Genomic DNA, 59,423 nt, shown 5'->3' with positions numbered 1-59,423 from the left:
ATATCCAACCACAGTGAATACCAAGAGCCAAGTGGCAGCCTAACCAAGGCCTACTGCAGTGAAAAGGCCTGCTTGGGGGCTGCTGGGCCGTCCTTTCAATGCTGGAACTGGCTGGTAGCTCCTGTCAATCTTGACAGGGTCGGGAGGGAATTCCTGCTGACCACAGGGGCTCCCAACTCTCACACTGTATGGAAGCATGGAGAGCTGTGTTTGACAGTGTGCCTGCCAGGGAAGACAGAAAGAAGTATGTCCAACTTGCTGAAACCGGGGCATGACCCAGTGGGTGTTTCCAGTATGTGTGGCTCTTTGATGTCCTTTGGCAACATTTTTCTTCTGCTTTCCCTCAGATCTCTGGCCTAATGTTGCCGTAAGAGAAGGAGGGATGTAGCGAGGAGAGCTGGGAGGCTCACAGTCACTGCCTCCCAGCACCTGGCCTGGGACACCAGGCTGGAGTGTTTCCGATGTCCCCTGGTGGGAGGCAGGGCAGGGGGAAGCTGGACTGCATCGTGTAGAGCAGCTGCTTGGCTACACCACCACCACCGTTAGGGCCACAAGCCCATTCGATGCCTCTGTGTGAGTTAGGAAAAGCACCACCCCGTGTGCGGATACAGCTCTTCTTGGCTTGACAACAGAAGGGTCAGCGTTCAGCTCCAACTCTTTGGTGGGTAACCTGCACACTATGCCCAGTGGCTGCCTCCCCCATTTCCCCTCCAAATAGTGGACTTGGGGTTGAACGCAAGAGGAGGACTAACAGAAAGGAGAACGGATAGGAGGCTCCCAGAACCGTTCAGCCTCAGAAATCAGCCATCTAAGAAACAAAAGCCACGCGAAGCCGGTGTCTAATATCAAGACTGAGGTCTTGGCTCCCGGGAACCTTTCTCAGAGCTGCAAGGCACAGGAAAGGCAGAGGGCGTTCCAGGAGTGATTCCCCAAATGTCATCTTCCTTCCCAAGTCCATTAAGTGCCCTTACTCTCCACTCACACTTACACACGCGGGTGTTAAGTAGGTTTTGATTTATGTGTGTGTTTAATACATGTCTTTAATATCCGCCCGTAATTTCAGTCTTTCTCTTGAACTCCAGCTCCCAGAAAGTGCAGACTGCGTACTAATTGAGCATTTTTCTCAGTGAAACGTCTGGCCCCTTGCCACCTGGTGCTTTTAGATGATAATGATGACCATCAAGTTCCGATTCCTCGCTGTGGCATTTCAGACTTTCCATCATCTGGTCTTTAGCCTATTTCCTTCCCTGTACCCATTATTCTATCTTAACACCCCCATGCACTAGCCCAACTAACTGACACCCCCAGGCCTCTCATCGATGCCTTAGCTGCTGCTTTTATGGACACAGCCCTCTTCCCTTCCTCCTACCCCCTAAGGATCCACACCCAGCCCAGCTTTGGAGAGCTAATTCCAGAGCTTTCCCTTGACAGCTGTCCTGAGTCCTTGTGCAGGAGTGATCTGTGCCTTGGCTTTCCTGTAACTTGCGTTCGACTTCTGATGGCAATCTTTACCTTTTACCTTGCATGGGCCGGCTTCCTGGCTAGGGCCCCGTGTCTCATCCACACCCCTCTCTGCACCCTTCACTCTAGGGATGGCGACCTGGGATTCAGCAAGTCCCACCTTGTTCTGAGTGTGTGTTTGCTCATCATCAGTATAGGTTGGACATAGTGGTCTCTAAGGCCCATGGTGGCTCCGGTCGGTCTCTAGGTCACTGAGTCCTAGATGAATACAGGGTTAGAAGGAGATCCGTTGAACTAAAGAGAAACTTCAGGTTTTTGGATTGCTGAGGAGTTGGAAATTCAAGTCGGATAGTCCCAGGCCACCTGATTTTTCTCTCCCCATAAATGGAAACAGTAGTGAGTGAGTCCGAATATGTGGCACCAAGAGTCAGTATCTGCTGCTCAGACCTGGCCTCGCCTGAAGTTCCCCTTCCACCCTTCTTGAGGCAAAGGTTTGGCTCACACTCCGGCAGTGGTGGCTGACACTGTCCTGTGTGTGCCAGGTCCCTCTGTGCGAGCTCAGGACTGCGTGTACCATGACAGCCAGCAAAGGAGCAGCCTGGCCTGCACTGAGGCCTAACCAGTACCTATTTTTGGTAGTTAAATTACTAAGCATTTAGGGCTTTAGTACCCTGACAAATCCTTTTAAAATAGGCCCGATATTGTCTCCCCAGAGTGACTCAGCACCCCATACAGTAGCTGTGATTCACAAAAGTGTGGGCACCAAGGGTGTGTGGGTGCTTCTTGGAGGCTGTTCAGCTCTCCCTCCTGGAACCCAGAGGGGTCACAGCCAGGAGAGGCGGTACCCACACTCCGTACCCTCCGGCTTCCAGAATACCACTTCCCTCGCAGTTACAAGCTTCTGTGCTTTGCGCCCGTTGCCAACCCTCCAAGGCAAGGGCATTTGTTGGGACAACTTCAGAGCTGCAACGGAGTAGGGAGACACCCTGGAACTCTGATACCTCAATGTGGGGCAGACGTTGCCCTGAGGACTGGGAGGATGGGAATGCCCCATCTGGTAGAGGCCTAGCCAAGAGTCTCTGGGCTTCAGGCCCATCCAGGCTGCTGACTCACAGTGGGCTCAATTTCCTATGGAGGGCAGGCCCAGCTCTGGGAAGTCCTGAAGGCTTAGTGGTGTTGATACCGCTACAGACTAGGGGCAGTGGGCAGGGAGAAAGCCCCTGCTGGACCACTGGGCAGTGGCATGGACCAGGGTGGGGAAGAGAATGAGAGGAAGAAGTAAGTTCCCACTCCCCATGTTTGCAGAGGCAGCTAGTTTGAATGAGGATGGCGGGAGTCAGACAAGCCAGGACTAAGCCCAGCCTGCACGCTGGCTTCCAGAACTGCTGGGCCACACCGCTCTCAGATCCCATAGCTGGCTTTAAGGGTTCCAGTTTCTCCATAGACTCTGACAGACAGGCTCGGAAGGTTCAGAACTGAGTGAGCCGAGTTCATAAATAAAAGCTCAAGATCCGTTAGAACCCTGTATCCCACTTCCAGCTTCCTCTGCATCACAGGGGCCCCAGAAGTCACTCCATCTTCTCCTTTATCTCATTACACAAATATGAGATGACCGTAAGTGTCCGCTTTCTACTGCCTCTCCAAATGCTGTGAGAATGAAGAAAGACCCAGAACGTGGGTGTACATTCAGAGGCTCCAGGTAAAGTGCTGAGTCTTGGCCCGGAACAGAGATAATGTTTAAAACGTTCTCAGAAATGTTTTTGTAGCCTCTAAGTTCTGCTTCTGTGGGGTGAGAAGCTCTCTCTCTCTCTCTCTCTCTCTCTGTGTGTGTGTGTGTGTGTGTGTGTGTGTGTGTGTGTGTGTGCGTGTGTGTTTAGAGGTGGGCAGGGGAAGTTCAGTGCTTTGGGGAAAGGGTACAGAGTTGCCATCGCTGAGGTCTTACGGTCAAATTAGAGTTTCGTGAGTCCCCAAAGTGACAAGCTCAAAAGCCAGCTGCTAAAGAGGCAGGATTTTCAAAAGGTCTGGGAGCAGATACAGTTTCTGTGCGAGCGATCTCGCGATCTCAAGGCAGGAAGAGGGCATGGGAAACCCCAGGCTTTATTTCTCCTGGTCGCAGGAGAAGCGGTAGAGGGAAGAGGTGGGATGTCAGCTTAGCTGGGCACACACCTTCATCTCCCCAGCCAGGGCTGCAGTCTGGTGGGGGAGGTGTGCCCCACAGTTGTTCACAGTTTCGGGGGTCTGACCACTCAGAGATTCCCTACTCCAACTTAGGAGCGTCAGTGGCGTAGCATGAGCAGTCTCTGCATGCTCCTAGGAGCTAATGAGGAATTTAGCTGAAAATCCAGCTGGGGAGCTTGGAGTAGGGGAGGGTGGAGAATATGGCTAAGGCTGCTTGGTAGAGATGCCATACCTCAGGGGCTTGTAGGGCCCAGAGGAAATCTTGCAGGGGCCATGCCAGAGACAGCTGAACCAGATGTCCACTCACTGTGGCCACGTGCAAGCCTCCTGCAAGCCAGCAATTCCTAACCATAGCTGCCCAGAACTCTCACCTGTGGATGAGTTTCCCACGCCCAGGCGCCACACTCTTTTTGAAGCATTCGTGTGCACGTGTCTCTGTGTGTGCATATGTGTGTTCCCGTGCGCACACCAGTTCATGTGCATGTGAATGCCGGAGGTCAGTCTCTAATGTTGTTCCTCAGAAGTCACCACTTGGTTTTTGAGAGTCGATCTCTCACGGGCCTGGGGCTCGCCAATTCGGCTATGCTGGCTGCCCAGAGCATCCCAGGAATCTCTTGCCTCTGCTTCCCTGGGATTACAAGCATGCTACCACACCTGATGATTTTTTTTTTTTTTTAGATGTGTGTTGGATCACACTCAGAGCTTCACGCTCATGTAGCACCATCAACTAATTGATTTATCTCCTCAGTCCCTGGTGTGGGTGTATTTTAAAGGTGTTCCTTTGGTTTATGAACCCAGGAAGCAAATTACTTTCTTTTGGGGAAAGAAATCCCTTTTGTCTCAGGGTGAGGAATGGGCCTCCCAGGTTACATTGTTTGGGGAATTGTGCACTGCCAGGATTGTGCAGGTGTCGACTGAGTGTTCGCCTTTGAGCCTTGGGCACCTCACTGCCTGCCTCACTGTCCTTTCTAGGTGGTTCCTTCCCTGACCCAATCTGAAGAGGTAACCCTGGGCATTGAAAAGGACCCACAGATTGTAGCAAAAGTTACAGGAAGGACCAAGAGATCATGGGGGAATGAATGGGCTTGAGAAGGCAGAGGTTGTTTTTTGTTTTTGTTTGTTTGTTTTTGTTTTAATGAATAGACCAAATTATTACCTGTAGTGCTTTTCTGTTTCCCAGAGAGTGGCATGCCATGACTATCAGCTGCCAAATACAGCTGAGTCATTCTTTCCAACTTGCCAAAGCCAGGACACTTTGGTTGAATTCACTGTGGGGGAGGGGAGGAAGAGCTGAGGTTCTTCAGAAAGGAATCAGAGTTACACCAACCGATGTGTGTTCACGCTCCGCTGCTCTGTTTCAGTTACAAAGAAAGAGAGTGTGTGCCTGCTTTTTTCCAAATGCCGTGTGGGCAGCTCTGGGGCCTCGAACAGCTCCTGGCTGCTCAGCACCCGTCTCACCCAGAGACAGGCTCGGTTGGCGCTGGTGACTCAGACTCGGGCACGATGGAAGACAGACTCTAGGGAGCACCGGGAACTGATTGGTTGGCTAGTGTGAGCTTGGGGTGTCTGTGAAGGCCCCAGTGCTGTGCAGAAGTTCACTTTCACACGCTAGAACAAATGGGTCCTTTGTGAATAATAACTGACCTTTGTTCCCTTCTGCCTGGCCTCTCCCCCCCCCTCCTTCCTTGCTGGTCTCAGCCAGGATCCCTGATGCTCTAGAAGGACCGGACCAGGAGTGGACATCTCTACCCATGGCAGAGCTGGGATGGGGGAGGTTGGAGACGGGCCATGGCCTTTGGGAATGATGTTCTGCACTGTGTCAGAACATGGTGCCGGGGACAATCGGAGTCAATCGGAGAAGAACAGGAGGACACTGAGCCCTGATTGCCACCCAGGATCTATCAGACCCTTCGAGTCCTAAGTTACACATCCCCAAACCAGAACCAGTTGCTATTAAAAATGTAACTGGAGATCTGACTCTTTTCAGATCTGATGCCCTCGCCGGAGGGGCTGGTACAGAAGACCTGCCTGCTCGCTCAGCTCAGGCTAGCATCCTGACAAAATAGAGTCCTTTCTTCCGGTTTCTGCTGAGAGCAGCAGCAGCAGCAACGATCCCTAAAACCCAACAGCGTCATCCCTACCTCATTTGCTGGGATCTATTAATCTCTTACAATAGCCAGCAGCTAACCCATCTGGCAGACATCTGGTCTTGATTTAATTAACTCGAGAAGCGAAAGAACATCGGGTAGGTAAAAATCTGTAATTAGCAATAATCTCTTAAGATTTCTTTGTTGGGCCACTCCCTTCCCTCCCTCTCCAGGCAGCAGAAAAGGACTAGAAGGAACCAAAGGCAAACATAGTTGAATTCCTTCTTGAGTAATTGTTCCGGAAAGCCCTGAAAAAAAAAATTGCTGGCTGTTTAACTCAGCAATTTGAATTCGCCTTTAGGAACATCATCAAACTGTGAATGCTTTGATCTCGCGAATGCTTTTGTCCGTAAGGAAAACCACGGGCACCCAGCTCCTAGGCTATGCTGTCACACGGCTTAGAAGCTCTTGGCACACAGCCAGGAGTAAGAGGTTTGCGAGGGGCTGGCTTTGCTGGAGGAGGAAGCAGCCAGATGCCTGGGAGTGAGTGTCATAAGAGGAGCCAGGAGGCCAGGACACACCCTTTCATTTTCTAGTCCATAAAATAAGGAGGTGGGGCCGCATGAGTTCTAAATTCTAGGTCCTGCCTTCCCAACCTCAGAAGCTCTGTGATTTTTATTTTTTATTTTCCTTCTAGGAAAAGAGATCTCTTCCTATACCACAGACCTGGAGGTGAGGTAGGTTAAGCAAGGATGGAGGCAGATAGATGGCTGCCTGCCCTGCAGGCTTGTCAAAACATTTAAGAAAAGATGAGCGGGATTAAGAGACTCCTTTGAACAATGGTACATCTCGGGTAGGTTTTAGGCCCTGTGGCCACAGAGGAGAGCAAATTTAACTTGCCTCTGGGGGTTTGTGGGGCACCTGTGACCTCAGCCGTAATGAGCATCATATGTTCAAGAGCATTCCAAACCACAGGGGGCTTAGGCAGGCCCCCACGTTAAACCATTGCCACTGCCTCCCTCTTGCGGCCATGCTGTTCTGTGCGAAGGAGGGCAGAACCAGAGCAGCATGGGCAGTGAGCTCTTCATGTCTTCATCCACACATTCATCCCCCAGATGTTCATACCGACTATGGAGGGACTTTCCCTGGGGAGACGTAAAGAAATATCTAGAATATCTGTTTACCTCCGATAGAAAGGGTACCAACAAACCACAGATCTCACCCAAAACCAGGTTGGTGAATTGAGGAGTTGACAGGAGCTATTTACAGGACCATGAACGACTTCAAGGTAGCCACACCACTGAAGAGTCCCACCCAGAGCTTGGAAAAACCTAGAAGCTGCTCCAATGAAGAGACCCTTGGGTAATTTACAGCAGCCTTGCTATGGCACAGTCCTACCCACACACTGCTTACCTTTATATAACCTCGGGAGTTGCAGGGCCTCATCAGGATCCCAGGAGGGAATAACAGGCCAGATCTCATGAGGGTCTCCTGTGGACGTGTATAGATGCTCTGACTGAAGGCAGCCATGGGCATGTCCACCATGGAGAAGATCGCTAAGGCATCTGGGCCTCAGGGTAGCAGGAGCTGATAAAAGCACAACACAGAGGCTCAGTGGTTCTGAGTGTTCACTTTTGCTGCTGTGGCATTCTTGGTTTGCGTGTTAGATCGGCAACAAACTCACCCGCGGGGAGATGGATCTTCTAGCTGTTAATGAGCCTGGCTAACCATCAGAAAGACTTGCTGCTTCTGCCCATAGAGTTCCCATTCTCCTTCAAGGTCAATGCCATGCGACCTCCTCTGGAAAGCGTCTTCGGGTCTCTCTCCTGCTCACACAGAGCATTTGGTCCAACTCAGCTGACATGCAATCACACCACTTTATACTTTGAGAATTTTCTCCTTATTATAGTGGTAGTTCCTTGTGGGCAAGGACTACCGAAGCACAGGCAAGACAGGACCCTGTTGGCTTTCAGCGTGCTGGCCGCCATTACACGTGACGGTTAGTCAGGTGTATGAAAGGGGTTGTCCTGTTCCATTGGATCTCTTCCGGGCTCTAGGAATTCAGTTCTGCGGACTTCTCTTCCTGGTTTTCAGTTCTCATGCCATCCTGAGTCTTTTCTCTGGATGTATTTCCTAGGCTACTCTGATCTGAAACAGTGAACATCCTCCCTTGTTCTGAATATTCTAGTGGCTTCAGTACAGTTAAGACCACACAGTTGCCTTCATAACTCCGTACCGTGGATTCCCATTAAATGTGGAGTCAGTATCACTCCAGCTACACCTAACTGCACTGTTCCCCATATAGGTGATTATTGTTTTATTTAACTCAAGCTCGAGACTTTGTATTTCTCTATACCTGACTGCAGGTGGAAAAGCTTTCCTCCTTTGAAACTGTGAAGGAGGTCTGAGTCTTCTGTGAGATGTGGAATCATGAGCGTGAGCCCAAATGCATGTCATGCTCTGTGGCTTGGCCTGTGTCCTTAGCCCTGTGCCCAGAGAAGTATGATTACTTCCAGCACTGGCAGCCCTGAGGACTTGCTCATTGTTGTGGAATCACAGGCTGGGTTTATTTTTATAACAAGTATTTACTGCCGAAGAGCCTAGTTGAACCTCCTGGGTTTCATAACTCTTCCGGCTCTATTACAATGCCAGCGTGGCTCCTACTCTCTCGGGTCCCCAGAGAGATGCCTGCTGGGAGCCAGAGCATCAGGTTAAAGATCAGAGTCAGGCATCTGAGCTCAAGGCTCAGGGCACAGCGGGATCCTTCTGGAGAAAGGTAGAGTCATCTCATCCCCAAATAAATGGGAAGAGAAGACAGGGCTTGCAATCTGGCCAGTGCAAGGGAGCCAGCACCTGCTTATGTACAGTCATTGGCACTGGATCCATCTAGGGACGGATACATTCATTCTAGTGCCCAGTACTCAATTGTCAGCTGGCTCCTGATTCTCCAGCTTGTTTGTACTGACCCGAGAGGCTGGGGAGAGGGGTGCGGGGGGGGGGGGGGGGGGGGGGGGGGGGGGGGGGGGACTTCAGAACCCTCACTCTCTTTCTCATGACTCCATACTTTCCTTTTGTTCAAATACCTTCAGTGGTTCATGTTACCTGGATTCTTGTCACTCTCTGGATATAATTGGTGTGTGTGTGTGTGTGTGTGTGTGTGTGTGTGTGTGTGTGTGTGTGTGCGCGCGCGCGCGCATGCGCGCGCGCATGCAAGTGGAAGGCAGAGGATGATATTAGGTGACATTCCTCAGGAGCTCTCCACTTTGGTTTTTGAGACATGTGCTGTCTATCATTAGGACCTGAGACTCACCGGTTCAGCTAGGCGGGCTGGCCAATGAGCTGCAGGGATTTGCCTGCTTCTGCTTTCCCGAAAGTGCTGGGGTCACAAGCTTGCCACTGGGAACGAACTTAGGTCTTCGTGCTTATAGTATTCCATATGGCGGGGAGGATTCTCTACAACAGCCACGCTTTCAGTCTCCAACGTATGAAGCGTGTAGCAAATAAAAGTAAAGGGACACATGGCACTCAGCCCATAGAGGGGCGGCAGCTAGACAGCACAACATCAAATCAGGCACAACAGAGACAACTGGGCTGGAACAGCCTGATTGAAAGAGCAAAGAGACAACATCATCAAATCAGAAAGCAAATGAGGAAGCCACGTTGAGGCCGCCAGCTGGAGTTCCTGATTGAGAGCTTTCTTTCCATGGATGAGCTTCCTGTTTCCTGTTCCCACCGCAGGCATTTTTATATCGTGGGATAAACAATAGTAACTTCTGTTGAAAACGTTTTACCCTCTGGCTGTTCTCAAGGGCACAACGTTTTTTTTTTTTCTTAATACGCTTAGATGTTTGTTGTTTTTCTTTCTCCCTGTTAGAGAGTTACGGGGCCAGCCTGCTCCAGGACAGCCAGTTCTAGAGGACACTTTGAGACAAACATGGTTGGGTCTGAAATGGTATGGGGGGGGGCGGCATGGGGGGGGGGGGAGGAGGAAGAAAGGGTATCTACCTTACTCCAAGAGCCAACTTCCCAGTAGGCTTAAAGAGCATATGACAGTTTATCAGTGTATTTTATATTACTCTTTAATTGTTTATGAATTGTGTGTGTGTGTGTGTGTGTGTGTGTGTGTGTGTGTGTGTGTGTGTGTGTGTGTTATAGGACAGTCTCAACTCTTTTATTTTTGACGACTTTTTGGGAAAAAAATTAGTGTAAATACAGGAGGATTGACTTAATACAATTTGGACTCCCCCCCCACCCCCCAAAAAAAAGAGTTTCCTGGAAAGCCTTTGTTGGTCTTTGAAGCGCTAGTCTTTCTCTTGTCTTGCTAGTTTGGTTATTTAGTACTTCGCTGCAAGATCTTTTATTTATTTATCTTTTTTAGTGTTTTAAATCTTACCATTTTATTTTTTTTTGTCTTTTGTGCTGAGGTATGGGAACAAACCATTCATGCTAAGATTTTAACTCATACTTTTGTCTTTATCATAATATTCCCTCCTCAAAGAATTGGGACCCAGTTCTTTTTTGTTCCCCCTCTTCGTGAGCTCCTCCCCCTCTTCTTCTTCATGAATGTATAAATGTTTAGCCTGCAGCTATGTCTGAGTACCACATGCATGCTCGGTGCCCACTGAGGTCAGAAGAGGCCTTCAAATCCCTGGGACAAGAGTTATAGGTTGGTTGTAAGCAGCCATGTGGGTGCTGGGAATCGAACCCAGGTGGGAACCAATCCTTTAGGGCATGGAGCAATGATCACTCTGGCTGCTTTCAGCTGCGTGGATGGTCCTTCCTCAGGGTTCATGCTAAGGAAGTGTGGGGTGTGTGGTGTCCAGGGCCAGGAACTTTAGGTGATCCAACAGCCCTTGGTACAAGGAGGTGGCCAAAGACTCTAGACAGCATTATTTAAAGGTTTAGGGCCTGGTATCTGGAAGACATCAGTCATACATGAATAAAGACCAAAGACACAAAGTCAAAATTGAAATAGTAAAGTCCAGTGTAGGTATGATGTGTCAGGAACAATTTGTTGAATTTTGGAAGGCACAAGCTTGTTTAGCCATTAAGTGGTAATGTAGAAGAGGCCCAATGGAGGTTTTGTCTGTTGGGCACAGGTAAGTGACATGGGCCACATGGCAACCACTGCCGCTTGACAAAGTTCCAGCACCTTTTACTTTCGTTTTTAATGATTCTCACTATGTGGTATGGGAGTTCCTTTTTCCTTTGAGAAATCATGTGTGGGCTTCAGTAGAGGATGAGGATGTATACAAAGGCAGCCTCTTTAAATACAATAATTCTTTGGAGGATCCCCACCACTGTGGAACCATATAGCGTGATAACTCCGCCTACTCCCTCACAAGTTAGCAGCAAGCCCCACCCCAGCTCATGTGCCCCCTTCCTCCCCTTTAATCCTTTGTGCAATTGTAGAGTATCAATGTGTGGCTTTTTTTCAATAAAGTGGCAGCCATCCTGAGTCCCCTTCAGATCTTGTTCCCTCGCTGACTCCACACCTCCCTTTGGGAGCCGCACCCTGCTGGAGCTGGACTAGGGCAGTTAAGTCATCATAATGTTATGGAGACACTTCCCAGGGGATGATTTTAATAGTCGGAGCTACGAATCATAGGTCTATAGATTTGCTTATCTGAAGTTGACCTTCGGGTCTCATTTGAAGAGAAAAAAATCTAAGTTCTCAATTGGTTCGTTGTTCCAGTGGGCTTTTCCTGCTTCTCATTGTGAATATCTTCTAAAAAGTAGAGTTTAATCCTGAGTAAGTGAGTCTAGTTAGTAATCTCTGAAGTTGGATGGATGGTCGAGTGTCATATGCTTTTTCTTTTCTTTTTTTTTTTTTTTTTTGGTTTTTCGAGACAGGGTTTCTCTGCGTAGCTTTGCGCCTTTCCTGCATCTTGCTCTGTAGACGAGGCTGGCCTTGAACTCACAAAGATCCACCTGCCTCTGCCTCCCTAGTGCTGGGATTAAAGGTGTGCGCCCCCACTGCCCGGCTGCTTTTGCTTTTCTGATGGGTGTTTTTAGACCGTGTATGTGGCCACAGATTAACAACTTATTATTATTATTATTATTATTGTCAGTTGAGACTCACAGGGTTACACTTAGGGGTGCAGAAGGAGCCCCTAGCTTCCTTATTTTTTTCCTCCACCAGCTGGGCTATTTGGAGGTACCTATCTTGTTGACCATGTGGCTTCCTCTGGAAGCATGTGGAGCATGACCCTCTCCATTGACTCCCCTCCCTGCAGGCTATGTACTGGTTAGAGGACAGAGATTCTACAGCCTGTGGGTTCAAGAGGACAGGTGATTTATTGAAATAGAGGGGCTTCTTCATCTCCTGGTTCTGGCTCTTGGAAGGCAAGAGCCCCAAATACTGTTTCTCCCATTTGTCTCTTTTTATTGTCATTAGCATAAGCCTCAGAGCTTTAGCTGTTGACTCCAGTCTTGTGCATTTAACTTCTAACATTTAGATAAAGCTTAGAGAAAAAAAAAATGTAAATAAACCCTGCTTTTTTTTTTCTTTTAAGACTCATTTTTCCCCTGTGGTTAAAAACTAACAAATTTAGCAAAACACAAATAATGGTCTTAATTAAACATAACTTTTTTTCCTAGCCAGCCTTGGTGAAAAACTGAAAGTAGATCAAATGAGTTAGGGGAGATGGTTCATGGTCGAGAATGTGTCCTGCTCTCGCAGGGGACCTTAGGTTGGTTCTCAGCGTCTACTGTGGATGGCTTACAACTGGCTGTAACTCTATCATAAGGGATTGTGCTGTGGAATATTATTTTAAGATGCGTAACATTCGTTTGTGCTGTGGAACATTTGCTTAATGATGCAAAGATGTGTTGCATTCTTTTATGTTGCATTTGTTAAACTCTGTGAAGCTGTGTTACTTTGCCTGTCTAAAACACCTGATGGTCTAATTAAAAAAGCTGAACGGCCAATAGTGAGGCAGGAGAAAGGATAGGCGGGGTTGGCAGCCAGAGAGGATAAATAGAAGGAGAAATCTGGGAGGAAAAGGAAGAAGGAGCAAGGGAACAAGGAGAAGAGGATGCTAGGGGCGGCCACACAGCCAGCCACGGGGTAAGAGTGAAAGTACGATATACAGAAGTAAGAAAAGGAAAAAGACCAGAGGCAAAAAGTAGATGGGATAATTTAAGAAAAGCTGGCTAGAAACAAGCTAAGCTAAGGTTGGGCATTTATAAGTAAGAATAAGCCTCCTTGTGTGATTTATTTGGGAGCTGGATGGTGGCCCCCCCAAAAGAGCAAAAACAACCAACAACAGGATCAGACACCCTCTGCTGGACTCCACAGGCATCTGCACTCACGTGGGAACATACCCACGCACAGTCACACACATATACATAACTAAAAAGAGAAGAATTTAAAAAACAGTAGATCAGTAACTTAAGAGACCTATAGATTTAAATAAAGGATTTATACTGGTGTGTGGAATTTTGACCTTAGGAGTTAATGACTTTTAATTATCACATAACTCACGTAACCATTCCTATACCATCTCCAAGCTTTGTCCCCCACAAACCTTGTGCGATGTACTTAGAACTTCTGTAACTTGCTTAAACTTTCTGGTTTTGTCTTTATCTCTATTTTTCCATTTTAGAAAATTCTAGCTTTTTCTCTTAGGACCAAAATCTTATTTTATCATACAAAAAAAAAAAATCCTCCTTGCTAATGTAAAATACTCTCTTATTTTTCACCTTTCTTATCAAAAGTAGGACTTCATACTTCTCATACCTCTCTCCTCCCTCCCCTTCTCTCCTACTTTCTTTTCTTTTTTACTTTGTTTTCTTTCTTAAAATCACAAGGCATAACAGTATAACTTCACCAACTTATTAAGGGAGTGAATCCAAATTATATTCGTGGTGTCCTATAACAAATAAAGATTCCCTGTCCACACTAATGGACAGGTTAAACTATAATGATTTGCCTGTTGTAAGCTCTTAGCAAACGTTTGTTTTTCTTCAAGGGCTCTTTTACATTTTTATCCTTGAAAGAGTCTCGCAGTTAGAGCAAGCTACATTCCATTAAGAGCCTGCCAAGATAAGCGAGTTTCCAAATGACCTTGGGCAGTGGATAATCTTTGTAAAGAGGAGAAAGCAAAAGAGAAAACATACAGAGAGTCAGAAACCTTTGCATCTTAGGCCAGCACATGCAGTTTTAGCCAGAGAAGGCATTTGTGTGCTCATTTAGTTGTCCAGGTATGGGATGCCAAATTTCTATGGGGTGAGGTTTTTAATCACTGCTCCATTCCTCACCCATCTATCGTCATCCCGTATATACCCATCCAGATGTACATCCAGATGTACTTTTTGAGACTTATTTCCCCTTTGACTTTCTGTAACAGTCGCTCCTTTGAAACAGACACAGTACCTTTGTAGATCTTGCTGACGGCACCAGCTGCGCTCTGTCGAGACTGATCTACAATAGCCATACTTTCAGCTCCAAATGAGTGATCACCTTAAGCATGTAGCAAGCAAAAGTAAAAGAACAATTAAATGGAGGGAGCGTTTCAGCAGGAGTAGTAGATACATCGCAAAACATCTAATCAGGTACTTACAGCATCCCACAGAGAGCAAAGGTAATACCCTCAAACGGAGTCTAACAGGACCGTCGGAACTTGACTGAGAAAGTCTCCTTGTGGAAGCCAGCTTGGCTTTCTCTCTACAGATGAGTTCTTGGCTTCTTGTCCCCACTCTGGGTGTTTTGTGTTTTTTTTTTTCCTCAAGGGCACAATGGTTTAAATACCCTTAACTGTTTGCTTCCTCCCTGCCACAGAGTTATATGGCCAGCCTGCCTACGTCAGAGTTTTGGAAAATACTTTGAGACAAACATGGTCGGGTCGGAAATGGGATGGTGGGTGCTTTGCCCACATGTATGTCCGTGCATCCAGCGTGTGAAGTGTCTAAGGACGGAAAAAGAAAGCTCTGGATTCCCTGGGCGTAGAGTGATCGACGATTGTGAGACACCATGTGGATGCTAGAAATTGCATCCGGGTCCTCTGGAAGAACGGCCACGGCTCTTAATTGCTGAGCCGTCTCCCCAGCATTCCTTCCTCTACCTCATCTCGTCCCTTCCCTCTTGGTCTGAAGTGTCTCCTGGAGGCAGCCTTGGACCATTTCTTCATCACTGCTCCTAATAGGCAGGGATGGGGTGATGGAGTCAAACCTGCCTTTTCACTATTCACTCTGGTTCCGACCTCTGAGACTTGGGTGTCAGGCAACACAGAACCAGTCCCCTCGAGCCCTGTCTCGTCCACTGGTCTCCTGGTTCAAGCAGATCCTTGATCGGTGTGTATAGATTTATGTCTTGGGATTCCTAGAGTGCCACAAGGAATCCTGGACGGTGCTGAGTGCTAAGGGCTGATCCTTCCCAGTTATGGAAGTCTTCCCAGCTGGAAAAGGCAGTTGGAACAATAAATTGATTTGCCAGATGCTTCCTCATTGGGGTTCTTCCAAGTTTTCGTCTCCATGGAAAAGGATGGGGTTATGGCATGCGGCCCTAGTCAATGCCCTGGCGCTTCAGCCTGCCTGAGACAGCTGTGTCAGGAACAAACCCAGAATAGGTGTTTGATGTGAGATCAAAGAATTAATTTCCTATAACCAAAAGAAAATTGGTTAGGAGATACCTTAGAGCCTCTCCATGAGGTAGCTAGTAAGAGGACAGCTGGAGGGACGGCTCAGCAGTTAAAAGCACTGACCGCTCTTCCAGAGGACCGGGGTTCTGTTCCCAGCCCTCACACTGTGGCTTACGACCATCTGTAACTCTAGTTCCAGGGGCTCTGATGGTCTCTTCTCCCTTCCACGGGCCATGCACTCATGTGGGACACATGTTCCTTCCAGTGCAGTATTCCAGGAGTCTGGCAGTTGCTAATGGTCATATACCCTTGGCTTCCTCTAGTGACTCCTTGCCTGGCAGGCCTTGCCGCCCACACCTCTGACAGCATCCTCCAGCCTGTTCCTCCTGCCACAAGACTTCCTCTAAACACAGAGCCCCATGAAAGGATGAGGAAGCAGGTATGTTTTCCACTGATGCCCCCTCTGTTGCCCAGCTCTTTGCCAGGGTGGTAAAGGGAGCTAGAAACAGTGGCGCTGATGCTTTCAAACATCTTAGTGATTCTTTTAGGACTCTGAGCTATTATTATTTGCTTTTATTTTTCTGGACAGTACTAAGGCTTACTAGCCAGCCTCAACATCTCATTCATCCAGTGACATGGGCCTTCTTGAATTTTATTTTATTTTTCCCATTTGAGTGAATAATCATAAGCTACTACTGGCTCCTGAAGGAAAAAAAAAGTGTCTAAACAGTCAATATTTGGACTCTGTGTGCTGTCTCTCAGAGCATTTCCTCAAATATTATGAACTCTTTCAACAGCCCGGTCCCATTTAGTTAAGCTCTTCATTCCTGTGGCCAATGGGGGAAAAACAGCCACAACAGTTTCCATTCCTTTTGTGAAGAAAGGGGGCCCCAGCTTCCGGCTTCTCTTAAAGAAACTGTAGTAAGATATATGTAACACACGTTTTTACCACTGTAGTGTCTTTTAAGTGTGTGCTTCTGTGGCATTACATTCATTCACAGTGCTGTGCCACCATCAACTCTGTTCATGTCCAGAACCTTTTCTCCTTGCAAAACTGACACTGTTCATATCACACAGTGACTTTGCCTTGCTCCTCCCCTCAGCCCTCGGCAACAGCCACCATACTTTCTAGCTCTGGGAAGTGAGTCCTTGGTGCTGGTGTAAGCAAAATCCTCCAGCTCTTGTCTTTTTGTAGCTAGCTTCAATGACTTAGTACAGCCTTCTTAAGGCTAACCCACATCGCAGCACGTGTCAGAATTGCCCTCTTCTTAGAGGCGGAATGATGGATACTCCGTCACGCACACTTTGTGTATCCAGGCATCTGCTGACTGACACTTGAATTACCTCCATCATTTTGCAGTTATGGAGATGCTGCTAATGCACAGTCAGTGGGTGTGCAAACATCTGTTTGGGTCCCTGATCTTAATTCTTTCAAGCATCTACCCAGCACTGGGACTTCGGATTCAGACAGCATTTCTGTTTAACTTTAAGGGATTGTCAGGTCATTTTTCACAGTGACATTCCCACATTTCACCATGTGACATTCCCACAGCTAATGCACAAGCCTTCTGTTTTTCTATATCTCCACTGCCATTTATTACTTTATGTTTGTTACGGGGTTTTGCTTGTTTTTAATCTTTTGTTTTTGAAAATAACTATCCTAGTAGGTACAAAAGAGCATCCCCTTGTGGCTTTGAGTTACATTTCCCTAATGATTACTGACGGTGCTCACCTTTTCACACGTTTGCTCGCCTCTTGTATGTTTTTGGAAGGATGTCTAGCCAAGTTCTCCACCTCTTGAGTCTGGGATGGCCATTATACTGACCGGCTTCCCCATTTTCATAGTGAAAATCTGACATTCTAGGAAACCCCTCAATTCCAGGCCAACTGGGACAACTGGCCCCCCCTAGGTGGCTTTTGTCTGGCTTTGTAGGGCACAATGCAGAAGAAGTAACAAGGCAGGGGCTGGAGAGATGGCTCAGCAGTCAAAAGTGCTAGTTCCTCTTGTAATAAGTTCCCAGCACCCACATGATGGCTCACAGTCATCCATAACTCCCGTCCCAGGGGATTTGGTGGACTCCTGGCCTCCATGGGCACCGGCATGTATGTGGTGCACATATATACTTGCACACCAACATTCATGCACATAAAATAAAAGCCTTTAAAATATTGAAAAGTGACAGGCACAGGCTTCAAGCCTAACCACCAAAGGACTCCAAAGCTTTCTCTATGGAAATCGGGACTTCACAAACAAACTTGGGCTAGCAAGGCCTGAGAGGCACGAGGCCCAGTTGGCCTATGAGCTGCCAGGCATGAGAATAGGGCCAGCCGTGCCAGCTGACCACAGATGCAGCAGAGCCCGGAAAAGCTCAGCCAAACTGGCCCAGACCGAAAGAGCTGCCCAGCCAGCCCACAGCCTGGTATCCAAATAGGTGACAATTGTTTCAAGCCTGTACAGTTTTGGGTGATGTGTCGCTCAGAGAAACCCAATGCGGATGGTTCCACAGAAAAGATGCTATGATCACCCTTTCTGTAGACCACTGAGGTAGAGAGGACTCTCCTGCCAACCCCCACTCCACCCCAACCCCGGCGTCTCTATTCATTTATTCTTAGTGGGAAGGGTTTCACCTATCACTGAACTTCGGCGTGGTGGTCCTGGAGCAGCCAAGCAGCCATCGTTCCCTCTGCCCCAAATGACAAACGTTTCCCCTTCTCTCCACCCACAGTCCATCCTTCTTCCGCCATGTGTCTCTGCACGGAAAGAGATACGCTCATTAGATTCAGAGGCCGAGGTGGCAGGAAGGGCCGGCCCCCTCTGTCCCCCAAAGCCAGACACCTCCTCTTACAGGATCTCTGTTTTTTCTCTCGTCGGTCACACAAGCCTGGAGAATTTCTGACTTACACCAAAGCCCTTTCTCCAGTTGGCTGAGGCTTCTGGAGGCAACTCCCGTGGCGCTTGCCTCTGTGGGCAGCTGAATGGAGACAAGTTGTTCTGACAGCGGTGTCTTCTCCCAGGGCATGTCCTGTTTGTCCCAGAGCCATTCAGGGCCTGGTCCCGAGGCTGCTCAAGGTCAGGACCCTCAGGAGTCTTTTAAAGTCAGCGTGTTTCTTGCTAGAACTTTCGGGTTCCTTGCCTTTTCAAGAAACAATTGTCTGGTGATGATGGCCCAAACGGTGCATAATGGTTTTGTTTGTTTATTTGTTTTTGTTTCCACTCCAATGAGCCCTTAGTGGGACCCTAAGCTTGAAGTCTGCTTACAGGGCTGCTCTGGCCTCCTGAGCTCTGGATGGCTGAACGGATTCTCAGCCTCAGAGTGATGATGGGAATTCTATTTGGGGCTCTTAGTCTCGGAAGGCTAAACACGGATGCCGGAATGTCCGTAAGGGCCTTTAGAGATCAATGGGTTGAGTGTCAGCCCTTGACAGATGTGGAAACTGAAGTCTGGAGTTACCCAGGGTCTGCAAGTGGTCTCAGATTGCTGAGCAAGGTGGTCATGCAGTTATGGCTAAAATGACAATCCTGACTGCTAGTGGGGTGCCGGTGTCAGACTTTCCACATTGCTGTCCCCAAATCCCTGACAAGAAGCAACCTGGGGGGTGGAAGGGTTCATTCTGGCTCACTAGCAGTGTGGTTCATCACGGTGGGGAAGAAATGGTGGCCGGAGTGGCTTACAGCTGTGGGGCAGGGGCAGATCAGGAAGCAGAGAGAAATAAGTGTGGATGTCAATTTTTTTCTCTCTTTTTCCTTTTACAGCCTGGACCCCAAGCTCATGAGATGATGCCTCCTACATTCAAAGTGGACCCCTCCCCTCCCCCCAGTTCATCCCTTTTGGAAAAGCCCTCACAGTTCCATTAGAAGGTGTACCTCACTAATCCTCAGGTGTGTCTTTATACCTCATGCATATGCATGAGGTGTGCATGCATGTGTATTCATGTGTGGGGGTGCACATGTATGTGCATGCATGTGGAGGCCCCGGGTTGAAATTGGGCATCTTCCTCAGTAACTTATATATTGCCTCTCAGTATCGAGACAGACTTTTTCACTGAATGGACAGCTCTCCACCATTTCAGCCAGCCTGGCCAGCCAGCTTGCTCCGGGGGTCGCCTGTCTCCAGAAAGCTGGGATTGCTCGTGGACCACCACACCCACAGACTTATGTAGGTCCTGGGGGTGGGAACTCCAGTCTTCAGGATGGCAAATGTTTTACTCACAGAGCCCTCTCACTAGCCCTCCCCCGACTAGGTGTTTCTTAATCCAGTCTAGCTGACGGTGAAAATGAATTACCATGGAGCCACCTCAGTTGACCAGCCACAGCTGTCTGCCGCTACTTTCCAAAAGCCTGGACACTTTGGGTGTTTAAAAAAATGGGTTAGAGGAAGTGAAAGATAATGAGATTTTTTTTTTTTCTTTTTTTCTTTTTGTAGGCACCTGGGCAGCAGCCTCGGAGAGTGGTGTCCCCAAGGAGAGTGATCTCAGAGAGGCTCCCCTGGCATTCTCCTTAGGCTGAGAACATCCCCCACCCCCACCCCACCCCCCACAGGAAGAAATTCAAAAGGGCAAAGGAAACCAGGCTGTCACCCAAGTCAGCACAGTGACAAACGCTGGAAGAGCCCTCTGTTCCCCTCACCTTTTCACCTTACTTCGTAAACATGCTTCTTTTTTTTTTTTGGTTTTTTCAAGACAGGGTTTCTCTGTGTAGCTTTGCGCCTTTCCTGGTACTCGCTTTGGAGACCAGGCTGGCCTCGAACTCACAGAGATCCACCTGGCTCTGCCTCCCGAGTGCTGGGATTAAAGGCGTGTGCCACCACCGCCCGGCCGTAAACATGCTTCTTATGAACACCTAAACGCCACCAGAGGAAACCCCACAGCTGATGACATTTCTACCTTTCTGGTCAGTCTCTTCTGAGGCTTGTCAAGTTTTCCTGTCATAATATGAATAAGTATTTTTTAGCTTCTTTTTTTAATCCATCTTTCTAAAACATTATTTCATGTTCATGTTTCCTTGTGTCGACAGTCTTCACGTTTGTCTGTTTAAATTAGGATTCTGTAGCTCTACTGCAAATGTGACACAATTTGTTTCCTGTTGGATACTTGTATGATTTCTAAGTAGCAGAACTAGTAACCAATATGGCTATTTTGTATCAGTAGCTCTCTTGTCCCTTTGGGCTTATATATTCAGGACTGTGTGCCCCTAAATAGAGAGATTTGGTCACACCTAGGTCTCTGCTCTTTCTACTGCAAGGTTGCTCTGCAGAGAGATGCAGTCAGTCCACAGGGCTTCCAGCCCATTTAGATGTGCCCTTATCCCAGCACAGAGTGGAGCTATCGTTGACTTTTGTCATTTATAGTCACTTTAGCCTGTCAAATTGGGGAGGGTAAAATAGTCAGGAATACAGAAAATATATCAAAGGAGCCGATCTGCAAGATGCAACCAAGAAACAGGACCGGACGCCTCCTAAGACAAAAGCTCCAAGGGAAACTGGCCGAATGAGGCTTGTTCTCACAATGGTCACCTGTCTAGGGCACGTTGTGGGCTGTCCTGGGTTGAAAATTCAGGGTCATCCAGGGTGGAGTCATATTCAGCAAATGAGTAGCAGAGCCCATATTATTTTAAGATGTGTTATATTTGTTTATGCTGTGAAACATTTGTTTAATGATGCAAAGATGTGTTGCATTCCTTTATGTGGAGGTTAACTCTGCGAAGCTGTGTTCCTTTGCCTGTCTAAAACACCTGATGATCTAATAAAGAACTGAACAGCCAATCAGTAGTGAGGCAGGAGAAAGGTGGGGTTGGAAGGCAGAGAGAATAGATAGAAGGAGAAATCTGGGCAGAGAAGAAGAAGAAAAGGAAAAAAGAACAAGAGAACAAGGACAGGAAGATGCTAGGGGCCAGCCACCCAGTCACACAGCCAGCCACAGAGTAAGGGTGAATGTAAAATGTACAGATTTAAGAAAAGGAAAAAGCCCAGAGGCAAAAGGTAGATGAGATAATTTAAGAAAAGCTGGCAAGAAACAAGCCAAGCAATGGCCAGGCATTTATAAGTAAGAATAAGCCTCTGTGTGTGATTTATTTGGGAGCTGGGTGGCAGGCCCCCTAAAATAGTAAAAAAACAACCAACAACAATCCCCTAAATCTAGTTTGATATTTCTTTCTATTTTAGCCAGGGTATGCATCCTTTTCTGGATAATTGACCATCGGCAGGTGACTCCTTGTCCCAAGTACCTTTTCCTGTTTCTGTAGTGTGGATGTGTTTTTTTTTTTCCTTTGCCCCTTCACAGGCAGCCCAGGATTTTATAAGAAAGGAAACTGAGCAAGCCAGTGAGCAGTGTTTCTCTGTGTGTCTCCCTTCGGGTTCCTGTCCTGACTTCCCTCAGTAATGGGCTGTGACATAGAAATATAAGCCAACCCTTTCATCCTTCAGGTTGGCCTGGTCATTGTTTCCTCACAACAGAAAGTAAACCAGGACAGGTGCCATCTGCTGTGACATGAAGTGGCCAAGAGGGCCCTTGCAGAAGGGTACTATGCTACTCAGACTTTAGCCAGACAAACCTCTTTTCTTCGTAAGTATACAGAGTTGGGTATTTAAGTATAATCATGAAAAGACTAATAGACCTGTTTGTTGTGGATCCCATGGGATTCTAAGAACCTTTCAACTCCAACTTCTCCTTACCCACAGACCTCCACACTCAAGAAGGCACCACAGAGAATAGTTCTGACATATCATTCCTGGGCAAACTCTCTCTCCTGGTTTGTTGGACCTAACAAGCTGCCAATAGCTAGACTGAGTGATTCAGAAGCCCCTGGAAACTGTGGTGGCACAGGGGGCAGAGACAATGGCCTGGAGAGAAGACCTTGCTATCTAGCTTTGCAGACCCGTTTCTGCTTTTTCTACCTGTCTTCACTCAGTTGCAACATTTTAGGAGGCAGCTTGGTGCAGCTTAAGTTTTGGGGGTCTCCTGCATGGTTGGCAGGCTAAATATGAAGCCTGCACCAAGAAATCTCTTGGCCATAAGGACTGACCAGAAGCCTGTGACATGTAAAAAGTGATAGAGGATTTCCCTGGGGGAAGCCTGCTTGAAGGATGAAATAGTTTGAGAATGGGGCCTGTGGATTCTCTGGTCCTCTACTTAGATATGTAAACACCCAGAGGGTTTAAGAGGTGGGGGAATTCTAGAATCCTCAACAACCTCAACAGAGTCCTCGCCATTCTTCCAGCTGTGCTCAGCATCTGGCTGGCAGATGGTGTGACTGACTTTCCCAATAAGCCCAGCATCCTGCCCCAGGACTGAGACTGTAACCCTCTATTCTCCCTGGGTGTCAGAATTTGATGGGGGAATAGGTGGAAGTACAGAAAGGATGGTCTGATTTTCCAAGGGAGCACCGAACTAGCCAGCAACGTGGTCCCCACCACTGAGGTATCGCCTTTCGAGAATATTTTCTTACCCATGTCCTGAGTCTCTAGGCTTCAAAATGGACCCTTCCTAGACAATTAGCATCTTGTTTGGTTTACCTCATCTTTTTTTTTTTTGAGTATAGTACTTGTATATGTGTCCAAGTGTCTATATAACTGCATGTTTGTGTGGGGCGTGTATGCCTGGGCATGTATGTGCATGTAGAGGCGAGACGTTGATGTCAGGTGTTTCTCACTATAGTGCTCCACATTTCTTTTGAAACAGGGTTTCTCACTGAATCTGAGTCTAAACAACTGGCTGGACAACCAGCCAGTGAGCTCCAGGTATCTGTGTGTTTCCATCCATCCCCACAGTGCTGGGGTTACGGGCACGCACCACTGTGCTTGTCTCTACATGTGGGTGCTGGGGTTCTGAACTCAGGCCCTCAGGCTGGAGTAACAAGCACTCTATGCATTATGCCATCACGCCAGCCCTCATACTCTTCACATGTAACACAGCCTGCTTCCTTGCCTCGCTGATTCTAAAAAGAGCAGCCACCTAGCTCTTGCTCACCTCCTCCCACTCCAGGAAGGATAACACTTGATAGAGTCCTTCTAGGTGTCTCAGAGTGAAGTCCCTGAAAGTCCCCTATAGACTCTTTGGCCATGCTCGTCTTTGTATAAGATCCAGTGGCTAGTCTCCAGCGCAGCCTGCCCACACTCCAGATGCGGGTTGTTACATTTACAGGGAAGCGGGAGGAATGGAAGGATAGTTAAGTTCCCAACACATTCCCAGAGCAAAAGGAAAAGGAGGAATGAAGAGATGTTGGGGCCTCATTTGAAGTTGTTGTCAGATGCAGAGAGACACGGAAGTAAGTGCACTGTAGTCTGGCCTTTTGGTGTCCTGCTCTGTAGACCAAACAAAGGTCCTTTCCAGGTCCTCTTGGGCTCCAGCCAGTATGTGTCCCGCCTACCGTCTTAGTCAGGGTTATCACTGCTGTCATGAAACACGGTGACCAAAAGCAACTGGGGAGGAAGGGCTTATTTGACTTATGCCTCCACACTGCTCATAATCATATAGAAGGAGGTCAGGACAGGTACTCAACCAGGGCAGGAACCTGGAGGCAGGAGCTGTTGCAGAAGCCATGGAGGGGTGCTGCTTACTGGCTTGCTCCTCGTGCCTTGCTCAGCCTGCTTTCTTATAGAACCCAGGACCACCAGGCTAGGGGTGGCCCCACCCACCATGGGATGGGCCCTCCCCCATCAATCACTAATTTGAAAACTGCCCTACAAGCTTGTCTACATGCTTACGGAGGAGGCATTTTCTCCACTAAGGCTCCCTCCTCTCCGATGACCCTAACTTGTAGCAAGTTGACACAAAACTAGCCCAGCACACCTACCTAGCTTCAGCTGTCATCTTGATACAAGCTAGAGTCGCCTGGAGAGGGCAAACTGGTAGGGCATTGTCTTGATTGGTGACTGACACAGGAGAGCCTAGACCATTGTGAGTTGCGCCATCCCTAGGCAGGTGGGTCTGGACTCCGTAAGAAAACCTGCAGCGCATAGGCGTGGGAGCGAGCCAGAAAGCAGCACTCATCCATGGTTCAAGCTCCTGCCTTGAGTGCCTGCGCCGACTTCCTTCACTGATGGCTTGCGACCTGGAAATGTAAGCCACATGAATCCTCTCCTTCCCCTCCTCAAGTTGTTTTTGGTCAGAGTGTTTTATCATAGCAACAGGGTGAAAGTAGAACAGTCTAAAACCCTTTCTGTGAGGGAACAGGTGCTAATGGACTTCCCGGTACCCCAGTATGAGTGCAGGATGGGGACAGGCTCGGGCCAGACAGACCACAGGACCAAGCAATCACCTCTCTTTTCCGCTGAGGTAAACACGTGAAGCCAGCAGCCGGCATTGTGTAGACTGTAGAACCCCTCAGAAAAACAGCACCACAACCAGTCACTTGAAGATGTCTGCTCTCAAGGACTCAGGATTTGGAAGTAAGAGTGTTGGGAAGAGACACGGGCTCTGAGCACAATGGGGACAGCAGCGGGGGAGAGGGGTGCAGCTGCCACTGCCGCCGCTGCCCGCGGCCACTACTCCCAGTTGAGCTGGGATTGCTGGCCTGAACAAAGAGGGCAGATCAAATCACTTGAGCTGAACTTACTCTCAAAATTATGGAAGGGGTTATAGGAATAGCTTATGGTAGGGCACCGGTTTAGCATGCACAAAGCCCCGGGTTTAAATCCTAATAGTAAGATAGATAGATAGATAGATAGATAGATAGATAGATAGATAGATAGATAGATAGATAGATAGGTAGATAGGTAGATAATAAAATAAATAAACACACACATATACAAATAGAGCAGGGAAGGATCCGGCAGAGACAGGCGCCCAGAAGAGGGTTGGCCAAACCAGGTCAAGGCCAGAAGGGCTGCTTGCACCGAACCAGAGTTCATCCCTTGGCCTTTTGGTCTTCAGCGAGGAGAAAGCCCTAGTTAGCAGAAGTCTCATCCCTGTCCCAAAGCAGACAGCGTTTGGAAAGTCCTCGCCCTCTCCTTGACCTTGGTGTTCAAGGTTTCAGGGTGAGTCACTCCGTTCCGTGTTCCAGCTTCTGTCTGTCTTCACCCCTAGCTCTGACGTGTCTAAACCCGTCCGCACCCCCAGAGCTGGAGCGTCTCGCCTGTCATCTTCACACCGAGGATGACTAACTGGGGCCTGCTCACAGCCTCCTAATTAACACAAGAATGTAACTGCGACATGTCTTCAAACTCAGTTTGGGGGAACAGATGGGTGGAAGCCGCAGAAGCAACGAAGGTGCTGGGTGGCAGTGAGCTAACCTTTGACAGGCCTTGCCGTCCTCAGCAGCAAGGGCCAAGTCACCACAGATCCTGACAGGTGTCCTCACTGGTAGGAGTATATTGTTAACGCCGTTCATTACTGCCTCTGATTAGGTTCCCAGGCTCATTAAAATCAGTGTGCCTTTGACAGTTTCTCTTAGATCCGATTGGATCTGCTTTGCTGAGAATAGTCAGCGCTTTGGAGTGGCCAATGCAAGCTAGATACTATCTCGGTTTGAGTTCTTACAAATGTTCCTCCCCTCCTCCTCCCTGTGCGTGTGTGTGTGTGTGTGTGTGTGTGTGTGTGTGTGTGTGTGTGTGTGTGTATATACACTGCCAATAATGCAAATCACCATTCAGGTATGTTGGCTGGCAGGCCTTCTGTGCCAGTCCAGCCAAGTGTTTTTGGCCCAAACAAAGTCAGAATAAAGAGTCCAACCCACTTGAGCTGAATTGACTCTAAAAATTAGGGAGTGCTAGGGCAGGAAAGATGCTTAGATTGGACCTAGAGAATCACAGCTAAGTGGTTTACCAAAGGAGAATGAAGGGAGGCTCTTACCCTCTCTGATATTAAGACATATTAAAGCCTTATAATACTGACAGTGATCAAAACAACATACAACTGGAGCAGTGGAGCAGAGCAGAGAGTTCAGATGCAGAACCACGCGTATGTCTGAACTTTTAGGATGGAAGTGGTGTCACGGATCAGTGCGGGGAGGGTTAGTTATCAAGTGGCACTTAGGAAACTAGCTCACCATCGGAGAAACACAACACCGTGCCTTGGTGCTACAGTTTGGTCGGTACAGTGCCTGGCAAGCATGCATGAAACCCTGGGTTTGGTCACCAGCATCACATGAACCAGGCACATGTGGTGGCATGCGTTTGTGATTCCAGCATCTGGTAGATAAAGTTCGAGGCCAGCCTACGTTACTTGAGGCCCTGTCTAAAACAAACAAACACACGCACACAAGAGAAAAACACATGTGATAAAAATTAAAATGAAAACTAGACTCAACTTGATACTGTACACAAAAGAGGGCACTCATGGCTTGAAATAAGTATAAAATATTAAAGGAAAATAGTAGATGTAAAATGAGCACAACGGAGTGCCAGAAGCCATCTGTGCGACCTCAGAAACTCTGTTAAAGACAAAACTTCAAAAGCAAAAATCACCAAGCAAAAGTTTAACAATTTGACTACATCAAAATCAGGAAATGTCTAATTTAAAAAACATGCATCACCGGTAAGCTAACAGATTGGTGGCAGAATAGGTATAGATATTGATAGTATCTTCTAAGAACTTACCACTTGTGTGTATGTATGCATGATGTGTGTTTATATGTGCATGATGTGGGTGGGTGTGAGTGTGGGCATGCGTGTGCTGGGAGAGGTTGTTGGAGCCCATTCGGGTTTCCTCGCGGCTTTACCCCGCAGGTCTGCATGGAGAGGATGATTGGACCACGGGCCTGAGTGCAGGTGTCTGAGATGTCTGCACTTGGCTGTGCTGGGGGAGGAGGTCTTTTGCTCCACCCCTTGGCTCTCCTTTAAATACCCTAGGGCAGAGACAGTTGGGTGGATGGATTAGGATCCAGGCCCTCTCGGGGCTATCTTGTATTTTCTGTTTCTCCCCGCTCTATCCTTCTAACTAATATTTCCTGCTGCTCATACTCAAGAGTACTCTCGGGAAATGTCAGGGTGAGGGATGCCCCCCCACAAGAGGTCAAAGGACAACTCTTAGGAGTTGTCCCTCCTTCCACCTTTAGATGGGTCCTCAGGATGGAACTCAGGTCACCAGGCTTGTGTATCAAGCACTTTTACTTGCTGGGCCATCCCTCAGGCCCCTATACTTGTAATATCTAAAGGAATGAGGATTTGAAGTGAAGAATCTGAAAGACTCTTGGACACTTACAGCAGTAATAGGAAAGAGGAAAGAAACAGATTCTACATGAATAACGTTCTCCAAAGCTGGCAGGTTGCCACGTGTCGTTTCCCTGGGTTTCAGGCCCAGGGATGCAGAGCTGTGTGGTCTGGAAGTGGCCTTATGGGTAGCGGTGACCAAGTGAGAGAAACAGAAGAAGACTGAGCAGTTCAAGAGTTTTAAACTATGATCCATTAGAGTCCAGGCCTCTACCGATCCATGGGGTGTTGCTGCTACTGGCTAGTCTCATCAGAGACATCCTGGACTTGGGCCAAGGACTTGAGACTTTGTATTCCTGCATGACTAGTCGCTGGATGGATGCTACCCCCATGAATGGGTCACAAACTAAGGTGAAGTAGCTTCCTTTGGCCAAAGGCAATCCCCATGAAGGATCTGGATCTTATGTGCTTTCCGAGGCCGACGCTCTGGGCAGCTGGAAACTGAGTATCTAATTTCTAAGCAGGAACCTGAGCAGAACCCTCCACCTCCACCACAGCAGATGTGAAGGGAGATTCACAAGCCACATGAAAAATGCAGATTGAGACAACAAGGAGATGCTACTGCATGCCTTTTTTATGGATAAAATATGGAAAGAAGCATGACGCCAAGTGTGGCAGATGTGAGATGTGACTGTTCTTGTACGTTGCTGGAGAGACGGAGGACTTGAGAGAAGTCTGCACTGGCAAGCATCCTGGGGAGCACTCTGGCCTGGTGAGTCACCTTGGGGAGCACTCCGACCTGGTGAATCAAGTTCATTAGAACATACAGAAAGTCCTCTATAGGATACATCCCCTCAAAGTCTCATTCAGTTCCTCTGGAGACATCTGCAGTTACTTGTGGTAAGAGTTAAAGGTTATCTTAGTTCCCCTCACTAAGACTGAGTATTAAATGTGGTACTCACTACATTATTACTCAGGAATTCCAGGGAATACTTACTACACAGCAGAACTGAGGTCTGTATAGCAGCATGAATGGATTTTAGGAGCAGTTATGGGGAAAAAATAAACAAGGGGGAAAGTGAGAAACAATGAGATAGAACACAGACATAAATTAATACTGCAAAGAAATCACTTTTGCAACAAAGCATGCAAATAAAAGGAGGCATACAACACACCTAAGAATTACTGTGGCTTGGACAAGAAAATAGAATTTAAGAATGGAGAGAAACAGGAATAAGGAAGTAAATACATCTTCAAAAGGTGTTTTGCAGGGACCGATGATGCCTATATCCTTGAGCCAAGAGGTAGGATTAACTGAACCCTCTTCATCTGAATTGTGAAGAAGCATCGGCAACAGCTACCTCTCAAGCTCCGACAGAGCAAGTTCAGACTCCCCACCTTCTCTCTCTGAGATTCCTCCTGAAAGGTCACAGGCTGAGTCACCCAAAAATCACAGGGCCCTGGCACACACCACTTCTTGCTCTTACCTGTGAAGGAAATGACATCCACCTCCGATGCTCAGTGGGTGAAAAGCTTGGCACCCGCACAAAGGTTCATGCCTCTGCTGGCGGGTGGCTTTCCTCCAGGGAAGGGAGCTTCTCATTCTCCACCCTAAGACTACTCCCACCTTTGATTCCCACCGGAGCCACCGTCTTCGCTGAGATCCATCACCTCCAGTACCCCTTGGATCAAAGTCGGTTCAACGGAGAGGAAACACAGCCAATGCAGAGCAGTCGTAGACCTTGCCCACCTAAAAGAGAGGGCTGCAAAGAGTGGGTGGCATCTGATGACAGGCAGCCTCGCTGGTCTAGTAAGACCCCTATACTGATGGAGAATGAGGGAGGTGTCTCCTCTACTTCTGAATTGATCCTCTATGATACAGTAGTTGCAGAAAAACCGCAGCATAACAAGACTTGCCAAGTACTCTTGGATTCCATTTTTCACAGTGCCTGTTGCAAGCCCCAAGCTGACCATGCTGCTCTGACCCCTATTCAAGATCAAATTACAGTCCAAAGTGTGGAATGCAGATTAAAATCCAGAGAAACAGAGGAGAGCTGATCTGGGAGGCCTGGAGGAAGGAACCAGGATGTCAGTCTGGCCAGACATACTGCTTTAAACCTCCTGACCAACACTAGGTCCTTAGTCCTATTTGACCCTTTCTCAGTTATCTCCAGCACTGAATTCCACAAGTACCTCTCCAATCAATAGAATACATAGGAATCCCAGGATATATGGTAAAGGAGGTCTGTTTGGAGAGCATGTTTTATTGTGTTTTCCTTTTGGGTCAAGAAAGACAATGTCCATGGTAGCTTTAGGATTGATCCTGGAGCTCTCAAGGTGACATGACCTTCTAGTTTGGACATGAAGTGTCCCCTCAAGAGGCTCTTGTGTTGGGAGTGTGGTGCCCAGCTAGTCGTGCTGGCTTAGGGAAGGTGTTAGGAACCTTGGGAGGCAGTACTAGGTAAAGAAAGTAGGTCACTGGTGGGGGGGTCCTTTGGGGCTGTGTCCCGCCCTGACTGCCTCCGGAATCCTATATTCACTGTTTGTTAGCCGCCATGTTGTAAAGTGTCCCTCTCTCTGTGAAGGACTGATGTCTGGGAAACTGTGATCCAAATTAGCCTTCCCTCCTTTGCGTTGTGTCCTATCCCAGTGGTCAGGAAAAGCAATGAGTACAGGTGGACCTTGTTTAAAGCTTCGCAAGTCCACCAGTCAGCTAGCGAATGGACACGTCTCTGCAAGGCTTGGCTCCCTTCCCCACAGCCTTTTCCTCCTCTCTCATTGGTATAACTGGAGGTCATGACAGGACCCCGGAGATCTGGCCACTGCTCCGGCCCAGACCTCTTCTTATGGAGTAATCAGTCTCAAGCAAGAAGCCCCTTTCCTCCCAATCCTCTGCTTCTTTGTCTGTACTTCTGCATGCTTGGAAATGGAGCTATAAAATCTGACTTGGTGGCGCCTAGAGCAGCCCTCATGCCCTTTCCTCTAGCCTTTGGGGAATAAAAATAGAAAATTATGCCGGGCGGTGGTGGCGCACGCCTTTAATTCCAGCACTCGGGAGGCAGAGCCGGGCGGATCTCTGTGAGTTCGAGGCCAGCCTGGTCTTCAAAGCGAGTTCCAGGAAAGGCGCAAAGCTACACAGAGAAACCCTGTCTCGAAAAAAAAAACCAAAAAAAAAAAAAAATAGAAAATTATAAGAAAAAATAAAAACTTGGCTTTTAATCCCATGATCCAGGTAAGACCTGTTAGCATTAAACCAACAGGGGAGTAGGCACATAGAGAACAGCACGGACATGAAAACACACCAAAAGGAAATGGAAAGTCACCCTCTCCCATTTTCTCTGTAGTAAGAACTCACCGGAGTAAAGAGCTTCTTCAAGTGACACTGTGTCTCCTAGGAAGGTCAGAGGCCACACCCATGACATCTCACCAACATGGCTGCCCAGACATGACCTGAACAAGGATAACACCAACAGGATGCTAAGGTGGGTGGGAGAAAGTGGACGAGGTCTCAGCCCCACACAGAGAACCACAGGCAACTGAGGAAAGCTGAGAGTGGGAGAGACAGAGACTTCCCCAGGGAAGAGCCACCAACTGGTGGCTCTGTAGCAGTCTACAGAGGGAGCGGGTTGTATCTCTCTATTTAGGAACATATAAATATGTATAAATATATATGTATAAATATGTAACAACAATTAATAAAGAAAAGAGACCATGAATTTGAAAAATTGCAGGGAGGGTTATGTGAGAGCATCAGGAAGGAGGAAAGGGAAGAGGGAAATGATATAATTATATTGTGATTTTAAAAGATATAAAAAATAAAAAATCCCATTTAGGAAAAATATGCATACAGATTTACACGTAGTCTTTTTGAAAGTACGCAAAAGTAGTCATACTGTAAATAGTATTCTCAAATTTTTCCTTTTTCACTTAATATCATATACATGTATAAAAATCTACTTAATTCATTTAGCAGCTAAATAAATAATAGTTCATTGAATGGACTTACAATTCAGGCCAGATGGTTTTGCATTTTTTTTCTTGTATGAACACTAATGTGTCCTCTTGCCCCTGGAATTCCTCCTGAGAGCCAGGCTTGGCCAAGAGCTTCAATTCAGGTGCCAAGCAGACAGAGAAGTCCCCACACCGTCAAATGTTCAGGGCGAAATCATTACGAAATTATCACAAGAAATATATTTACTTGTTTCCATTTTTGGAGAAAATTTCCATAATCAGCGGCCAGTTCGCCACTTAGGTTGATGGTTGAAGATTTTTGACAAACTTTGGTGTTTTCATAGATAAAATTCCAGATTTAGAGAGGACCTGAAGGTCATTCGGTTTGGACCCACTTAGAAATTCCTCCTGCAGACTTTTGTGTTATTTATTTTTACTATTTCATAACCTGGAACAGCTTTCACTAATGGAAAACTTTCCCTCATTTTCCCAGAGTAGTTCCACCCCCACCCCCATATTAAGAAACTCTGAATCTTATTTAGGATTATATGTGAGGCACTAATGAGAGTAAGAGAAAAAATTAGAGATCAGTCCACGTTCAGCTTTAAGGAATTTCATGACTGTAAAAGACACAGCTTGTAACTAACACAGAAACTATGAAATGCCACATTCATAATACACACACTGCACCATGGGGCAGCCTGTCTGAATGGCTGCAGTCTCTCCTGCCTGAAGACTCCAATCAACACTGCTCTGTGTTTCCCGGTGCCGAAGAGAACCCCACAGGCAAGAGTCACAGTGTCAAAGCTCCTCCTGAACAAGAGAGGCTCTGAGCCAGTGTGAAGCCAGCGAGCAAACAGGCCTAGTGTTCAGTCAACACAATGTTACCAATGCCTGAGTGGTTGTATCACACATTCAATCAAGGGGACGATTATATTTAAGCTATAATCTTATGATTACACAGAAAAATCACAGTTCTTTAGACGGTAAATTAATATTATATGCTTAAGTATTTTAAAGTAATTTGTGCCTTTGGCCAAGAAGAGGCCAAAATAACAATTGGAATGTTTAGAAATTAAAAAATATGAGGCATTTGAAGTTAATAAAATGTACCAGTGCCTCCAAACTAATGCACACTCCCAAAATAATTAGTTCTGCATAGGCTGTCTGAATCAGTAAATCAAACAAAACAAGACCAAGACACTAAAAGCTAATATACAAGAAGACATTTTAAAACTGTAGATATTAGAGAAGGAAAAAATCACATTAGGCACACTGATGTCCTTATAAGAGCCTTTAATGTAAAGATATATAAGCAAAATAAGAGTCAGGGTAGGGGGACCTAAAGATGGGTACGTGAGAATAGGTTAATACCTTAGTAATTCTGTTCTCTCTGAAGCATTTCACAATAGGGTGCTGCAATTCTCCAGTTTATTACAAACACATCTTTTAAATTTCAATCCTAATGTTGAAGCTAACAGACAATTTTTAAAATTATTGGCACTCTATGGTAAAGAACACAGAACCATTTAAATAAAAGCAGGGTGATGTCTCACTGGGCAGTATGTACAATAGCTTTTCTTCCTCTCCATAGCTATACCCAGTGAAGATATTATTGGTGTGTAGCTTCTAAACAGATATAAAATTTTTAAGGGCAAAAGCCATGATTTGCTCAAGAATACAATTGTTCACATATCACAGGATGTCCTATGGCGAATACTAGCTTGCCAAGCTTCAGATGGTAAAAATGCTAAGCTATCACATCTGCTATTGTCTGGCTGGTTGTTCCTGACTCTGCGGACTCTGGTGGCATGTGCTCTGGAGAAGTTACCCTCCCGTCCCCCCTTCTCTTCTCACAGTTGGATCCACTACGATAGAGCCTTCAGGCCTTAAGACGCAAGTCCCGGCAAAAGCCACCCTCAAAGCCAGTGGATATCACCATGTTCTGCTGGATAAAATCTGCCGCTTGGTCACTTAGATTGTTAATTCAGATGTAGCTTTATTTCCTCATTCCTTAATCTGTCCTTTTGCTTTGTTTACATCTTTTCCAGCACCCTTTCAAGTCGATTTGCACACAGCCAGTGACTGGCAGCCCGTAGGAGAAGAAAGTCACCACCTACTACATTTACTACTGGTTTCCAGGCTTCAGGAATTCAGGTCCTGCACATCAGCTGGCCAGCTGGCCGGGACAGCCATTACTATCTAGGGAGATGATGAGTATTTTTCTACCGTGGGTCTAGAACTCTGGCCAAAACTGGATTCCACCAATGGTGTCTTCCTGCATACTCAGTTACGTCAATATTTCATAAGAGTCCTCATCATTTTCATGGTCTTGCGGGGGTGGGGGTGGGGTGGTTCTGTGACTGCCAACAGCCAGTCAGGTGGAGAGGCAGTTGCCTGCCTCTCTCCAGCACTTTCCCTGACCAGTTCTTACAGCTCTGCATTGGTCTTAGCTCTGCCCTTGAAGTAGCCTTGAATAAATGTTTCTCTTTCCATGGCTGCTCTCCAGACATTTGAAGACAGTACTTCCTCTAAGTCTACTTTTTAGTCATTTAAGCGCTCCCCTAAGGGAGTAGAGTGCTTTCCTTAGAAGAATGAGGACCTGAGTTCAACCCGCAGAACCTGTGTTAAGAAGGACAGGGAGAAACGGAGGAATGGAGGGAGGAGAAGAAGGAGGGAAAAGCTGGACACAAATTTTTGTTTTCCTAGTGTTGGGAGGTGGAGACTGGAGGAGGTACCGCTGGGGCTCATTGCCCAATGAGCTTAGTTTAACTGACGAGTTCCAGGCCTGTCAGAAACCTGTCTCAAGAAACAATGTGGACAGTGCATCTGGATTGCTGACCTCTGGATTCCATATGCGTGCTCCTGCATGCATACGCACATGCATGCACACACACACACACACACATACACACACACACACACACACACATAAATTTTAAAAATGAAAAAAAAAATGCTTCCCTATTCCACCATGTTCCAAACCTTGTATTAACCACATTGTGTACCCCACAAAGGCTCATGTTGAGTCAATATTATTATTTGCAGCTCCCATAGAGCCTAAAAGGGCTTTGCATACACTAGGCATTTAATAAATAATGCTGAATGAATGCAAAGGCAAATGTCAGTCTCTGTGCTCGAGGAAGTCTGACAACAGCGGGCATCAAAGCTAATTATCATCTAGGAGTAATGAGAGCCTGGAGGCCGGAGGAAAAGGGGAGGCCCTCACCCAGCCTTCCTTCTCAGCTCTTCTCCACTGCAGCTCCCAGCACACCATCTTGTCGGGACACGTCTGCTTGTCCCTGCCCCTGGATACTTAGCCCTTTCTCATCTGTGCAGCCCTAACGTTTAACACAGGCCCTGACCTCGGGGAGGTATTTTACAGTCTCCATGATTCATGGATGGTTGAGTGAATCAATAATGGATGACTATCTCTCCTTGAACATCCGAGGAGATGGGCTGGAGACAGGACTCGGCGGCAAAGACGGCGCACTGCTCTTCCAGAGGACCTCAGTTTGGTTCCTAGCACACACAATTGCCTGTAACTCCAGCTCCAGTGGGACCTGGCACCTCTGGCCTCTCAGGGCACCAGCACTCGTGTGCACATAGCCTCCTACCAACACCCCTATACATCACTTTAAAAATAAAGTAATTTTGTAAAAAAAATAATTAAAAGAGAACTGTTTTTATTGGCATAAAGTGCTTTTTTTCCTCTTTTGGTCCTAGGTATTAAACAGAGGACTAAGAATGTGCCCTGCTTGAATTACACCCTCACTTCTTGGTTTAAAACTGTTCTTTCCCACCCGGCGGTGGTGGTGCACACCTTTAATCCCAGCACTCAGGAGGCAGAGGCAGGTGGATCTCTGCAAGTTCGAGGCCAGCCTGGTCTACAGAGCGAGATCCAGGACAGCCGGAGATGTTATACAGAGAAACCCTGTCTCGAAAAACCAACCAACCAAGTAAATAACAACATATCCGTCTTTCCCTAAGCTTTACCAATGCCAAACCCTGAGAAAACAGAAGTGAGAGAATCAGGATTGGGAGAAAGCCGTCTGGACGGTCCACGGAGCCTCACCACTCTGTCAAATGCCTTCAGCACACACTTAACAAGCACCCATGCTGCATCAGGTGCACGGCCGGACATCACAGCAAGACAAACAAGAAACAGTTGAACCTGTGTAGGATGGCAGAGACTTTACAAGTGACAGTGTGCTCTGAGTGCCCTGAAGGACGAGGAGGTCAGGGCAACCTCCTGGAGGAGGAGAGAGGGCATAGTGCAGGTAAGGATATTCTGGGTAGAGAGGGCAATGTGGCAAAGCCCAGAGGTGTGGGAACACAGCAGTTGAGGGACATAGTCCTGTCTGCAGGTTCTGTATCCACAAGCTCCAACAACTGCTCTTTCAAAATAATCAGGAAGAAAACTTGATCTGCAACTGATTGTGCACAGGTTTTTTTCTTTTAATTCAACAGAACAATTATTTGCATAACACAGTGTAATAGATATTATAAGGAAGTTAGACAGGGCTAACCACAGAGCGGGGTGTAACAGAACGTCCCTGTAGTCCTAAGTACTTGGGAAGCTGAGGCAAGAAGGTCACTTGAGCTCAGAACTCAAAGCCAAATTAGGTAATAGAGTCAGACATCAGGAAATAAGTAAATAAATAAGGAAGAATGTATGTATGTTATATGCAAGACGACCCCATTTAATATAGGGACTTGAGAACCTGAGAACTGTGTTACCACAAGGGTCCTTGATATTGACTGTATGATATCTGGGGAGTGAAGGAAGTGGAATGGGGGCCAGGGAGTGGACAGAGCAAGGCCAGAAAGGGCTTTACATAGCTGCTAAATAATTAGACTTTAAGGACGAGGGATCCATCGAAAAAAATTATAAAATCTCCAAATGATTGGATTTCTACTTCAGAAGATTATTGTGTTAGTCAGCTTTCCATTATAACAGAGACCCGAGAGAAACAATTTTACTGAGCTTAAAGGTTTTAGAGGTTCCGGTCTATCATTCATTGGCCCCATGATTTTGAGCATGTGGTAAGGTAGTATATGACAGTGCCAGTGTGTGGCACAGAAGAAAAAAGGAAAAAGGAGGAGCCGGGCAGTGGTGGCGCACGCCTTTAATCCCAGCACTCGGGAGGCAGAGCCAGGCGGATTTCCATGAGTTCGAGGCCAGCCTGGGCTACAGAGCAAGTTCCAGGACAGCCAGGGCTACAGAGAGAAATCTCATCTCAAAAAAAAAAAAGAGGGACAAGGGTCCCATTAACATTTGAGGGAGGGCTCATTCCCAATGACCTTAAACCTCCCATTAGGCCCCTCCTCCTAAAGGTTCTAAAACTTTCCAACAATGCCAAGCTGGGAACTAAGCCTTTAATATATGGCCTTTGCAGAACACTCCAGATCTAAACTCTAATAACTAATTTTGTAGCCGTGTAGGAAATGAGTTGGAGGAACAAGAATTGTGAAGACAGCTCCATGAGGAGACTGTTTGGAACATACTTAAAAGGTAAACGGAGGGAAGAATGACTGAAAAGTCACTGGACAGTGTGTCACACTACACTGACTCTCCAGCTTCAGATGTGGGTGGCTGGAGATGTCATCATCCAAGGGAGATAGATAAAAAATAGACTGGAAGCCCAGTGGTGGTGGGTCACGCCTCTAATCCCAGCATCTGGGAGGCAGGGGCAAGCAGATCTCTGAGTTTGAGGCCAGCCTGATGTGTACAGAGAAAGTTCCAGTCAGCCAGGGCTACACAGAGAAACTCTGTCTCAAAAATCCAAAAAAGAAAGAAAAGAAAAGAAATAGGTTGGGAGTTAGTGAATTCTGTTGGGGCATGGAGAGTTGGAGGAGCCTGGGAGACATCTAGACAGAGATCTACAAACAAGATGGACATGTGGGTCAGAAGCTTAAGGAACAGCATTGGGCTGAGAGATCCTGAGGAGCAGAGGGACACAGGAAGTGGGTAGGAAGGAGAAAGGGCCACCTGAGAGTCTCGGGTCCAAGAGTTCTCTGGGTAGCTTCATGTTTTAAAACAAATGAGAACCTAGGAATTCTCTCCAGAGCTGATGTAACTCATGAGAACAGAAATCAGAAGCATCAGAAGTACTGAGAGAGGAGCATGGCCTTCAGGCATCTCTTTGGTAACAACAAGGCCACAGACAGAGATTCCTGGACGAAAGGAGATTCAATGAGAGCTGCCTGTGCTTTGTAGCCTTGCTTGTTGGGATGATGTTTGTGCATGCCTCTTTTACCCTACCTCTAATTCCCAGGTCTAGCATAAAGCTGTAGGATGCCATGAGAACCATTTGGATCAGCACCTTTGTCTCCCTGTCTGTGCCTGTCTTCCGCACACACAAGGCCCTTCCAAGTCTTTGCAAGTTTCAAGCGTCGGAGCCACATGATGCCCATTCAAGCCCAGGGCATGTGTAAAGCTGTCTCCTGGCTGTGAGGAATAAAAATCAATATTTTAAGATCTGAATTATTCAAACGCTAGACCCCAGAAGTGATTCATAACCCAAAGAGAGCCTTGGTAGGAGAATGGCGACGCTGGAGTCGTGCAAACAGGGTTTAGCTCACAATTCCCCAAGCAATCAGTCAGAGGGCTGAGAAAAGATGAAATAGCAGCATCATTCTGATACAGAGTCCCGGGGAGAGCCCAAGGGAACTGGGCTGCTAAGACGTCTAGACAGCACTAATGATACAGCTGAGGATCTCCTGAGCTCTCCGAGTGCTGGTGTTGTCAAGAATTCCTAGGTTCTTTACAAGTGAGAGGGTCAGGTTAAGCCGGTGATGGGGGAAAGAGATGATTCAAATGCTCCCCTTTAGAACAGAATGAAAGATCTTCTGTGAGAAAAGTGTCTGTAGTCCTACATCCTTGACCCTAGATGACCACTTTGTATAGATGTATATACCTGTTGCTGGGGCTGCTCAGGGCATGTGCCATCAAGACCATGAACCATTGGGAGGACCAGGCTGGGAGCTGGTGACGAAGTACAGAATGTGTGTCATTTAGTGAAAACTCTTCTTTGTAGGAGGATTTTTCTGTCCTGCCAACCAGCTCCCAAATAACCACACAGAGACTTATTATTAAGTTTTGGTGGTTTGTTTGTTTGCTTGAGATAGTGGTTTCCTGCATAGCCCTGGCTATCCTGGAACTCACTCTGTAGCCCAGACTGTCCTTGAACTCAGAGATCCACCTGCCTCTGCCTCCTGAGTGCTGGGATTAAAGGTGTTCACTACCATCACCTGGCAAAAACTCATCTTCATGGAAGAAATAACAAAAGCATTTGAGATAGAGGGAGGAAGAGAACCATGGTGGGTATCCCTTGAACCTAACTGTATTATTAGTCAGGCTTTCACACCACTGTGAGAAAACATGACATCAAGAATGTAAAAGAGAGCCGGGCGGTGGTGGCGCACGCCTTTAATCCCAGCACTCGGGAGGCAGAGGCCGGTGGATCTCTGTGAGTTCGAGGCCAGCCTGGGCTACCAAGTGAGTTCCAGGAAAGGCGCAAAGCTACACTGAGAAACCCTGTCTCGAAAAAAAAAAAAAAAAAAAAAAGAATGTAAAAGAGAATAGTTTACTTTGGTTTGTGGATTTAGATGGCTCAGTTAATCGTGGCAGAAAGAGACAGACAGAGCAGAGCCGCTCACATCCTGTTCGGTGCCATCCACATTCAGAGTAGGTCTTACGCCCTCAGTGATCCTCTCTGGAAATATGGTCACAGATACCAGAGGTATACCTCACCAGTATCCTGGGTGTTTCTAAATCCAGTAAGTAGACAAAGCTGAAAACCGTTGAAATGAAGATGTGAGATCTGGGTTACTGGCTTCACCCCTTACCTTAGGCAGGACAATGGTCTTTCTCAGCCATAGTTTCTGTGACACCAACTGACAATAATGGACTCCTACTTACTGCATTCTTGGAAAGATCAAATGGAGCTGAGACACCCAGACACTGCTATTCCCTCGGGATGTTATTTGTTAGGATATTGCTGTATTGCCATAACAGGGATACCAATCTAAATAGCTTAAATGAGACAGACGTTTACTTCTCTCTTACAACAAGCTAGCGTGGCAGCTCAGGTCCAGAAAGTCACCAGAGGACCAGTCTTTGGCAAGAGTATCTTTTTTCATGTTTCAAGATGGCTTTCTGTCATGACCATGCTCCTGCTAGCAGAAGGATCAAGGAACAGTGAGACCCAACCCATGACCTAGATGCTTATATACCACCTCTTCTTACTTCCAGTTGGCCAGAATGTAGTCACATGAACATATCTAGCTGTAAGAGAGGCTGGGAAATGTAGCCATTTTCTAGAAGGCCACTTACTCACTTAAAATCCTATGGCTAAACCAGGCAGTGGTGGAGCACACCTTTAATCTCAGCACTCAGGAGGCAGAGGCAGGCCTATCTCTGAGTTCAAGGTCAGCCTGGTCTACAGAGTGAGTTCCAGGACAGCCATGGCTACACAGAGAAACCCTGTCTTGAAAAACGAAATAATCAATCATCAATCAATCAATCAATCCATGCTGTGACTAAGGAAGAAGAGCTAGGTAGTGAAGGACAATTCCCAGCCCCCTCTGCCACTTCCTACGTTTGTCTAAATTTCTTGTGTCCTTGGGTCCCAGATGCACAGGGCTTCCTCAGGGAAGTCTCCTTGGCCCTCCAGGCTATGTTAGAAATCCCCACACTCCTTGGTTCACCTTTCACAATGCTTGGAACACTTGTACTCTTGGTTTATTGTGATTTTCTCTGAGGCTCCCCTTGTGAGAATGTGGGACTGTGTCTGCCTTCCTCCCGGGGGCCTGCCTATGACACACAGACGGATGCTCACAATGTCCTTGCTGACTAACTTTGCACTCTCATCAAAGGCTCTGGGAGGCCCTTAGAGCAGAACACCACAGCGTGGAGTGAATGATTTCTCTCCACCGCAGGGTGTGTTCGCAACAGAATGAGTCTTTCCTACCGATTCCTTGGTGGTGTGAGTGTGCTGTCAAAAATGCAGATGAGCACACTTGGATCTTTCCACAAAGTCCGAATTTATTAAATAATAAGGAATTCACAAAGCACAGCAACTCTGTGTCAGCAGTTCCTGAGTAGCCTGATTTCCTGGCTGCAGGGAAACTTATGGTGTTTTGTTTTGTGTTTTTTTTTTTAAAAATTCCAATCTTTTAAGAAAACATTTATTTACATATTCATTTATTGTGTGTGCATGTGTGTCTTTGTGTGCATGTGTGTGTGTGTGTGTGTGTGTGTGTGTGTGTGTGTGTGTGTGTGGATAACTTGCAGGAGTGGGTCCTCTCTTTCTATCATGTGGATCCTGGGGGTTTTACTCAGGCCAGGCAGCCTGGCTAGCAAATTCCTCGGCCTGCCTAACCATCTCGCTGGCCACAAAAAGGTTAAAAAGGCCTCGCGAGAGTCCTAGGAGTTAGAAGAGTTCTGAGAAGCAGAAGCCAAAAGGGATGTGGCGAGAGCCTCCGTGCCAGAAAGCCGGCAAACCCAGGCTGGAGGGTGGTCTGTTGAGGGTGCTGCTATGGCGCCGCCCCTGAGTCAGGCCGGGGGTCACTGTTGAGCCGTAGCAAACTGCGGCGCAGGCTGTTGAGGCGAAGGACAGGACCACGGTCAGGCAAGTGAACAGACAGACAGATGGACAGCAATTCGAGTGGGCCACTTCAATAGCGGGTGCTGATCCCCACTGAAGTCCCTGGGACACTCAGGAGGTCTCGGCTGTGAGCCTCCGACAGGTGGGCGGGCCTATCGGCATGGCAGTGTTAGCCTTCCTCCTCTTTATGGGGTCCAGGTGAGAGAGCCGCGCTGTTTCCTCAGTGTGGCGTGCTTGATAACTGTTGGGCCTAGTTTTCCTGATCTGATTTTAAGAATCGACGTGCCCCTATAGTCCCAATTTATCTTAATAAATTGGTAGGGTGGCGCCCTTTCTACTTCCAGGACTAAGCAGCTCATCCGCTTGTGCCTTGTGGGTGGCACTAGACGGATGGTGTTGCTTATATCCACCAAGGTGCTGCGTCAACTCCATCCTCAATGAAGTCAGATACTGCTTGAAGATGGAGTCTCTGAGGGCAAGGCAGATTTGAAAAAAAAACATTGTTTTATACAATGTGGAGGACAGCCTCATCTCAGCACTTGGCTGTGGGGTGTATCTCTCTGAGACTGTAACCAGAGTCCCAGGTCAGAGAGTTAGGGGTGGGTTGGGGGTATGGAATGTGAGGGAGTGGACCAGGGGCTGGGCAATTTCCAACAAACTAGCTCCCACTTCTCCCTCCAAGAATCAAACAGAAAAGTAATGGGGTTTGAATCAGCATGGCCATGTCCCAAAGACAGCAATCAAGCATTTCAGCTTATCTATCTTCAGGGACGACATGAGTGCCAGGGGTTTTGTTTTGGTTTGTTGTTGTTTTTTCGTTTTTTTGAGACAGGGTTTCTCTGTGTAACACCTCTGGCTGTCCTGGAACTCTGCTCTGTAGACCAGTCTGGCCTCGAACTTACAGAGATCCGCCTGCCTCTGCCTTCAGAGTGCCAGGATCAAAGGCGTGCGCCACCGCCCGGCACGAGTTTAAATAGAGAAAAGATTGGGGCAGGGGGCAGAGCAATCTTGGTCAAATTGAGATTTGGATGGTCATTATCTCAACCTTACATGATTGTTCCTGCTTGGTGGGGGGAGGGGGAGTTTCAATCCTGGGGTAATTGCTCCCATTTGGGAGGTGACATCATCACAGCTTCACTGTTCCTGGAATCCAAGGTTTAGGACAAGGACTAGAGACTCAAGAGTGCTTTTTCAGGGGCCTGGGACAGAATGCTGTAAAAAAACAAACAGGAAAATAACTTATTTGCTCATAAGTCTACACTTCCAGCCTTGAAAGGGGGATGAGATGGACCAGGCTAATCAACCATGTATCAGAAATTTTTAGGCAGACACTCCGTAAGTGACTAATATGGTGCTGTGTAGAATTCAGTGGGGCTCTGACCCAAAGTTGGAGACAGACACAAAATGAAGGAGAGAATGTCAGCTTTCTAGCCTGCATTCAGTTACCTCGTGGGCCCACATGAGCAGTCAGGGCTTCTTAGGAAAAGCAGTTTCTGAGTGTCTGCTCTTAGCAGGGTTGTAGCAGGAATCTTAAAAGTTCTTATTAATAAAACCAAACCTGAGCCAGGTATTGGGTTGAACACTGGAAGATCAGAGAGACAGAACAAGCCACAGCTAACCTCACCTGGCCAACTTCTCAGCTGGTCTTGTTTCCTCAGACTGGAAGCCTCTGTGTCCTCATATCCGAATGGCTCTCAGCTGAACTGTGCTGCTAGAAGCCTGAATGTTTAACCAGCCAAATGCTTAACCAGCCAAAATGCTTCTAGTTTCTGGTCCTCACGCCTTATATACCTTTCTGCTTTCTACCATCACTCCCTGGGATTAAAGGCTCGCTTTCTGGGATTAAAGGCGTGAGTCACCATGCCTGGCCATTTCCAATGTGGCCTTGAACTCACAGAGATCCAGAGGGATTTCTACCTCTGGAGTGCTAGGATTAAAGGTGTGAGTGCCACCATTTTCTAGCCTTTGTATCTAGTGGCTCTGACCCCAGATAAATTTATTAGGGTACACAATATTTTGGGGAATACAATACCACCACACAGGGTTGGTGTTCTGCGTGTGCTGGGCACTTCCCATCCTCGGAGCTCCTCCTGTGGGCTCTTAGCATGGTGTGAATCTGCATCGGGCAGTTCTGGAGCAGGAAGCTGCTCTTTCATGGTAAAGTGTGCGCTTGAGCTAGGACCTGGGGGTTGAAAACAGTGAGTATCCGGAGGAGAAGAGCTTTGCCCCAACAATGATGGGCCCTAAGGAAGCAACTAGAGGCCTGGTTTTCTGTCCTGGTCTCTGTAATGCAGTCTGTTGTCTTCTTGTGAGGGGTGAGGAAGAACCTCAATGAGGACATCCCTGGCGAGACTGGCCTGCAGCAAGACTGCCTGGAGTCCGTGCCCAGGAGGGGTTGCAGTTTAATGCATGAGAGCTCTGGGTGCTCCACCTCCAGCTTGCTCCTGTTGTGACACGATCCGAATCCCCTTCTACCTTAAACGTGACTCTGGCTCCCATGGTGAGCAGAGGGCTGTGGCCTCCACTTGACCTCCCACCCATTACATTCTCAGCCCACCCTGTCTTTCCTTTGACTCAGACTGGAGGGAAACCTGGCTTGGGCTGTGAGCAGCCAGCAATTTTTGGCATCCTCCAAAGCCAGGACCAGTCATCAGACACCAAGCCCCGGGGCTTGAGAGGTGCTCAGGTTACACTGATGAACGAAATGAGCCCATTCAAGAGCCAGGTTCTGATTATTCTCTTATATTTTTCCTGACGGCGGGGGAGGGGAAAGCAGCCACATCCTGCCAGTGGCCCCTGGGAGCTTTGCCCCATGCTTGGCACCTGGGAAACCATCTCTTCTGCTGCGGCACTAGGTTGACCTGGGAACGAAAAGGATTGCAGTTTCATTCTGACCACTGGGTTTCTTCCCCCAGAGAGCAGCAGTGGCCCTTCATGTCCTGCAGGTCCCTCTGGTTGGCATTAGGCTAAGTGGATCAACTGAGCAGACTTTTCTCACTGGGGCTAGAAAGTCCTCTTTCTTCTGCCTGTGTCTGGAACATAGAGCAGCTAAGGAGGATTAGCTCTCCGGCTGGCTCTGTCTTCTTTTTCAGGATAGTTTCACTACAAACTCAGGGCCCTGGGTTTCTCTTGAGGTGCTGCCCATCTCTGGGTTCTTTGTAGGTTGTCCATGTCACCATGGGATGACTGACTGCTCCCACTGTCCGGAGCAAAGGGTCTCTCTGAGCTGATTCCACCCCTGATTTTTGACTTCATTTACTTCTGTCCAATATAAACCCTAGATTGTCCACCTGCACATTCTAAACAACGGTATTACTCTGTGGTAGCTAATCTTGGTTGTCAACTTGACTGCATCTGGAATCAACTAAAATCCAAGCTCCTGGGCACTACTGTGAGGAATTTTCTTGATCAAGTTATTTGAAGCAAGAAGTCTCGCCCTAAATCTCCATGGCGCCTTCTATGGTGGCTCACATGGGACACAAAAGAAGGAAACTTCGCCTTTTGCCTGCTTGCCTTCACCCTCAGTGGCCGGCCCACCTACTCTGTTGCTGTGGCATTCCCTCACCGATGTCAGAACCACTTCAACAGGGTTCCAACCTGGACTGATGACAGGCAGTGCTCCAGGAGTCCTCCGGTCCTTCAGTGCCACATTGAAACTGCTGAGACATACAGTCCCGTGGACTGGACAACTACAGGTTTCTGCCTCCTCCAGCATGAGTCAGCCACCATTGGACCAGCCAAACAGAACCCTGTAAGCCAATCTAATAAAGCCCTGTTTGATACATGGATTCATTCTGCCAGTTAACCTGACTAATACAAACTTCCTCGAGCACCCTCCTCCTCTGGGAAAAGAGAATGTTGACTAAATTATGTGCACACTCTAGTTTTCACTAAATTATGGCAACAAAGAGTGGTAGGAAGAGTGTGATGTAAAGAATGTTGATTGGGGCAGGGCGGCGGCAGAGCCTTTAATCCCAGCACTCGGGAGGCAGAGGCAGGCGGATCTCTGTTAGTTTGAGGTCAGTCTGGTCTGCAGAGCGAGATTCAGGACAGGCACCAAAACTACAGAGACGGGTCTCAAAAAACAAACAAACAAAAAAAGAATGTTGACTGGGGAGGTAGGGCTTCCGAGTTCTCAGTCTGTCTCTGTCATTCACCAGCACGATGTGGAGCAGAAGGTCCTTTCTCTGTAAGGTTAGATGTTCTGCCTAGTGCTGGCTGACACGAGAGTCTACACTAAATGGACTCATGGCCTCTTCTCAGTTTGAACAGCAACTGGTCACATCCCATGACATCCCGTGAATATGCATAGATGAAGATCTCACCTAGGAACTAGGGTGGTTCTAATACCGAGCAGAATCTGAGACGTCTGACTTCAGCAGACACTTATCCCAGACTGGATCTGGCTTGGTGTATAGATGGCGGGATTCCAAAGTAAAGTAGGGCTAGATTTGACTGCAAGGTTCGGAGGCTGGCATCTAGGTTACTCCGTTTCTATTCCCAGCAGGGAATGAGGCGCTCTTACTATCTTAGACTAACTAAGGGTGATGATAGAAGTAAGTGACACCCCACACCACCACTCTAATCGGGGCTGGATGCAGGAATGAATGTAAAGATACTCTAGGGGTTTACCTTTCCTGCCCCACCTTTCCCACTTCTCGGCAGCATGGAGGGATTGGAAGAGGGGATGGAGCAGTAAGTCTGATTGAGAACTCTCCGGAGTTTGGCAGCTCTCTGTTGATTGGTCTTTATTCTTCATCTCATTTGCATGCATATCATTGACCCAGCCAATCAGATCCCATCTGGGTCTACATAAAGCCCTGGGCACAGCCTTGTCATCAGTCTGGCCCTTGGACTAGAGCCCCAGCAAGAGATTCCCTCCACTCACCAGACTTGCTCATCAGAGGAAGAGTCAACAGATGTGACTCCACCAGGAACACTTGATCCTGCCTCTGGGCAAGTCCACTGAGACAGCCCACCAGGTCCATCGACATTTCTGTTTCTGTTACTTTCACTCTCTGGGGATTTGTTCTGTTCTCCTCCTCCTCCTTTTCCTCCTCCCCCTCCCCCCCCCCCCCCCCCTCCTCTTCGTCTTCTTTTTGAGACAGGGTTTCTCTGTGTAACATTCCTAGCTGTCTTGGAACTCACTTTATAGACCAGGCTGGCCTCGAGCTCACAGAGATCGACCCCACCAGGCGACCTGTTCTTTCTAGACTCCTTTGGAGGCTGCCTTTGGTTGGCGTCCCACGGACACTGAGAGCTCTCAGCTGAGCACCTGCTGACATCTCCTCCTGGCTGGCATCCTGCTGCTACTGAGCATTCAGAGTTTTCACTCCCACATGATAAGTCGCTGAGATGGCTTATCAGGGGAAAGCACATGCTGCTAGGCTGGGGAACCGAGTTCAAGCCCTGGGGCTGACATGGTGGAGAGAGAACTGACTCCTGTAAATTGTCCTTTGACCTACACGTGGATGCCACGGCATGCATACACTCACACAGATTATATATATATATATATATATATATGAGACTCGGCTGCCTCAGTGAGTAAGAAGGTTCCAGAGAGACCGCCATACCCTTTGTTCAGTTCTTTTCATGAAGGTCTCCACAGACATGAACATGTCTCTCCTCATAACCCACAGGACAGTTCTCTATGAGGTACATGGCATCTTGTTCCCACCCTGGCCTCCCAGGTGGGTTTGACTGGGTGTAGAACCAGTGACAATCACATTCAGCAATGCTTGTCACCCAGCAGCCAAGTGTCAATAACTTCAGCTTTCCAAAACCCTACAGAGAAATCTGCTTTCCAGACAAACAGAAAGTATTAAGTTTTGAAAGGCACTGGGTCCATTTTCTATAAATGTAATCATTTGAAGCTAATATCTTCCCCATTCTTTTAAAGCAATGAAGATGTTTTAAGGCTTCAAGAGAGGGAGGTAGCTCCGCGGTTAAGACCACTGACTGGTGTTCCAGATGGACCCTGGTTCAATTCCCAGGCCATCAGGTGTCTGATCACGCCAGGATAAAAAAAAAAAGGACTTTGTGACCCCTCTCCAACCCCTTTTAAGAGGTCTTATAAGAGGCAGGAAGCACTGCCTCCTTTGGGCCGTATAGCCCAAGGTCATGGGCTGAGCAAACACCACTACACCTTTGCTGTGAGAAACATCATTTGCGGACACACGAACTTGGCAAATAAATTTAGAAAAGCACACTTTGCCTCACCAGGGAAGCTATAGATTCTGAAGGTCAGGGTATCTTTTCTGGAACATAGATATGACCAATAAACAATTGCCCATACGACAGCCCGGAGTGAATCCAGGAGGGGATGGTGGGTGGGACAGCCTCCTTGAGATGGACACTCTTACTTGTCATGCAGCTCTCAAGATGATGCTGCAGGCTTCGGTGGTCCCTACATCACGGTGAGTAGGTTGTGTCCAGTGTCTGATCTCATCTGTCCCCTCCTTCCTGCAGTTAGACTGCCGGCGTCAATGCAGTTCTGCCTCCATGGAGAGGCAGAAGAAGGGAGGGGGCATCTGCAGCATTCACAGGCTTTGGCTGTTAGAAATTTGCGCCATAGAGAACAGCTTACTCGCTCTGATCAGATTGCCTACCTTACTGCTCTCAGATCTCCAAAGGTCTAGCTAACCCAGGCAGTGCTGGAATAAATGTCTCTACTTTTGTTCTTTCCGTGTGCAACTTAGTTGCACTACATAAATCTAGCTTCCTGTTGGCTTTATGGACTCAAAGCATGACTATCTTAAGTTTTATACAAATATTAAATTAACATTCTATATGCAAGCAAAACCTATAATCATTAATTTGGGTTATGTTTAAACCAGTGATTCCCATCTAGGGCTGCACATTGATAAAAATCACAGCCGCTTTATGAAAATTCCCATGCCAGAGGCCCACGCCTCAAAAATCTATTTTAATTGATTTGGAGTGGGGCCTGGGCATTGATTTTTTTAAAGCTCCCTGCTGATTCTAATTGCAGCCGGGATCCAGAAGCATTGTTCTGAATGATGCCTGAGAAGTGTGTTAATTTGGTGGAGGGGAAGACAGTCGGAATTGCCTGGCTGGTTTTGTCAGCTCTCAGCCCTGTATCGGGAGAGGAACAAAGCCCAAATCACAGTGCAGTTATGTAAGGTGTGGAGGACAAGCCACTTCCCAAACTGGCTCATTACTGGATGTATATTTCATCGAGGGCAATCGAAAGTAGTGATGTGGAAGTGCTGGGCGGGAACTAACTACATGTTTTTTTACTATAGAGCCCAATAATATTTGATAATAACCTATTTGTGAGCAGAAAAGACGAGAGACAATTAAAAAAAAAAAGTCTTACACTTTCACTGGCCTGCGCTGAAAACGCCTTTGTGCTTCTGGAATACCAGCTCCTAATAAGCCCTGTAACACAGATTTATGTTGCCTTGAACTGCAAGGTATCATCACTCTAGTGAATTATGACTAGAGGTTCAAGTCACCATCGCTTGCCAGGGAGAGGCATTTCTGGCTCAGTGTGTCTGAGGCAGAGTGGGGAAGACAATTCAGGTAGCAGAGGAACAAAGGACAATCACTGAGCAGGCAGTTCTGAGCTCGTTAACAGTTAGCTAAGGCCGGGCCTGATCACTGCTCAGCAGGATTTCCAGGCCCTTCGAATGGCTGGAATCTTTGTTTCTCTTCCCTGGGAAAGACTGGCCCATTAGCTCACTGGCTGCATTAGAGCTTAATTTGTGTTTTTTTCCCCAACATCATGAAGGGGACAAACACTTTTCAAAACTTAGAGGACAGCTAAGGGAGATTCCTTCTCCTTAGAGGACATCATTAAGCATCTGGTGCCTCAGGGGATGAGAAGGCCATTAACTGACAGAAGCCAGGAAGGGGATTAGCTCACAGAAGAGGGGGCACTGGGGTGGATATGGAAAGTGCTGCCAGAGGAAGGGATTGGTACTTGGGAATCAAGCTCAGGTCTAATTGTGGGTTTAAAGAATGGTCATCTTTTGAATACATCAGGCTAAAGAGTTAGGAATTTCCCTGAGGAATGAGATGCATTAAATTCATAGACTGAACTCAGTCTTCTGCATCCAGTGGACATTTCCCTGAGGCCGACTCCCCCAGTACATCATCTGCCTGCTCTGAGGACGCCACGTCTTAGTGTAGCAGCACAGGCTTGGCTTGCACACAGGGCCACCCAATCCCACACTGTCTAGAAGCTGACATTTAAGGCTTGAACAGCACCTCCTTTACGAACAAATGACAGACAGTGTGAGGACAGGCCTAACTGGCCTAGGCACGTGACATGTCCTGAAGGACCTTCTTTACAAAGACACCCAGAAGATTAACTTTGACTTTTACCAAGCTCCCTCCCAGCCTCCGGGTGGAAAGGGAATCCCCAGACCTGTCATGGTTCCCTAGTGTGACAAAAGTGGAGGCCTGGATGTATGGTCATGCCAGCTCTCCCTCTCCAGGGTCTGTGACCAACAGAGGCGGATGCTTTTGTGCTGTAAGCCAGGAGACTCCAACAGGCGGGGTATATGGGTTCCAGAAAAAAATAGGCTTGAGCATCGTCAAAGCCGAATCCTGGGGAGTCTATCCGCCCCCCACAGTCCTTATCTTAGAGTCTTTAAGTGTAAACACTTAACCACACACTAAAGACTGAGCTTAATTCTTTTACCCAATTAGCAAAATACAAGTGTAGCCTTTGCCACAGGTAGATTTCTACCTGCCAATCATCTCCTTCCATGTCTGACACAGCCCAGCATTCATATTGTACTCTTCCTGTGCTCCATGACCTGCGCCTCAGTTTTGGGCTGAGGCGATCCGTGAAAGCGGGGCTCCCATGATTCAGCCAACCACACCGGCTCATCGCTCACGCTCCCTGTGGAAGGTTCTTAGCGACCTCTGTTGAATGACACTCATGTCTGTGTGTTCCATCTCTAACCAGCACTGACAAGCCAGAAGGCCAAGCTGAAGTCATCGGGAAAGAGGCGGCAGGGAACCAAGAGGTAGGAGAGTGAAGTTGAAACCTGTTAAAACATTCATAGGAGTTCCATTGGCTGCCGGTATCACCTCACTGCCCACCTCCTCGTGGTAGATAGCCACTGGGGGGTGGGAGTGGGGGAGGGCAGAGGATCTGTGCCAAGCATCAGGAGAGGGGTCTTGTGTTTCAATCGACTCTGTGGCCTGTGGCCAGTATCTCTCTTTCTCTGGGCCTCAGTTTCCCCCACTATTGAATGAAAAAAGTAGGCAGCCTTTCTGTGTACCTTACAGCTCTGGCACTTGGTAATTGTATACATTCCATACAACAATCGCATATTGGAGAAGAGGATGGTTCCTGTGGTTTGCTGGGCAGAGCTCATAGCCTACGATGCTCCAGGCCCTACGTTCACTCTCCAGCCTTGGACCATGGAGGCCTTTCAGGAGTTTCAGCTTAAAAACATTTAGCATCTCAAATGCCAGACCACAGCTGCACAAAACAGGAAAATCTTCTTAGGAAATGGACACAGCCCCTTGGAGCTGGGGAAAACATTGCCTCAGACGAAAAGGACTTTTCCCTGTGGACACAAAAATCAGCAGTATTGTGTCTGCTGGTGCTGTCTGCCCAGGTGGTTCTGGATGAATCCTGCCTACTCAGATCCTTGGCTCTGGGCGGTTCTTTTCCACTCAGTGATGGTCTTAATGATGAATGCAGGTTGTCTTAGTCTTCTGGCCCCAGCTGTCCCAGAAACCAGGCTTGGAAATCACTTCCAAGTTCATCCGTGGACTGTCTGGCTTTTAAATGCTTCCTCCAGAGACAAAAGCTCATAAAATGCTGTCACTGCAGTTTGTCTTAGAGATCCGTGTGTGGCTCTCATTCGATGTCCTGTGTGTCGTGATGCATAATGTGCCAAGCAGGGAAGTGTCTAGTGCAAGGTTGCACAGAGAGGTCAGGGGGAGGGCATCCTCTGGTGTCCTAAAGTTTGCCAGTTAGGGTAAATTCTCTGCTACCCTCTCAAGGCAGATGTTTCCACACCAGCCAACTAGCCAGCCAGCCAGCCAGCCAGCCAGCTCAGTGACCTGCAGATACCCGCCAGAAGTCCGAGACTGGAATGAATTACTACATTGTTTTTATTTTTTTTTACTATTTCAAAGAACAACAATACGCCCTAACCACTTTGGAGAACTGGCCAGCTTCCTGGAGTTCTTCACTTTCTGAAACTGAAACTTAGGGTCACATTTATTCCCTGGGCAATACATAGAGTTGCTTAGAATGAACAGCATGTATCTATCTGAGTGAAGACCAGCAAGCTGTCTCATCAGGTCTCAGGTCCCATATCCTGTCATGTCCCTTCCTGTCCTGTGTCCCCACTCCCCTCCCCCGCCCCCTTGGCCCCTCTTTGGTCTGATAGCTCAGAGCTTTGCAGGGAGCGGCCACAGGCAAGAGAGGAGGAGGAGTGTTCCCAGCCCCGCCTGCAACTGCACTGCCCAGCCTCCCTGAGCTTCCCTGGCTCCACCAAGGGTAAATTTTCCAGTTCACGTTGCCTGGGCTCGCTCACTAGATTGAGCTAGCCCTTTTCCCTTTTGGAGGCCATGGCAGAGAAGGCTGGCTTGACGGACGGATGGAGTGATTGAGTTTTGGTGACAGGACCCCACTACGTAACCCAAGCTGCGTCCGTTGCGATTAAGGGCTTGTGTGTAGCACTTACCACGCCTAGCTGGAATTTTCCATAGGAAATTTTACTACCATAAAGTGGAAGATAAACAAAACTTAGATACGACGGCACTGGCAGGGCACAGCTTTTTAAGTAAGGTGTAAAGCACATTTGTAGAAAGAGTAAAGCATGTATTTTAAAAACTCCGTAAGCTGTCACCTGGCACTAGGCTGTGTGATGGGGTAGCCCCTGGCCTCTTGTTCTGGAGCATCTGAGATGTGGTTAATATGGCCTGAGATGCTGCCGAGGGAAACTACACAGTGGACTGTGAAGATCTGCTACAAAAGAGTGTGGAGCTGGCCAGATGGCTCAGCAGGTAAAGGCCCCGAGTTCCATCCCAAGACCCCATGGTGGAAGGAGAGAACTGACTCCCACAAGTTGTCCTACCACACACCCACTGTGGCACACACACATACACACACACACACACACATACACACACACACACACACACACACACACACACCCCAGAATGTAATAATTTTTTTTAAAGTACCCTACAATATTGTGATATTTTTAAAACACTCATTGCATGCCTGAGACTATGTTTTGGATATACTAGAGTAAAAAAACGCAATTATTACAGTTGATTCCATACCCCCCTTAAGGTACCCTTCCCCCATTTCTGTACACACATTTGAGAAGTTCAGCTTCGGATGAAAAGTCTGAGTGTGGCTCTTCAAGGCTTCCGTAGACAATGACAAAGATTGGCAGGGCAGGCAATGTGGAATGTGACCCTCCACCCAGCCTTTGGGACCCAAGGGCAATCATCTCTGGAAAGAGTTAACCGTGGAGGACTCAGGCCCTGAGACCCATGCTCCTCCTTACCTACTGCAGCTACAACCTGGAGTTAGCATTCCTGGGTGTCTTCACCTGAGATCATGGGCACAAGTCTTTCCCAGGGTGCCGGCAGAGGGCCCCTTTTCAGGAGGAGGTGCAGGAAGCCAGACAGTGTTCTCTTCACACTAACTCAGAATCCAGGACTTCCCCTCCTATCCCCATTGCAGAGGCCTGCCTGAGCCTTTGGTTCGGGATCTCCTTACCAGCCTGATGCTCCTAATGTCTAAGCTGGCCCACCTGGCCCTTGGTGATGTGCCACAGCATGCAGGAATGAACGGAAAGATTATGTCTCCCCCACACCACACTCTCTCTTGCTGATACCCCATGGTAAGGCACTGTGGGCATCTGTAGTGATCCACAAGAATATATTATAGAGATTCAGCTGTATATAATAAACTATACCTTGACCAACCAAGGTGTCCTTCAAGAGGAAGCCATTTATCAAGGAATATTTGGTGTTATTTAGCTTATTAATATATATCAGCTGTCTTCTGCTATGAAATTCTTGTGCGCCCATATACTACTAGGCTTTATGGCCAAGAGTTTAGCTTCTCAGACCTTCTGCTGATCCACTAGGTAACTAACACCCCTGCAGGGCCTAGGAGACAGGTGGGCTGTAGATGCACAGCTTTGTTTCTTGTGCAAATAAAGCTCAGACCATCCCCTTCCTTCAGGCCTAGTAGCATTGCAGAGCAATTGATTCAGGACAATAGGGCCTTTTGCATAACCAGGTGCAGTAAAGACTGGAGCAGAACTCCTGGCCCAGGCAGAGCGGTGTGTGTGGCTGGAGAGAAGAGAAAAAGGCGGAGTTTCTCAGAGCCAGGGGTAAGGACCAAGGAAGGAAAGATGGAGGGTGAAGGAACAGAGATGAAGATGAGGTCAAAAGCACAGGAGCTTAGCTAGGCCTATGACAGGGCAGTAGGTACAGAGAGAAGCTGTAGGTGAGGATGGAGCTGAAGCTGTATAGGTAGAATTTTGTCTTAGAGAAATAAAATTAATAGACGAAAGAGCTTGGTGTACATAGATTCTTTTCCCTCAGATACCACACGCCGGACATAGCGTCTTCCCCAGGACCCTGGGAGAGATTTTCTCAGGACAGGCCCTTGGGAAAATTCCGTTAGGCATTGCTGTTATTGCTCTTTTGATTTGGGCTCGTGGTTGCTATCATCAGCTGCTCTGACATCTTGCATCCAAGTGTTTTCTTCCATTGTAGCTCGGCTGAACCACAGACAGTATTTTTAAAGACAAAGTGAGAATCACACTGTCATACAATTTACGCAGCCTGTTCCAGTTTACGGTGTTGTGACTTAGGATTATTCAACTTAATGATGGTGCAAAAAGCATACCCACTCAGCCATTCTGTCTTTTACTCTCAGGAGGGTATTCAGTTAATTACTGCTATTTACTATAACTTGAATTGTCCCCAAAGGCCCCTGTGTTCAAGGGAAGGTCGTGGAACCATGAGGAGGTGGGGTCTAATGGGGGAAGGTGTCTTAAGGTCACTGGGGAGACACGCTCAAGGAGAGCTGTAGGGAGGACCCCAGCCCCTTCCTCTTCCTCTCTTTCGCTCTTTGCAGGGTGAGCGAGGTGATCTTGCCACTGTGTGCTATCCTAACACCACAGGCATAAGAGCAACAGGCCAATGGATCCAGGACTGAAGCCTTCCAAATTGTGACCCCCTAAACAATCACTTTTCTTGGTAAGTTGGTTGTCTGAGGTATTTGTTAGGGACGTGAAGCTGATTAACACAGTATTCAATACTTCATGACAAGACGGGCTCAGGATTTGTTTTTTTTTTTCTTCTCCAGCTATTGGAAGCCTGTTGAAGCAATGGCATTTGGTAGATGGGAGTGTACCAAATGCGTTTTCATTTTAGGATATGTCTAAGTTAGGGTTTCTATTGCTGGTAAGAGACACCATGACCACAGCAACTCTTACAAAGAAAACATTTCATTGGGGCTGGCTTGCAGTTCAGAGGTTTAGTCCATTTTCATCATGGCGGGACATGGCTGCATGCAGGCAGACATAATACTGGAGAGGTAGCTGCTACCTGTTGATATGCAGGCAACAGGAAGTAGACTGTTTCACTGGGCATGGCTTGAGCATCTATGAGACCTCAAAGCCGGCCTCCACAGTGACATACTTCCTCCAACAAGACCACACCTACTCCAACAAGGCCACACCTCCCATTAGTGCCACTCCCTTTGGGGGCCATTTTTTTTTCAAACCGCCACAGGATATTTCCAATCTATCATAAAAATAGCTTCATAACCATGAGATCTCATTGCAAGTGAAGGACACTCCCATATGCCAGTAGAGTCTCCACAGGTGAGAAATACTCCTGTAATTAGGATAATTCTGTAGCGTTCTCCCTCTCATATATGTGTATATGTATGTGTGAGGGATCAATCCCATGGCCTTGCACATGCAAGGTGAGGACTCTACCCCCGAGCTATATTATGTAAGCTATATTATATTATATTATATTATATTATATTATATTATATTATATTATATTATATTATATTATAAGTCAAGGCTGACTTATAATAAGAATGGGTTAGAATATAGAGCAAGGTCTGAGAAAAACGCTGAAGGAAGACCCCAGACTCAAATAGTATGCGAGAGCAAAGAGTGTTTATTATTATACCAGCATATGTGGGGGTCGTTCACCCGCACGAACGGTGGCCACCCTGAGAGGAACGTGCAGGCTCCTTTTAAGCACAGCTAAGGGAATTTTAGGAGCGGTTAGGTCACCTCAAGCATAATTGGTTAAGCAAGCAGCAGTTACATTAGCACACTTTTAATTGGCTGAGGTTTTATCTTTGGACATACTCGGGTGAGTTTCAAGGGGGTTGCAGGATCCCTCCTTGAGACGCTGTGGGGCTGACTCAGGTCCTGTTTGTGCTCTCTCCCTGGTCCCCAAATGTCATTTGTTGATAAACGGCCCTTTGTTGGCAGAGACACCTGTTTGCCCCTCTCAGAGAACTGGAACCTCAATTCAGTCGTAACAGTGGGAAAGTCTAAACCCTTCAATAGACTGTAGGACAGCTGCAAAGGAAAGCTCAGGACCCCAGGGCTCCCGGCAGTGGGGAGCAGGGAAAGGATCTGTTACCAGAACCAGGAAGGAAGGGATCTGTGCTGGGCCGGATGCTCTGAAAGAGGAAACAATTGGAATAAGGAGACACCATAGAGATGAAGCTTGGGACATACACCCTAGCACCTCCTCCCCTTCCCTCTATCTGGGGACATCCTTAGGCTGTGGTGTTCGGTCTGAGGAAATTCCTCTGGGATGAACTCGCTCCCCTTCAATGAATTTTCAGTTGTCTGGTTCAGTCTTACTAGAAAATTCACGAAGTACCCAGGCTAAACACTGCCAGAGCGAAGGGCCTGGGCTGTGGCAGGGAGAAGGTTATGTATGAGGAAGGAGGGGTGACCTTGCTTCCTCCCCTCCCTCCTGACACACAAGGCCAAGGGGTGCTGAGGTCCCTCAGAGACCAGGCTTTCAGGGCCAGCTGGAGGAGCTGTGCCCAGGCATGGGCCAAGCTACTTATTTGACAAGGAAAGGGAGCTGAAAACATCAAGAAAAGGACTCACCGTGGTGGGGATGTGGTGAGCACGGGGAGTCATTTCAGGGAGCAGGCTGCGTCGACAGCAGGGTTTATTATACCGCCCTGAGAAAAGGCAGCTGCCCATCTGAGGAGAAGGCAATTGGAACGTACGCCGCTGAAGAGCTTGTCTGAAGGAGCGTGCACTGTGTGCTTGTCAAGGTCCTGGGAACGCAGGGGGACTGTGTCTTCCCAGTGCCAAGGGCAAGGGCCGCCAAACCTTGAGGGCGCAGCAGGGAGCCTTCCAGTACTGACACTTGACACCAAGTGGGCACCGACATAAGAGGCCATCAGGCATAGTACATCTAACTGTTGGTGTCTGCCCTGTCCCCTGACCGCCACGTGCATCCAGAAGCTCTTTTGTTCCTTCATGTCAAATAGGCCGTTACTGAGCCCCCCTGCTCTATGTCAGCTTACTGTTAGGTACCAAGAGAGGTGGGCACAGGTACGTCAAGGTTCGAACCACCAGGGATGTAGTAGTCAAACTAACAGGCACATAAGTAAGTCTCTGAGGCACAAAAGGACCATGAAGGAAGCAGCTGATTTCAGTGAGTGAGGCTAGAGAGGAGCGGAGGGAGACTGCTCTGAGTGCAGGGCTGAGGAAAGGGTCACTGGCTGAGAGATAGGCAGGAGGAGAAGAATTAGAATTCCCCGTTAGTCACCTTTCTTGTTACCATGGCAAAATGCCCGAGGGACACCACTGAAAAGGAAGAGGGATCTAGTCACTCTTGATTTCAGAGTTCAGTCCCCATCCTTGGGCGGAACGGGGCATGTATGAGGAGACCCTTCACCTCACAGAGGACAGGCAGTGGAGAGAGGAGAATACAGGGACCAACCCTGACCTTCAAGGGCTCACTTCAGTGACCTTTGTCCTCCAACTAGGGCCCGCTTCCTAAAAGTCTGTAGACCCTCCCAAAATAATGCCGACAGCTGGGTACCATACATTCAACACTTGAGCCTGTGGGGTTATTTATACTCAAGCCATAACATTCCACAGGGCCAGTAACAGAATCCAACAACTCCACCTTGCCTCCTCCTTTCCTTTCTTTCCTTCCCTTCTTCTTCTTCTTCTCCTTCTTCTTCTTCTTCTTCTTCTCCTCCTCCTTCTCCTCCTCCTCCTCCTCCTCCTCCTCCTCCTTCTTCTCCTTCTTCTTCTTCTTCTTCTTCTTCTTCTTCTTCTTCTTCTTCTTCTTCTTCTTCTTCTTCTTCTTCTTCTTCTTCTTCTTCTTCTTCCCTGACCCCTTCTCTTTTTCCTTCGATAGAATTTCACTGCTGAGCCCAGATTGGCCTTATGAGTCTCCTGCCTTGGTCTCCCAAGCGCTAGGACTGTAGGTATGTGCTATCACACCTGCTCGGCAAATACTGCTTGAATACCATCCCTTCAGTAAGAAGAGAACGCATAAATTAGTATAAAGATGTATTAATCTAAGCTAGGTGTGGTGGCACACACACCTTTGAACCCAGCACTTGGGAGTCACAGTCAGGCAACTCTCTCTGAGTTTGGGGCCTGTCTGGTCTACATGCTAGCTCTAGGCCAGGGCTGCACAGTGAGATCTAGTTAAAAAAAAAAAAAAGAAAGAAAGAAAAGAAAGAGAAAGAAAGAAAGAAAGAAAAGAGAAAAAATGTCTTGTAATCTAGAGAAGATGGAGCTGACATACTAAGGATTTCCGTGGCTAAGGATGAGATCTTGGCTTCCCTTTGTGCTTCTGAGCACTCTGGAATGACCTCTGGAGAGCCACTAAAGAGTGCGCACAGATGTGAGGGATTGATATCTGTGGAAAGATCCTTGGGTCAGGATCCCAGGTTTCCCTGCCAAGGTGACCGAGAGACTGCCAAGGGCAGTTCAGAGCCTCTGAAGTGCTCCTGGGTGAGAATGTGGAGAGCTGGTCCCACGGAGCCACTGGCTTGGAGGCCTCTGCTTGTCTCCACCTGAGCTCACTCTATGGTGCATCCCCAGCTTTGCCACTTCCCCTTTGGGAGCTGCTTCCCTGAGATGGAGCTCTATGCCCCACCCATTCCCAACCCCCCACTTCTCTGACTTCCAGCAGAACACTTTCTCTTACAGGAGAACTGGCAGGGTCCAGCTTCAACTGCTCCTATGCCCAGGGGAATCTGGACATAGCCCAATAACCTCTTAAAGGACTTCCCCTCCTTTTCTAGCTCATCCGCATGAAACGGAGCCCTCTGGTCTTCAGCGGGGCCCTTTGAGAGCCTGTCATTATGGATTCTCTTCCAGCCACAGAAACCTCCAGCAGAAAGAATGTAAAATTACAGCATGCCCATAGATGCTGTCTCAATGAGAGCATAGAAAGGATGCCCCAGTTACAAGCAACCCAAACTTCCTTTTGGACCTAACATGAGATGGCCGAGACAGAACCAAGGACGCAGAAAGAGATGTCTCAGCGGGTGAAGTGTTTGCCGTGAAGGTGAGGACCTGAGTTTGGACACCTAGCACTCATGTAAAAGCTGGACACTGTTGGCTTCCCTGGGACCCCAGGACTGACTAGAATGTGGGGAAGGGGACCAGGACAGGCAGATTCCTGGAGTTAGCTGGCCAACCAGTCTAGCTAATCAGCAAGCTCCAAGTCGGATGAGAGATCCTGTCTCAAGACAGTGACGGAGAATGCTAGAATAAGATGCCTTACGTCGGCCTTTGCCCACTCCCACCCCTGAACATGTATATACACTGTGACACATACACACACAAAGAAAAGCAAGGCCTAGAAAGCCCTGGGTTCAATTCCTACCCCTGGGGCAGGGCAGGGTGGGGGGAGACACACAACAAAACAAAACACAACCAACCAAACAAACAAACAAACAAAAAGACAACTCAACAACAAGAATACAAAAGTCTGGTTAACCCATCATGGTTTGCCTATCATCCCCGAGATATTTGCTGTTTCTACATCCCCTGCACTCTCCCTGGTTCTTTCAGTCTGTTCAAGACACTCTGTGTCTGCATGCCAGCTGAACAATAAATGCATGACTACTTAGATTGGCTTGTTTCAAAATGCCAGAGGCTTTGACTCCTCAGCTCACACATTCTTGGGTCCTAAGACCAGGGTTGTAAATAGTTGTCTTGAGGTCCCCTCTCAGCTCAGGAGTAGACCAACCAGTGCTGGCCCAATACCATCAGCCAGGCTTCTTGAGTCGCTGTGAGTTGCAAGAGTCCTAACAACCGGTTCCTTGAGTGTTGCTTTCCATTCTCCCAGTCCAGGGGGTCTACTTGAAGATGTCAGGGCCTGGGGCAAGAACAGTGACAGTGTTTCATTCTGTGACTATCTCACAGGAAAGAAGAGCTTGTCTCCATCTGGGATGATGATCCTGTTGTA

At 47.7% G+C, this 59,423-nt stretch overlaps 2 long non-coding RNA genes across 2 annotated transcripts; one reads left to right on the top strand and one right to left on the bottom strand.

The window, feature by feature from the left end:
* The first annotated feature begins 4,352 nt into the window (after positions 1-4,352).
* Positions 4,353-21,361, top strand: LOC128111966 (uncharacterized). The gene is made up of 5 exons (XR_008218798.1): positions 4,353-5,884; positions 6,424-6,463; positions 15,631-15,746; positions 19,062-19,187; positions 19,732-21,361. It is a non-coding gene; the product is annotated as an uncharacterized LOC128111966 (long non-coding RNA).
* A 6,648-nt stretch (positions 21,362-28,009) lies between these two features.
* LOC128111493 (uncharacterized) lies at positions 28,010-31,659 on the bottom strand. The gene is made up of 3 exons (XR_008218661.1): positions 31,400-31,659; positions 30,749-30,843; positions 28,010-29,156 (listed from the first exon to the last, which is right to left on the bottom strand). It is a non-coding gene; the product is annotated as an uncharacterized LOC128111493 (long non-coding RNA).
* Between the last annotated feature and the right edge of the window lie 27,764 nt (positions 31,660-59,423).

This window comes from Peromyscus californicus, unplaced genomic scaffold, assembly GCF_007827085.1.
Source record: "Peromyscus californicus insignis strain IS unplaced genomic scaffold, ASM782708v3 Scaffold_16__1_contigs__length_79575227, whole genome shotgun sequence".
Classification (NCBI taxonomy): Eukaryota; Metazoa; Chordata; class Mammalia; order Rodentia; family Cricetidae; genus Peromyscus; species Peromyscus californicus.
Note: the sequence above shows the minus strand (reverse complement) of the source record. Positions and strands in the feature narration are given on the sequence as shown.